This window comes from Hemicordylus capensis, chromosome 4 (genome assembly GCF_027244095.1).
Source record: "Hemicordylus capensis ecotype Gifberg chromosome 4, rHemCap1.1.pri, whole genome shotgun sequence".
In the NCBI taxonomy this organism is placed as follows: domain Eukaryota; kingdom Metazoa; phylum Chordata; class Lepidosauria; order Squamata; family Cordylidae; genus Hemicordylus; species Hemicordylus capensis.
This window is the reverse complement of record NC_069660.1, coordinates 293946713-294018801: the sequence shown is the minus strand read 5'-3', so window position 1 is coordinate 294018801 and position 72089 is coordinate 293946713.

Sequence of the window (72089 nt, the reverse complement as noted above, 5' to 3'; positions counted from 1 at the left end):
TACAAAATATTAGCTATAGGGAGCTCCTGTGTAGATAAGTCCTAGGATGAGCATGAAAGCAAATGGTAGTACAATGTGTAAAAGTTCACCTGGTCAGGCTTTCCCAGAAACTTGTGAAATCTATTATCATTCTTCAGTCCCAATCTGAATTAGTCAATCGTACACCAAAATTTACTGTTCACCTGCTGTTTTATTTACCTCCTTGAATGGCATCCATTCACTGACATTGTCTAAATAAATAGACTTTCATTACCTAAAAAAGCTTTATAGCTCACAGTCTGAAAAATGAGTATGTGTTCGAAGTGTGAGAAGAAAGATTGAAAATGCATGCCTAATTGACACAATGCTTAACAAGTCTCCGTTAAAGTGAAGGCTGCTTTCTCGCAATGAATATTTTATGTTTTCATGAGTTGGATTAATAGAAGGTAAGGCAATCTAAACAAACACCCTTAACATTTTTTCAGGCAAGTTGTTGTGGTTATGACCAGTGGTTATAACCAATATGTGTGGGGGTATACAAGTGCTATGGATAAATGATTGTATTGCAGTGTGAGATCATGGTTATTTTATTGGATCAGAAATGGCCAATTCTGTTCTCAGCATGTCACATCACATGCATACAGGAGAAAGAGCAAAGATTCAACAGAAGGCTGTTAAGGAAGATTTCTATTTCCAGAATAAGAACTCTGGCCGTGGGATTATCTTTTTCTTCTGACAAAACCATTTTCATCAAATGCACGAACAAAATCATAATTTAAATAACGTTGCAATGCAATTAAGGAGGGGAAATGTTGTTTCAGTAGAATATCTGGCTCCGTCCTATCCCCTAGCAATATTTGAAAATCCACAATCATTCCACAGTGAAATTGCAAACCCCTCTGCATTTCCATAACTGTTTCACTGTTTCAGCTCAGCTGCCTCATGAAACAAAACTGCTGTATAATGCAAGTATCAGTGCTCTGGGTAATTTTTCCAGGACCCATTCTTTGCCTCTGCTTTATTGATCCTGAAGCAAAGCAGTTGGTGTCTTTTCTCAGAACTGTATAGATTCAATGCCTGCAGATCGCTCCTGAATAATGCCCTTGGGTTTACCTCCTGATATAAACCAAGGAAGTGCAGGGCAGGGGGGAATGTGAACATGCTGTAGTATTTATTTGCTTCTACCTTCTCAACTCTACACAAAATATCTTGGGGTTTTCTAAAAGAATGTGATTCAATGCTTTTTTTTTTAATATAATCAAGTCAGAAATGAAATTGTTAGTTCTTTTAATCAATACACTACTGTATTCTGTAGGCTTCTATTACCATAAGTACAAGAATTATAGAACACATTATCAACAGGCTAGAATTCTCCCCCTCATCAGCTGCATGTCATGAAACAATTCCCCATGAGTGTCTGTAGAGCCCTATGACCCCTACCTACCCTGCTGGGCTGGCCCTCAATGGTCTATGGGTAAAACATACTTCATGTATCCTGCCATTACCTTGAGTGGACTGACTGACCTTCAACACCTCACATAGATGCATTTACTAGCTCAATCCTTGAGACCCTGGGTTAGGGCGGTATAAAAATGTGCTAAATAAATAAATAAATAAATAAATAAATCCTGTTCAGAACCTTGCAAAGCAGCCTACTCCCATGAAGACGGAAGTAATGGCCCAGTGTTCAGCACAATGGCCAATGTATTCATTCATTCATTCATTCAATTTATGTACCACCCTTACAAAAATGGCTCAGGGAGGTTTACAATAAAATAAAAACAATTAAAACCAGTTAACAATTAAAATCAAAACTATAAAAACAGAATAAAACCAATTAAACACTCAAACAGTTAAAAACCCTGGAAAACCAGGGCGAACATTTAAGACAATTTAAAACAATTTACAACAAATTAAATTTTGGAAGGCGAGGCCAAACAGATAGGTTTTAAGGGCTTTCCTGAAACACAATAATGAACTCAAATTATGGATTTCTGCTGGGAGTGCATTCCATAGCCCAGGAGCAGCTACAAAGAAGGCCTGCTTCTGAGTCGCCACCAGATGAACCGGTGGTAACTGGAGACGGACTTCCTCAGATGACCTTAACGTGTGGTGGGGATCGTGCAGAAGAAGGCGCTCTCTAAGATAACTCAGACCTAAGCTACGTGTATTCCAGTCTTGGAGTAGAGGCAGGACTAACAAACGGCCAGCAGAAAGAGCACAAAAAAGCAGACTGCACTTGTTTCTCTGTACATAATACCTATTTCATTGAACTATTAATATTCCTAGTTCCACTCCAGTGCCTTGTCCTTGCATATCACAACTCTTTCCCTTGGATTCTACACTTACAATTTTTCACCATGGCTTGGGCCCTTCCAGTAGAATGTCTCTTGCCTGACTAATTTTGCCTGCCTTGCTAAGATTCTGTAAACCTAACCCTAAGCTAGAACCATTGGCTAGTCTGAGAACAGAAATGCTGAGATTCAAACCTGCTTGGAATTTTCACTGTTACTTGACCATTCTGGCCTCTGTTCCTAGATTGTGGTTCTGGTGTGTTACTGTATTTTGTACTACTATGATATGGAATGAAATAGTTTGTTCATTATTACTTCACACATTCCATGACTGAACACTCAAAGAATGTTCCATAAATTCTTTAAATTCTATATCTGAAGTGGTACCAAAAAGCCCTGATTCATTTCTATATTGTTTTAAATTCACTACATTTTCAACTTTGTACACAACCTAAAGATGTCTATATCAGGCAGTATAGAAATATGATAAATTAAATAAATATATATGAAGCCTTTGCTTTAAAAAAATCCTCCTTTCTCAAACCCATTCATTTGCCTTTCAGCCAACAGTGATTTCCAGCTTCTAGCTGGTTAGAGCAAAGTATGTAGTTCAAGAGGATGGTGTAGTGATCAGCCACCCCTCTCCTAAAGAGCTAACTGGAAATGAACCCTGTCCTGACTGACAGGCTGGTGAACTCCATGGCACAGCCAATCAGCACACCAGGTGGGTGGGACCTAGAGAGGAAGGAGTTCCTTGATAGAAGAAGCTGGGTTGCAGGTGCAGAGGGACACATGTGGCCATGGAGGATGCCTGCAGGAGGATGCCTGCAGCTCTGGGAAGATAGAACTGCCAGGGCTTGATTCCCAGCCAGAGTTCAATGAGTTCAAGAAAAGGAAGCCTGGGCTTTGGCTACAGGAGGTTTAATCTAGGGGAAAGTTTTTTTAGTTAGATTTTGTGTTAGACTTCCTGTTTCTTTGGTGTGTGTTTTGTATGTCCCTGATACTGTTCTGTGATTGCTTACCTGTACTGCAAGTTTTTAAGTGTGCTTTTGTATATGTACGTACATACAGTGGTCCCTCGACTTACGTAATTAATCCATTCCGAACGCACGTTCGGAGGTCGAAATTTTCGTAAGTCGAAGAGCGCACCACGGAAGTCTGGAAACATTCGTAAGTCGAGGAAACCGCATCTAAAAATTCGTAGGTCGAGTAAGCTGAATCTAAACCGGCAACTACTTCCGGTCTTTTTTGTCACTCGTAACTCGAAAACATCAGATGTCGAGTAGTTCGTAGGTCGAGGGATTACTGTACATACATACCTATTTTGTATACGTACATACTTGTTCTTTGCAACTGGGTAACTACAGTTTTTAAAGTGTGCTGCCCCAATGTCATTTGGAGTGCTTTTTGAAGTATTTTTGTAACCTACTGTGTATTTTTACCTGTAACTAAAAGCTGAGAAAGCCTCAGACGGAAGCAGTCTGCAGCATTTGAATAAAACTGTTTTTCTTTTTGTTCATTACAAAGCTTTTGTTCTTTACAAGCTTCTACGGGGGGGGGGAGACTCAGAAGAAAGGGGGGTGAAAGGGGCTTTACTCTGGTGCAAACATGCCTCAGGTGGTAAACAATTATCAGTTTTCTCACCATGGGTAGACTTGCATGTGGAAGATTTTGTAATTTTCCAATAGCAAAAGAAATAGTCTCCCTGGGATTCCACCCCAAGCCCGGGGGGAGGGGGGTGGGTTTAACCTGTTGATAAGCGGATGGTGGTGGCAGCCTTTTTAACCTGCTAAAAACTACAGAAAGAAGGCTTCAGCATTTGTCTTCCTTTCCCGTGAGTTTGCTCTGAGACAAAGAAGCTATTCCCACAATCAGCAAAAATTGGGCTAGGGAGGGCTAGCCTGATTTCTCCCAATCATGGGAAGCAACAGGAGACATGCAGTTCCCTCCGGCGGCTCAGCAGCAAGCCTACTTACAGAGCCCGCCACTTAACCTGGGTTTCGGGCATGAGAGTGCCCGAAAACCAGGTCAAAAGATTGTGGGTCACCATGGCACAGCTCTGTAGTGCATTGATTCATGAGTAGGATTCATGAGTAGGCTACAAGCCTCCCAATATAGGGGGGCTCCCTGGAATGCCCTGTGCACTCGCATGGGTCATTTCTGGGACTTCTGTGAATGACCAGCCCAGGCAGCTGGAGGCAGGGCAAGCAGCATATACAAGAGAAGCAGTCAGGGTGGGGAGTGAAGGGAGATCAGGGGATATAGATGCTGCTTGTTTGACCCACCCCCTGCTCATACATATTTTTTGGGTTGCAATAGTAGGGTATGGAAAGTAAGACTTGGGGTCAATTACTTCACAGAAAAAGTAGGACTACTACAACAACCTCAACATTAATAACAACAACAACAACAACAACACACACACACACACACACACACACACACACACACACACACACATATAATCCCCTTGTGTCCCCTCTGTTTTTAACAAGTTTTTTAAAAAACTTCACTGAATATATTTATTCATTTTTCCTTTTAGTGATTAATCATTATGCAGTAGAGAGAAAATATAATTCATTCTCTGTTCTATCACTGTAAAGTCCCTGACAGAATATTACTACTAGGATTATCAAAAGGATGCTGTAATAAGACTGGTGCATGTGGAAGGTGATTTGTAATCAACTTTAATCTAACTTCTGTGTACATCTTGATATGCATTCTTTTGTGTTTGCTTCAAATAACTGCACATTTGGATATAGTCAGTAACGAGCTACATTACCAAAATGTAAATTAATCTTATTGAGGAGATGGATAAAATGAATTTGAATTGTTGAGATTCACCTCGGAATATGACCCTAGCAGAAAAAAGAATAAATTGTGACTAGTGATGAAGTTGTGAATTTGTTTTTGTTCTTAGGAGCATAGGAAGCTGCCTTAAACAGAGTTAGGCCTTTGCTCCATCTAGCTCAGGATTGTCTACACCAGACCTGCTCAACATAGCACCCCCCAAGCTGGTTTTGGACTACAATTCCCATGATCCCCAGCCACAGTGACCAATAGCCAGGGATTATGGGAGTTGTAGGCGAACATCTGCTGGTCTATACTAACTGGCAGTGGCTCTCAAATATTTTAGGCAGAAGCCTCTCTCAGCTCTGCCTGGAGATGCCAGGGATTACATTTTGGACCTTCTGCATTCAAAGCATGTGATCTACCACTGAGCCAGAGCCCCATCTTAGCTTTTGGCAAACTGTGGTCTGGATTTAATGGATTTATCTTGGTATGAAATTGTGGTAATGCTGATGTATGAGACCAACAGATGCAGTTCCAATTTTCTGGTCTATTCTTGCTAAGATCAGGAGCTTCAAAACCTCATGCCTGCTAGGAGGAAGCTATACCCTTTATGGAAGCCTTCATCTAAGAATCCTAGAGACTGCCTTCTCAAAATGCCCTCTGCTTTGTTTGGGGGGTTTTGGTCCACATTTTGGGCACTAAATGTGTGAAAACCTGCACCCTGGGCACACCTCAGAAACTATCTGGGTGTTGCAAGCATTCCTGTGTAATACTAGGAAAACTTTGTGGTATTTTGTGGGCATTTCACAGAAATAGTTGCAAGGATGCAAATCCTTTTCAAAGAATTTCTTCCTCCTCCCCTTGGCCAAACCCAACCCCCCATTCTTAAGCAAAACTTCTGGAGTTTGTGAAGGGGAAATGCTCATGAAGCATCATTTCAATTCATAACTTGACATGATGTTTCTGAGCATTTTCAGGAGCATCTGTTCCTTTCAGGACCATGTGATTTATAGTTTTCAATGCCCAGAGGAAGTTCATTGTTCACAATTCCACCACTAGACCTCGAGTATCCTGAATACAAACTGATTCCAGGGATAAACCTTGGTATTATGCAGCAGTGGAGAAAGTCCCATGAAGTTTCACCAGGGAGTTCTTGCCACACCTCCGCTTTCACTTAATTCTCACTTCCGCCATTTCCAAGCCAAGAGAGCAATGATTCTGTTTGCTGCACTTCAGGCCTCAGTCCCGACTAGTGATCCCAGAGGACCATAGCTGAATAGCGCAGCTCTTGAACTGGGTGTAGTTACCCATAGTACAGTTCCACTCCTTCCATGTAAGTCGCAGTAGCCTAGGGAAGTCATAGGCGATATGGGTGTGCGCAAAACTGGCTGGCCTGGTTCTGTTCAAGGCCAAACTGGCTAGCCTCAAACTTCAGTTTTGCCCCCCTCAAAACACCCCCTAGCTTGGTTTGGCTATATATATATAAATATATATATATAACTTTATTATTATTTTTGTACTTACCCCCTCCGGGGGCAATGTTCCCTCTCACAGGGATTCCCAGATGTTGTTGACTACAGCTCCCGTAATCCCCAAGCAAATGCCATTACAGCTGGGTATTCTGGGAGTTGTAGTAAACAACACCTGGGAATCCCTGTTAGAGGGAACACTGTCTGGGGGGCTTTTTCAAGGCCACGGTGTGTGGCAAATCCATTGGAAACAGAAAGAATCCTTTAAAAAAATTGTTTATTTAACAAATTTGAATACTGCCCATTACCAAAGTGTCTAAGTGGTTTATAGTGTTTACCAGTGTTTGTTCGCCATGCTCTATTTGAACCTAGTCTACAAGATCCCAGCCCAGAAGACCTCACTGGAGAGCAGTCTAGTGAAGAAACCAGGGCAAGCCCAGCTGCAGTTTGCCCCAGCCTCTCCTCCATAAAGATACCAAGCTGGAGGTTGCCAAAACCTCCATCCAACACCATTCAGCAACTACGCCCCAAACAAGCTCCTGGGCCTTACACCCAGAGCCTAGCAACCTTACCATCCTTGTGTCATCCATCTAGCCTGCCAAGATATGATGAGAAATAAAAGCCTCAGAATACCTGGCGAGTGTGAAAATACTGCTACTGAAAGACAAATCAGAGTGAGGGCCAAAATTCCCTCATGGTACCCATAAAGAACAACTGGCAAACCAAGTAAGGTGGGAAGGCATGACAAATACAGTAGGAGGGCAGGCGTATTCATGACCCACCCAAACTCCAAGTGAAGAAGCACAAAATGGCTGACCCTTAAGTAATGCACCTTCTCACCTCTCACAATGAATACAATACAATAATTATACACTGCTTTTCAACAAAAGTTCCAAAAGCAGTTTACATAGATATAAATTCAAAAAGTGGCTCCCTGTCCCCAAAGGGCTCACAATCTAAAACAAAACAAAACATGAGATAAACCAGCAACAGCCAGTGGAAGGATGCTGTGCTGGGGAAGGATAAGACCAGTTCCTCTCCCACTTCTAAATAAGAGAATCACCACTTTGCTCAGTTAGCACTAAATCATGCAGGTTCCCTGTAAGGTAAAGTGTGCCGTCAAGTCAATTTCGACTCCTGGTGCTCACAGAGACCTGTGGTTTTCTTTGGTAGAATACAGGAGGACATTGCCTCCTCCCGTACAGTATGAGATGTTGCCCTTCAGTATCTTCCTATATCACTGCTGCCCAATATGGTACTAGGGAGATTCGAACTGGCAACCTACTGCTTGTTAGTTAAGCATTTCCGTGCTGCACCACTTAAGGTGACTAGGTTTCCTGTAGCTGGACAGAAAAGGCTAAGGCAGGTTTGGAAGCTTCTGCTGGTGCAGAATGCTGCCACAAGGATGCTCGTGGGTACAAGTTGCTTCATGAGTATCACAACCATCCTGCAGCAGCTTCATTGGTTACCAGTCTGCTTTCAAGCCTGATTCAAGGTGCTGGTCTTGATCTTTAAAGCTCTACACGGCTTGAGGCTGGGGTATCTGTTGGACTGTATTTGCCCATATTTTTATTTATTGATATGATTTGATATGAACCTGCCAGGGCCCTCTGCTCATCATCTCAGGCCCTGCTCATGGCCCCGCCACTGACAGAGTTCCAGTTGGTGGGGACTAGAGACAGAGCCTTTTCAGTTGTGGCCCCTCGGCTCTGGAACACCTTCCCTGTGGAGCTTCACCATGCTCCCTCCCTCAGTGTTTTTAAAAAACTAAAACCATATATTTTTAAAGATGCTTTTTAATGTTTCACCTGTTGCTTATATCTGGTAGGTTCTTTAGTTTTTACAATCCTATGTTTCAGGTTTTTAAAAATAAAATTTTTAATTTTTAACTTTAAAATCTTTAATTCTGATTGTGGTTTCAGCTTGGATTTTTAACTTGTTTAACTTAATTTGGTTAATTTGATTAGTCTAATTTTACACTGTAACTATTTTATAAATGTTGTGAGCTGCCCCTAGCAGTAGTGTCCTGGAGGGGTAGGGTATAAATACTTTTAATAAATAAAATAAATAATAATAAAGGTACATAAACACATCTTCTTTCCCTTTATTCAAATCACCCCTTTTATAATACCAGAGAGAAGGCCCAATTATCAGCCATTTCACCATTGTCTTAGTCACTGGTGAGTCACATGCATTAAATCAACCACCGGGTTTCTCCAAACTAGGCCTAAAGGATTTCCACTAGTAGGACAGACATTCTCTTTTAATCAAGGAAAACTACAGCCAAGTCACATCCGCCTTTTGGAAGAAAGCTATTGCATTTGCCCTCGGGTAATTTCACAGCACTTCTGAGTTGAGTATGTATTTTAAAATCATGTTTTCCCCCATATACATCCTGTTCACTCATTTACACTACATGAAACTCACAGTTGCAAATAATCTTGTTCTGCCTGATAAGAGATCAAATATATTACAATGTCCCTGGAAAATAACAACAAAGTATTTATTTAAAACCCCAGTTTTAAACATTTTCTGAAAACAGAATGTATTCTATAAGTCAATTACATTTTTCATCCTCCCCAGGACTAATAGACACTCACATGCATGCTCATAGGTGTGTCCAGCCCATTGGTTCCTACTGCTCCAGGACTGGCATGGAGTCATAAGAATCTAGTCCAGCATTCTACTTCCCACAAAGGCTCAACAGATGCCTCTGGGAAGCCCCCAAACTTGAAGGCTGGGAAGGCATACCCTATCTCTCTTGCTATTGCTCCCCTGCAACTGGTACTCAGAGGCATCCTGCCTCTGAACATGGAGGTAGCCTACAGCCATCAGGACTAGTAGCCTTTGAGGTGAGTCTTACAATTGGTAAGACTCACCGGAGCTTAGCCCGCTCTCCCCACAGACAATCCAGGCTGCAGCCCTGGGCAGCCAGATCAGACTCCCACATGACTGTTGGCTCTGTTACAGATCCAGCGAGGGTTGTAGTGATCGGGGGCTGCGCAGCTCCCGGAAGTTCCAGGATGTCCCGCACAAGCACACAGGGCAACCTGGAGAGACCCCCAGGGCCAGGAGGCTGGTTTCAGCCTCCTGACGGGGTCCCCCTTGTGAGTTGCCGTGGCACAGAGCCACATTGCGGCAACACACAATCGAAAAGACAGGGTTAGTGGAGTGCTTGTTAAGTGAGTTAGTTAAGCTAGTTAAGTGGGGTTAGCGGGAGAGCTAGTTAAGCGGGTTACCCGCTTTGAGGACACTGGGCTCGCCTGTGAACCCGGTGGTTCTCACAATCATCAAAAAAGTGGGCTAGGCTCCCTTAGCCCACTTTTTGGCAACCATGAGAATTGCCTCCTTGTTAGCCCAGTCCTCCATGAGTTTGTCTATGCATCTTTTAAAGCCATCCAAGCTGGTGGCCATCACCACACCCCTAGCAGAGAATTCCATAGATTAAATATGTGTTGTGTGAAAAAGTACTTTCTTTTGTCTGTTCTAAATTTCCTGACAATCAGTTTCATGGGATAACCCCTGTTTCTAGTGTTTTGTGAGAAAGGGTAAAGGTAAAATGTGCAATCGAGTCGGTGACGACTCCTGGTGACCACAGAGCCCTGTGGTTGTCTTTGGTAGAATACAGGAGGGGTTTACCATTGCCTCCTCCTGTGCAGTATATGAGATGAGGCCTTTCAGCATCTTCCTATATTGCTGCTACCTGTAGGCCCCTGATAATTTTGGTTGCCCTCTTCTACACATTTGCCAGGAATCAGCAACAAATACTTGATCCTTATTTTTAAACTGTATAAAATGCAATAGTCATAATATTTGGGTATATTTAAATGATTTATTAGGCTACTTGTATTTGTGTTTTGGCTTTCCTGCAATTATTCTTCATCAATCTTAACTTTTTTGGCTACAGGCCTGTCCAGAGTCATTCACCTAATCAAAAATTGCATTCTACCTAGGTTTGGGAGCTGTGTGTGCTCCCAGTTTTCGGTTGTGTGGAAGCAAGGGAGCAGGAAAACCTGGGTGGAAGTGATAGTGTGGAAGAAAGGTAGGAGGAAAACCTGGCTAACACCATCAGCAGCAGCTGGCCATTGTCTGGGCGCACAATCTGCCAACCAGCAGCAAAAAAGGAGATTGTCTGTGGGGGAGGTAAGCATTTCAAGGCTTCCTCCCCATGCCCCTTTGAGCCCTCTCTCCTGATCATGAGAAAGGGCTCATTATTTTGCATATTTGTTTATTTCACCCCACTTTTGCAACAAAGCAGTTACCAGCTTGCAAAAATAAGCATTACATATATCTTTTAAAAATGCAATACAACCATCAAAAATACAAATAATTACTTACATACTGAGGCAATTCTCATGATCAATATGCTGTTTACATACTTTATTTTTTTAATGTTAATTGATGTTAAAACTATGTTCACTTTCACAGAAACTGGTCTATAAAATGTTTCCTGTACACTCTGGCTTGTCAAATATATTAATACAGTCCTATATGTTTGTTTGTTTGTTTGTTTGTTTGTTTGTTTGTTTTCTTTCTTTGATAGATTTAATCCCCAAGCAAAATTATTTCTCTTGGGGAGGTTTTTCCTCGTCAAATAGCCCTGAGTTCTAATCTTTTTCTACCCAATTAGTGGATTAATTAGCAAAGGCATTTGCAGTTTGCAGGATAAAAAAGCAGGGGGAGTGGGATAGAACACAACACAGTAATCCACAAAATGACTGTATTGATTTTCATAACCATAACTGCATCTCATTGAACTGTATAAAGGCTCTTAGTTCTGCTATATTCCTTAGCATTCACACTCATCCATTTACTATATATGTATAAAACAGGCTGAACAAGATATAAGCCTTGTAAACAGAACTAGCCAAACTTGGATCTGAGTACAGGACTATCCCAAGATCAGCTGGCACCTGATGTAAGGTGCCAAGGACTGCTGCCACCCCACCTTTCAGGAAGCATCCATGCCTTCTTACACCAAATGCCACACCCTCCTTATCTAATGGCACCACTGTTCCACATCCTTCTCCTCCTCCTTCCATGCCTCCTGGATTTAGAAAGGAAGAGAGGAATGGGGCTGAAGAGAAGTGTGGAGGAGAGAAATGTTGGGTTGTAGCATCCCTTGCACAGGTAGCAGATGTCAGAAGCAGATGGAAGAAGATGGATAATGGTAGCCCTCAAGATCTCTACCTCCTACTAATCCATCATCTGATGTAATCACTTTTCTGTTACCTGCTGACTGAACAATGAGGCATCTTTTTAAACTGTTGATTCTCTATTTCACAGGGAGAGAGCAACTGGTCCTACCCACCCTTGGCACAGCATTCCTTCAGTGGCTGTTGCTGGTGTCTATCTTATATTTCCTTCTGAGATTGTGAGTACTTTGGGGACAAGGATCCATCGTATTGATGTATTTATTTCCCTATGTAAACCACTGTGGGAACTTTTGTTGAAAAGTGGTATATAAACATTCATAGTAATATGTATAAATATTTGTAGTAGTACTATGCCTCATGGATGGCCCAGCCTTGTCTAAGTAAGTTTGGAGAGATGAGTGGTTGACCCAGAGATAAAATGGCACATTCAGGATATAATCTGCTAAAAATAAATACAGTATGAACTCTACCTTATACTTATTTTAAGATTGTGAGCCCTTCTGGGATAGGGAATCATCTTATTTATTTCATCTTATTTATTTATTTATTTATTATTTTTCTATGGAAACCTCTGGGCACTTTTGTTGAAAAGCAGTATATAGACATTCTTTTTCATCATAGTAGTAGTAGTAGAAGAAGAGGGGGTGCATTTATTTGCATTTATTTCTGATTATTTTAAGGATTTGTGAATCGATTCATGGCCAAATTGATTTAGCTTGAATCTGGTCAATTTGAGTGATTTGACCTCAACTTGGGGACACTGACCAGATTCGAGTTTGAATCAATTAGGCAATTCAAGTTACCATTGAAATAATTTCATAGATATTTCCTATGAATTAGTTATTTCACAATGAGAATCCACAACATATAAACATTCCTAAAAACTCACCCCTTTGCCTGATTCATTTGTGGGTTGTGTGTTAGTTGGCACCCATGGGCCCCTACCATGCAACTCTCTTTGGTGCCCCCTAGACCTTAAAATGTGGCTGATTGGAATTCGAATAAAATCAAATTCAAATTGAATCAACCCCAGATTTGAGGCAGCAGATTTGAGCTCGAATTGAATTGAGCTGATTTGATTCAAACTTGAATTGAATCACAAAAATCAATTTGCGCCCATCCCTAGGTTATTTCATTTGTCTGGAATAATCATTGAATAGATCTCATTGGAAACAATAAGTCATCTGGAAAGGGTTAAAATTACATAGAAAGAGATGTTTAAATTGTTCACATATGAATGGAAAGAAGAGAGAGGACTTTAAGATTAACATGATGTATGTGAGACATTAGCAAAAGCTCAGCTGGCAAAGAAAGAAGCAAGGGGAAAAACATGTTTTGGCCACAGGTCATGTAGGGAGATGCTGCACATCAAATTGCTAAAGATAAACACAAATTTGAATAAGAGGAAAATAGTTGTCTCATATGCAGGATGAGAAATGCATTAGGCAAAAATAAATGACTCAGTGCTTCATGCCCTGGAAGTAATGAAACAATTGTCAGCAAAGGGGAAAATCTCCCAACCAAGAATATTTCTTTTGAAAAGTGTGTGTGTGTGTGTGTGTGTGTGTGTGTGTGTGTAACTATTGAAAAATCAGTGAACTTTAGCCTCATCTTAATCATTTCGATAATTATTGGCCATGGCAGGATGACATCAAAAAGAAACCTCATAATACGGTGATTCCTCACATTTGTCAGTAGACGTCCCTTTAGCAAATTATTAAATTTAACTTCCATTTCCATCATTCACTGTCAAGCTCCATGCTGAGTTCACAATTCCCCTGTGCTGCAGCATGCACTATTAAAAGATCAGTGTGGGCTTTGCAATAGTGCCATGTGGCTTGTGCAGATTGGATAAGGACAGGGGAGTATGTAAGTATCTCCCTATACTTCTTTTTACTTTTTGAATATTATGATGCTTTCCATGACTGCTTCTCTTCCTGTCATTCTTATTGCAAATTTACTACTTGTGTCAGGGACTGCTTCACCTCACCGTTCCTGCTCTGTGGCCTTTGAGGGGCCATTATATTCTGTGGCACAGGGGTGGTCAATCTGAGGCTCTCCGGATGTTGTTGGACTAAAACTCCCATCATCCCCAGCTGCAATAAATTGTGGGGTTGGTAGGAGTGTAATCTAACAACTGAAGGATTATATTACACCCAACCTGATTACATCAGGTTGGCCAGCCCTGATGGAGAGGCTGATTTCAGGAGTCTCCATATGCTATTGGTAGCATCAACTCTAGGAGGAGAATGTGGGCGCCATCTGTTGTGGGTTTGTGGGAAAGGAGAGGGAGAGAACAGAAGGAAGAGCAGTTGAGATATTTCCTATACTGGAGAGAGATGAAATCCTTGAAGTGGAAGGGATCTAGCAGCTTCTGTAAGGCCTTCTCTAGCTGATTTGCATCCTAAGGTCCCTGGCTAGTTAGGGCTGTCATCAGATCAGAACAATAATTATTTCCAATTCAATACAGAACACACTATATGGTTTTTGTATCATTCCTGATGAAAATTTATTAATAGTGAGCCACATTGGATACAATACTGGCCAATATTTCTGTTTCGTATCGGACTGGATCGGATGGCATTTTCCTTGTTGGGTTTCACAGCTTGCATCTTCTTCAGTCTGGTGATATTCCAAATACGGAAAACTCTGAAGGGGGAAGGAGTGGGTTTACCTGGTTACCTAGCTGGCTATTGCTGGAATGTCTTCTCAGGCTTGCAACCACTGAAAGCACGCTGCAATTGGTTCATTTGTACCTCTGTTCCTTTCCAATCATAATGTTTTGCGGGAAGGATGTAGAAATTATATATTAGACACTGTCTTGAGCTAAACCCTCCTCTTTTGCTAGTGACTGTTAAGAGAAGCAAAGTCCTCACAGAGGTGAAGTATCCAAGAAAAGTAGAGGTGTGGAAAGGAGGGGTGTTGCTACTTACCAGTTACTACTATTACTAGATGGAGAGTGTGCCTCCATCTCCATCTGTTATTTTATTGTTCTACTTTATGATCAGTGTTCCCTGTAACAGGGATTCCCTGTTACATAGTTATGTTAATGATAATTGTTACATGTTAATGATAACTGTTACAGTGAACACTGTTTGTGAGCCTCCCAGAGAAAAATGGCTATGATTTATTTCATTTGTCTTGGAAACCCTAACGTTATCAGCCTTCACTTTGGGTGACAAAGAATTCTCAAGAGGGACTACCAGTGCTTCCAAACGTCATAGTAAATCAAGGATCGAAACATTTAAGCAAAGCAGAAATGTCAAACGGTGGGGTTCCAAGGGCAGGTGTAGGTAAAGATAACAAAAGAGAGAATCCTAAGTGGAAACTAGCTGTTCTGAAAACATTAGGGTGAGATCAGATTGGTCTAGTTAGATTTCAGTTCCTTGTTGTGAATTCTCTGTTAAAATGCAAACTACTAAGTGTAGATCCCAGTTTTCCAGGTCAGCAGATTTCAGGGCACAAGCCTCTGTACTATGCGACAACCTCACTTTCTCAAAATGGAACCTTGATGAAAATGAAGACTGCTCTGGCAATGCCTCCCATTAAAAAACAGCAACCCCTCCAAGTAAAACAAAACCCTAGCACATCTGGGGAAAGGTAACTAGCCAAGTTATCATTTCATTTGTGCATGTTTTCTATTTGCAAGAGGTTTCTTTTTAAGTATGGGCAACATTCATTAATGCGATTCCACATTAGATTATAACACAGGCTGAAGTAACATCAAGGGCATAGCTAGGGGAGAGAGGACCCATGTTTGCTGCTCTACCCAGCAGCGCTTCAGAGTGAGGGAGACAATGAAGTTAATGGGGTGGGGGGTGGAGCTGGGGGACCCTCAGGAGCTGGGGAGCCAGGTTCTTTGAACCCATCTGATCAATTATAGCTACGCTCCTCAGTAATATATCTACTACCACACCACTCTTCCAACTCATTCTATGGTAGACCAGAAGCAGGGGCGTATCTAGGGAAAATAGCACCTAGGGCAAGCACTGAAATTGCACCCTCTGTCCAAACATCTGACACTCATCTTTCAGATAACTTCACCATAATATCAGCTCAAAAATACAAGTCAAGCTCGTTAATCTTTTAATATTTCAAAAACTATTTAGCAGTGGACATAGCCAGACCAAAAAATGCAAGAAAACTACAAATTTCAGTATGCTGGGGCTCATGAAATACCCAAATATTATGTGGAAGTGTACTTGGAAAACTAAACAGAAGTGCCTAATTCTCTATTATGCATTGTAGCATCACCATTACATAAGTTTTAAAAATCAATGGAGAATTTGACTTTTCCCAGATACTCTGAAAATAATTAAAGGATATGCAGAGTAATCTGTGTCACTGCTTGGAATATATTCTAGTCTTTCAGAAAGACAGTTAAAATGAGAGAAAGAGAGCAAGAAACTCCCAGTGGCCTTAATACTAAGGCTTTCACACTGATTCAAAGACAAACTCACCATTAATAGCCATATTATTAAGACATCACATTTAACTCACTTATCATAAGAAGCAAAGTAAGAGCAAATGAATACAGTCGTAGCTCATAAGCTTCAGCTCAGTATTCACAAGCCCTGATTCTCTGTACATAGTGCCAATATGAATATGTCTACAGTGTCTTATATTATATTAATTTTTTAAAAAAATTACCTGTAGCCCCTTCAGCGGGCTTCCTAAAGGCCGTGGGGGTGGGGGGGAGTCTGCAAAGGTTCCCCTTTCTCCCTCTGGCCTCTAGGGCCTCGCAGGGACCATTTGAGCATGCGTGGTGGCCATTTTTTAAAATAATCTTTTTTAAAAAAATGGCCACCATGCATGCTCAAATGGCCTCTGTGAGGCCCTAGGGCTTAGGGCCTCACAGAGGCCATTTGAGCATGCACAGTGGCCATTTTGTTTTTGGCAGCCATTTAAATAATAATAATAATAATAATTTTACAAAATGGTGCCCCCCTTCAAGTGGCACCCGGGACATGTGCCCTGCCTGCCCTACCATAGATATGCCCCTGACCAGAAGTTTGGAGCAGGAAAAAGAGATTTTAGATTTCCAGCTCTTGCAGGAACAATACTGTAAAATCAAAGCAACTGGTACCTCACAGCTGTTTGAGTTGCATGGCTGCTCTCTTGCTTAGCCACAAGAACTGTCTTTTAAAGCCACAGATTGACATGGATACCAGTTGTACCTTCAAAGATGCTGAGTTGCAGGAGCTGTTTATCTAGCCATTAAAACTAGACCTACTTTTTATGATAGTTGAACTCCACCACCTTCTGTGGGTTTGTTCTCGATTTCTGAAGCAGCTGGAGACCCACATCAAGATTTCCTGTGTTCCTTGTGACTAGTTCCTCAGCATATTAATGAGGAAACAGTACTGAACAAAGGAACAGCAGGGTAATGAGTGTTTCAGTATTGTTTAGGGGCTTATGCAGAACTAAACATAATTCCTTGCTAGTTGCTGGTTTGAATTCCTTGGAGTGTTTCAAATATGCCCTAAACAAGCTTTGGTTAGACCTGCCATATGTTTCTCTAGGTGTGGCCATAGTAAAGGGCAGCTCAGCAAGTACTGCACATTTTTGTCTGTTCTTTTCTTCAGCTACAAAGCCAATCCATAAAACTGACTAGGGATGTTCATGCCATTATCTTGACATTTTTAATTCATAGAAATGCTGACAAATATTCTAATTTTATTTTATTTTTCACACTTTCTCCCCCTACTTTAAACACAGAAACCCTGATATGCTGCAATGTCACCCCTCACATGAAAGGAGAGATTATAATGGGAATTTTCAGCATATTCCAATATTATGGGAATATTTCCACAAGGCAAGCGATACTTCTCTTTTGGTTGCATCTTTAAAATGCCATTATTTCCAGAAGCCCTGAAACCTCACAGTTGTTTGATAATATTGATAGCAACCCCAGAATGCTTTGAGTTTAGCCAGACTTGCCACTCACAGAGGCTGTTCTTACTCATGGGCAAAACTGGGCTAAGGAAGCCAAGCCTGGTATTGCCCATGCATGAGAACCACTGGGATTGTGCCTGATCCCAGTGGTGCCTCGGCAGCAAACCCGCTGAGTCAGTCATCCTCCTAAATGGGGTTGATCATCTGCCATCTCGGGCTCGGAGACTACGAGGCTCTTGGCCAGTGTTGGGAGGCTTCCTATAATGCACTGCACACTTGTGCAGTGCATTCTGGGAGTTCCGGGGGCCTCCTCACCCCCAAACCTTCCAGCTGCCGGTAGCAGCTGGCAAACATCTGGGTGAGTGATCCTCTCCCCCAGCAAGAAGTCCACGATTGTCTGAGGGGTACGCATTTTAAGGCTTCCTCCCCTGCAGCATGGCGCCTTTTCTCTGTGATTGTGAGAAAGGGCCCACATTCTACCTATATCAAGCCAATACACATACAGGCCTTTGAATAGTACAGACCTTTTAAAATAGTGGCGGACATCCACTCTGTATTTATCCAGTATCAAGCAGCACTGTCGCTGGACAGTCCTCTCAGGGATGCTGTAGCAGTTTTCTGCACTAAGAACTGGAAGGCGTCGAAGGTCCCTTCCAACTCAAACGTTCTATGATTCTATAATCCTGACAAACAAAGCGCTGGTGCAGCCACCGCATACACTTCAGGGCAATATCTGTCCATCTCCCCTTTTCTCTGAAGCCAGCTGTTACTCCTGCAATCTACACAAGACTACCCAAGAATTAGCCCTTCCCCCAATGGATGTATACCGTGTCACTGCACACATGCTTCCATACCTCTGGCTCAAAACAACCAGTATATTTTCTAAGCAAGGGGGAGATCTCCACAATAACTCACCTTCCTACAGTTTTTCAGGGACTAGCAAGATCAAGCGAATATGCATATGAGCCTTTGAACAGTTACAGTGCATTCTTTTTTAACAGTTTCCCTGGCTCTGACTGACTGGTGTATTTCTAGGCAAGGGTGGTCTTACATGATGAGGTTTCTCCTCTGCCTTTCACTAACAATGCTTCAAGAAGTAACAAGATCAAGCCAATACGCATATGGGCCTTACTCATAGGCACAAGGCGGGGTGCAGGAGGTAGTAAGAATGGGTGCCTTTTAGGGATGTGAAAGGAGAGGAGAGGAGAGCTGGTCTTGTGGTAGCAAGCATGACTTGTCCCCATAGCTAAGCAGGGTCTGCCCTGGTTGCATATGAATGGGAGACTTGATGTGTGAGCACTGCAAGATATTCCCCTCAGGGGATGAAGCCGCTCTGGGAAGAGCAGAAGGTTTCAAGTTCCCTCCCTGGCATCTCCAAGACAGGGCTGAGACAGATTCCTGCCTGCAACCTTGGAGAAGTCGCTGCCAGTCTGTGAAGACAATACCGAGCTAGATAGACCAATGGTCTGACTCAGTATATGGCAGTTTCCTATGTTCCTATGTTCCTATGAGATGTTTCTTGTGGTTTGGTTCGAATTGGAACCAACACACCAGTCTGCAATCTGGTTCAGTCAAACTGACTGGCAGTCCGATCCATTTGATTGAATTGATTTGACCTGGTTCGAAGGTCTGAGGGGTTATGGTTGTAAAGGGGAATCTGATGAGGATTCCCCTTTACAAGCAAAGGGGAATCCTGCCTTTATAAGGCCTCTAAGGGTGGCTGGGGAGTGGCGAGTGGGCACCTTACAGGCACTGGCTCCTCTAAAACCCGGCACACACCCCAGCAGCATGGCCCATGTGGAGATGATGCATTTCTGGCCCCTGTGCATGCATGGAGGCAACTTGCATTACCTCCAACTTTGCTTCCACACAATCACTTCTATCCAGGTTTTCCTCTCATCTTGCTTCCAAACAACTGAAAATTGGGAGTGTAAACAGCTCCCAAACCTGGGTAGAACACAGTTTTTGATTGTGTCAATGACCTCTAGGAGTAGAGGTAGAGAGTATAGGACTTCCCCCTTGTCCTCTGTCATTTCTTGTATCTCTGCTCCAACTTCTGTGATCGAGAGACTGATGCTCTAAGGACACTCCCTTCTAGGGCTGTGCACAGAACCATCTGGCCCGGTTCGGATCGAGGCCAGATTGGCCTCGAACGGAACCGGGCCAGTTCGGTCCGGCCCCCCATCGAACCCCCCCCGGTCCGGTCCAGTCCCGGACTGGTCCGCAATTTTTTAAAAAAATAAATTTGATGCTAAGTACCTTTAACCCCTTTGGGGGGGCTTGCTGAAGCTCTGTGTGTGTGTGTGTGTGTGTGTGTCCACGTGGGTTCCCTCTCCCCCTGCCGGACTTCCTCATCACCACCACGGCCCACCGCGGCCGGGTAACTGCAACCATTTTGGCCCTTTTGGGCCTCCATAAGAGTGTGCGGCCACCATTTTGGCAGTGGCCACGCATGCGCCAATGTGTGTAATGCTTATAGAGGGCATTGTTTTTTTAAAAAAACACCAAAAAATTCACGGACCAGCTGGACCGGACCCAGTGGTCTGGTTCTGGTCTGAAGGAACTGGGGTGGTGGTTCAGTTCGATGCCGAACCCCCAGACCGGACCACCGGACTGGTCCGCACATCCCTACTCCCATCTTTGTTCTCTCTGCTCTTCCTTCCACCATAAGGTAGCTAGTACAAGGTACAGGCTTTCTATTTAAGTTTGTAACTTTTAAAAACAAACCTTTGCCCATTTTTGACTAAGCAGTTGTCTCCAAATCACATCCGTGAGCTCTGTTCTCATCAAAATGAGCTTCCCTGCGAAATAAGGGGTTGATTCAACACCCCCCCACGTGCGCGAAGGCGCGCGCGCACACACACACACACACACACACACACACACACACCACTTCTCCTGCAATGAGGTTTCTCTTCTTTCTTTCATTCACTTTTCTACAATTCTTCAAGGACAATTCTTCAATTCTTCAAGGAGTCACAAGATTTTAAAGAGCTGCCTTCTCAAATGAATGGCATTTCCATAAATTACTGTCTACCTGCCTGCTGTAGATGCTGCTGATAGCCTCTGTCCTGTGACCTGATGTAGCTGTCTCTCCTTCATGTTTGTCAAATTTCACTGAGGCTCTCCACACAGTCTGGACCTGCTCTTCCCGCATATGAGCATTCCACCCTCCCTGGGGAGCCAGGTCAGCCACCTACACGATTACCAGCTCCATCACGGAGCTGGTAGGGGCGGCAGGGATCGGGGGCTGCCTGGTCCCTGGAAGTCCCAGAATGCTCCGTGCAAATGTCTGAACCACCGGGCTCAATGGCTAACTGGGGGAAATGGGGGGAAACTGGGCTGGGCTCCCTTAGCCTGGATTTCCTCCATTGTGAGAATATCCTCACTGTCTTTTCCAGCTCTTGCTTGCTGCCTCTCCTCAGTTCATTGATGGTTACAAGACTGTCTTGGGAAGAGGTGGAAGTGATGGAGACACCATTTCACCATAGGCGGAACTGGGGGGCAGGCAGGGCACATGCCCTAGGCACCACTGAGGTGGGGGCGCCACGCCAGTTCCTGCCACCCCCACCCCAGTGCCCACCTGCCCAGCCCCAGGGCCCCTCAGCCACTTGCCTCCAGCTCCAGCTGATCGGCAAGGCCTAGGATGGGCAAGGCCTGCAAACTGCAGAGCTCTTCTCTCCCCACCTCTCATCTGATCGGTGTGTGGGCAGGGCTTCCAGAGAGGCCTCTGAGTAGGCCTCCCTGAAGCCTGTACTTGGCAGGCCAAGCAAGCCCGGAAGGAGGAAGCAGGCGGAGTTCTCTGCAGCTAAGTAACAACCGTGTACAAATCTATTTGCACACATAACATACATAAATTGAATTTGTATTACATGTATATAGAGAAGCAACAAACTTTTTCCACACATAAAATGAAATTATATTTCATTCATTCATTCATAAATGCACTTATGTTCAAGTTGTTTTGCAACCCAGAAGGTCTGAGTGAGAACTGTGAAGCATGTCTTGTGCTTTTATTTTATTTTATTTTATTTTATTTTATTTTATTTTATTTTTCTTGTGTGTGAACTGCTCCCCAATAACTTGCAGGGATTTCAGGGTAAATCTGGCCAACATGTGAATGCAGCACCTCCATTCCAGAGGAGATGTGTGTTAAAGGGCTTTAAAAGCCTCGTGTGAAAAACTTCCAGGAATCAAACTTTACTGAATTGGTTCAGAATTCTTAGAAAACAAACATAGGCTCACCCTGCATGGTTGAAAGTCTCCTTTGCTAATCTGCAGCGAGGGGGCCATTTTAATAATTAGTGTTGCTAGTGTGTTCTAGGCATTAAAAGTAGCACAAATATATAGTACTCAATGTATATCACTATATACTGTGAAGTGTGCATGTGTGTATTCAGTGAAATGTATTTCCAGGCAGCATACTTATTTTGAAATATCAGACTTAAATCCTTGGGGGCCTGGGGTGTGTGGAGGCCCTGGACTTTCAGAGGCTGGGGGCCCATTTTAAAATCTCATCTTGGCCCATTCCAACCTTGCTATGCCCCTGGCAGTCACTACACATGGGTTTCTGCACAACACCTGCACAGAAGAAACTTCCATGTAGAAAATGTGTCTCTTGTAAATTGACCCTGAATTTTTCATCCATGACTGGGATATCTGAGAGTTAGAGTCAATAATAAAAGAACAGCACACTGCTTGTGACAGGAAGGGGCAAATTACAATGATTTCTTAGTCTGGCAGGGGCTGGTTTGGGCCCTGGCAGAACTTGGCTGTCTGCTCCTGTTGCAAATTCCTCTGTCTAGTGTGGCAAACTAATGTATCCTCCTCCCTCTTGGTGTCAAAGTAAGCACTAGTGTGGTGAATGCACATATACCCCATCATGAGCCAACAGTCATCATAAGACAAAGGCTGGCAGGAATCATTCACTGGTTTATAGACACACACACCACCACCACCACCACCTTCTTCTTCTCCTATTTTGCTAGTGGCTATTTGGGCAGGTGATCCTCTAGGACAAAGTCATGTTTTTAAAAAAGCATGAGATGAGACAGAGAAAATGACACTTGGAATCCTCACATAACTCCTGACTGTTGTTCTAAGTCTTTTACAGAGATGGCTCATGTTTTCAGGTTTTGATCAACAACCGTGTCTAGATGGTACAGTGTTCCTTTTAACAGGGATTTCCAGATACTATTGACTACAAATCCCATCATTCCTGTTTGGACAGGGGCGCAATTTCACTGCTTGCCCTAGGCGCTATTTTCCCTAGTTACGCCTCTGCATTTCACTACAATGAAACTGTGAATTGGTCTGGATTAGACCACCCATAAGGACATTTATGGGAAAAGGCAACTGACTGCAGAAGAGAGATGGTTTATCCCTGTTAAAATGTGTGAAGAAACTGAACCTCCATTCCCTGATATACCAGATCAGTTGCCTTCGATAAATCATTACATTTTCAGACTCTGGTTCCTAATTGGGAAAGAAATGGCTATTGAGAAGCCATGTTGAAAGCCTTCTCTTTTATGAACCTTTACAATTTTGGTTGCAAGTTTTATTTAAGTCCATCCAGCTTTGCACGTGGTTTGGCCATGTGCCTTTTCTCTCCAGGCACCGAAACAAAGGTTTTTGACAATGGTCTAGAAATGTCTAGGATGTCATTTTAATGATTATCAAGTGCCTGTGCCTCTTTTTATTGATGAGCCATGCTGTGAGACAGACTTGAAGAGCTAGATTCAGAAAAGGGAGAGTCAGACAGAAAGAGAAGGTTAGCAGTAATAGCAGTTCAAACACCTGAAATGCTGCACTAGATAATAAGCGATGCAGACATCTCCAGAAGTATATGATTAGCTAAAGAAAAAGATTCAAGCAGTGCCAGACTGCGGCCACCGCTACATGTAGCTTTTGTGTCCACCACAAGCATAAGAAAATGAGGATAGTTTGAGGTTTTGCACTTGTTTACAAAGAAGCCCGGCATTGTCGTCTGGTGCAAAATAGGTTTAATCTTGCAAGAAACAAATCTCTTTGTGTCTTTAAATGTGTCACATTTTCTAAAGATCAAAAGAGGAGGACAATCACAAAGGAGTCTGAAAGTGCATCGGCATATTAGCGCAGAGTTCTCATTCCACTGTGCTCAAGAGAACGGGTGATCGTTAAGTATGCCAAAGCAAATCTTTGGCTTGCAAGCTACATCAAAAACATGGAATTTAAAAGGGAAAGAAAGGAGAAACAAGGGGAAAGGTTTGTGGCAAACCTGAACAGTTCTTAGCTACAGAAAATATATGAATTGGAATATTAGACTAGTAGTTCATTTGGTTTGACATCCTAACTGTTAAATTTTGCCATTCTATTACATATTTGTTTTGCCATTCAAGTATAATTTTATATTTGGAGGAGGAGGATAGCCAGCTTGAAGAACATTTTCCCCCTGCTGAGAAAAAAGGCACCTTTTAAAAGTGGTGATGATTCTCTTTATTGAGCAGGGGGAGAGCAACTGGCCTTATTCAACTCCAGCACTGCATCCCTCCAGTGCCTGTTGCTGGTGTCGATCTTATATTTCTTTTTTAGATTGTGAGCCCTTTGGGGACAGGGAGCCAATTTATTTATGTATTCATATCTATATAAACCGCTTTGGGGACTATTTAGAAAAGTGGAATATAAGTTATTCGTCGTGTTCGTAACATCATTTAAGGTCTAATTCATACAATTCCTTTGCTTCTATCAATTCCAGCTAACATCAAGGACGTGGAACTATGGCTTTGGTTTAGAAGGATACAGCTGGCATCCCCCAGTCATGTTTTCCAGCGCTGTGGAGTCTGAGAAAACGACATCTCGCCTGTTGAAATTGCTTCCAATAAGATGTCATCTATTGTATGTATACACCTTGATGCTGTTTGGATTATTAATTATCATTGTTAAAAATATTTATTATATGATGGACCTGCGGTGCACACATAGGCAGAGGAATGTGAGACTGTTCATGCGTGGGTCACATGGAGCTGCCCCACCTTGACTGACATAGTCTCAGGTCTCCCCGCTGTGATAGGTGGCAATTGGCTCTGAGAGTTCAATGCTACGACCCTCTAAGCTCCATGTAAGGTGATATAATTGAAATGTAACCATCTCTACCTGGTGTGCTTCTCAAAGTGTTCTCTTGCTGAAGCTAATGCAGTGACATTTGTCAACTTGCCATTTATATTTTATGCCATCACGACTTGACAAAATGAATGGTAATTGAATCAATAACACATTTTTTTCTGCTTTTGGAATGTCCCAGGTAACCATTAGCCTGAAAAGAACATTGCAAAGCTTATTCAATCTTATTTTATCTTATTTCTACTTTGGATATCCTTGCCTGTAAAAGGTTTTCAGATTTGCTATGTTACCATGCTTTTAAATAATCAACTGATACATTAAAATGTCTGACCTTCCCACACATACGGAACCTTGGGGGTACTGCTTCCGCATGATGCTATGCCATGATGAAGCTATGGCATGTGTGTGTGGTCTCACATGCATGCACATGAATACCATAACCAAGAGGGATGGTACAATTGATTAGGTTCTTCCCTCTTGATTAGTACCCTCCCTTTGTAGGGGAGCAATTGGATCAAAAAGATCCATTGATCAGCCTCACCCATCTAGTAACAGTGATCACATGTCAAATAGAGCATTATGGGATAAAAACAGCTTCCTCGTGGCTCAGGGTGTGTGTGAATGTCTCATATTTTGGAAGCAACTATAGCCCAAATTCTGGACATCAAAACCTTTGCAAATATTTTAAGTTGAGCTTGTAAATGTCTAGAAAAAAGTATGCAAAGCAAAGAGTTGAATGAGCTCTTTTCTCAGCAATGAGTGCTAGTGGTCACTAGAAGATTTGTCCAAATAAATGTGTCATGACAGATTGTTTGAGTTTAAGATTTGAAATCCTTATGGCCACCTGCTGAGAAATTTAGCCTATGAGTGATGAAACTGATTATTGGGAAATGATTGCTGGAGAAATGGGTTGGAAAAACTCATGTCAGTTTCTGTTAGGCAGGAAGTCACATTTTGAAAATGTCCCACTGGCAGTTTCAGTAGGGAGAATAACTCTCTGCAATGGCAGGACATGCTCTTCATTAATAAGTTCATCTTCTAGGCCTTCAGGACAATGTAAGAATTGCAAAAGAGTACAGAAGAATGTTGACAACATCAACCTTCTAGAGCCATGGCCTCCTCTCACAACTCTCACAATACTTGGCAGTGAGATTTTAGAGTCAATCTGCACTGACATGGTTGTGCAAATCATATTTCAGCACAGGGCAGTCACAACTGAAAGTCAGCATGCATCAACTCTGAAGCATGGCTAGCATGGGGCTATAGCTCAGGGGTAGAGTATCTACTTTTTGCATGCAGAAGGTCCCAGGTTCAATTCCTGGCATTGCCACACAGGGCTGGTATAAGGCAGCTCCCTATGTTCCTTGCATAAGAAGTTGCTTTATGCTGTTTCAGACCATTGGTCCATCTAACTCAGTATTGCTGACACCAGGGGTAGGGAAACTTGGCCCTCCAGCTGTTGTTGAACTACAACTCCAGTCATCCCCAGACACAATTTATTGTGGCTGGGGAAGATGGAAGTTGTAGTTCAATAATAGCTGGAGATCCAAATTTGCCTGCCCCTGGTCTACACTGACTGGCAGTAGCTCTCTGTGGTTTCAGATCTCCCTACATGGAGATACCAGGGATTGAACATGGGATCTCCTGCATGAAAAGCAGGCAAGGAAAGCAGATACTTTACCACTGAGCTGCAGTCTTCCCCACACCACACACTCCAGCAAATGATGAGAGGCTACACTATTAACTGTGAATGCTAGGAAATACATTGCATGCTTGTGTGGCTTCAGCTGGTTGGAAGAAGTAAGAGCTGACTGCAGTTGACTGCACAGAGATGTTGCTTCCCAACAGAAACTCACTTGAGTTGTGCTGGCACATTGTTCATATGAATGGTACATCGTAAACGTCCCTGTGAATCCAGTAAAGCAAAATTTATTTATTTCATTTGTTGATCAGATTTTTACACTGCCTGATATGTACCTCTTGAGGTGGTGTAAAAATTTAAAACAATATTTAAAAGCCAACATAGATTAAAATACACAAGACACTTAACAAATAGCATAAAATGGTTATTAATACAGATGATTAAAATTAATTCTAATTAAAAGCTGGTGAGAACAGGTGTCACTTCAACGTAACACAGTTTAATCCAGTGTTACTTCTTCTAGAGGTGTGCAGAACTGGTTTGAATGGAATCGACCTGAACTCAAACCAAAACCAGCCTTTCAAAAAAAGAAAAAAGGCAGCTGGTTCGAGTGAACCGAATCGGTTCTACCCGGTTCAAGGGGTGATGCTTGTAGAGAGAAATCTGGTGAGGGTTTCCCTTTACAAGCAAAGAGGAATCTTGCCTTTAAAAGATTTCTAAGGGCGGCTGGGGGGCGGCAAGAGGGCACCCAATGGCTTCTAAATCCCAGCACTCCTCCCTGCCCCCAGCAGCACACCCTGTGTGGCCGAGGTGCAGATCTGGTCTTCATAGATGCACGGAGGCCATTAGCATGACCAAATCTGCATGGTGATGCAAATGGCCTCTGTCCATGCGCAGAGGCCAGAACCACACTGCTGCCACATGGGCTGCACTGCTGGGGGAACGTTGAGGTTAGTGGAGCAGCCAGTGCTGGTAAGGTGCCCTCTTGTCGCCACCCCCAGTCAACCTTATATGCCTTTTACAGGCAGGATCCTCCTTTATGTGTAAGGGGGAATCTTCAACAGTTTCCCTTTTACAAGCATAGCCCCTCGAACTGGATCAAACTGGTTCGACTTGGTTTGATTGAATGGACCAGACCTCTGGCCTGATTGACCAAACCGGTTCATGGACTGGCACTGTGGTTTGAATTTGAACTGAACCACCAAACATGGTTCCAGGCAGACCCCTAACTACATCCATGTGACTGCGTCCACAGGGGGTAAGTTTCATGCTTTCAAAAAAGCAAATAGTTTAATTGATTCAGGGAAATGGAGGTGAAGTAAGATGCCTCTCAATTCTGGTGTGAAGTCTGGTGTAAACTGACAGTATTTTGATATAATGGCAATGTGGTGAAACCTCTGTGATTAACCATGGTAGCTGGCCCTGTGAATGCTCTGACATGTATAATTTATAGGATTCACCATGTTGCTCAAACAGTATTGCGACACTTAGAACCTTAGCATATACCTTGACAATGGTGTTCTTTAGACATTGGCCATACTCGCATGTAATGTGGAAAGGCGGGTCCAATGGACCCACAGTTCCGCTCCCCACTTGATACCACTCTCCTGTCTGAATTCGGACATCATGGAGAGCACTCTCTGCAGGCAGAAAGACTGCAGATAGGAGGGAGCCTGTGTGCGCTTCCTTCTTCCATGAAGGACAGCCTGCACAGCCAATCATGGCCAGAGTTGAGGTAGAAGCGTTCTCTCTCAACTCCGGTTGAAGGGGACGCAGCCTGCGATTCCAAATCTGGATGCAATGCAGGCTGCGTCCAACCTCGGGTTGTGGCGACGAAACTCACTACAACCTGAGGGTTCAGATTGGAGTTTGAAAAACAAAACCTCAGGTCGGTTACAGCACGGAACCCGAGTTGCATGCATTCACACGTAAGAGTAGGACAACCTCTGGCCCCTTCAACTCCAGTTCTGTGTTACGTGAGAATGTAGTCAACGTGAACTAAGGAACATTACTGTCAAGGTATAACCTAACGTTCTGAATGTCTCTTTATAACTAAGCTATAACATGTACGGTAAATGTAGAGCAAAAAACAAACAAACCTAAGGCTAAAAAAGAAAGCATGACTTTAAGAAAGAGAGGTGGCTTTCAGAAATAAAAATGACTCTGAGAGGCTTTCTGAAATATGTCGAATATCTTTCTGTAATTCAAGAGCCTTACACCAGTGTTGTTCATCAGCAGCTACAGGAGATTTGAGGTTACACTTCAAATGAAGCTTTAGCTTGAAGACAAAAGGTCATTGTACACATTGTTCTGTAATGTAAACCTCTTCAGATGAAAGCGAACATATAATACAATTCCACTTGCTGCTTCAGAAATGGTTTTTTACTTGCTATATGTTATAGAATAGGCTTTAGCCATTGGACACAGGTATTTTTGGAAAAGTAATGTATATAAAGTAGCATTTCAAGGTTGGGAGGCCAGTCAAAAAGAATGAGGAAGACAAATGTTATTAAAAGAGGAACTGATGAAAATGGAAGAAAACAAAACATTTTGTGTTTGTATGCACATTTTTTCTCACTATGCAAGAAAGGATCAGATTTTGAACTGCCTATGCCAAAGTCATTTCACTTACAGAAACACTGAACAAAGAAAAAAATGTGTAGAGCTTGCACATGGCTTGCACTTTAGCAGGGAGAGAACAACTGGCCCTAACCATCCCCGGCACAGCATCCCTGCAGTGGCTGTTGCTGGTGGCTGTCGTATATTGAGGCTATTCACACGATGAGAGGAAATCAGGCTAGCGGATGCTAGCTAGAGTTCCATCCATCGTGAGAACCACCGGGCTTGGCTGCATGCCCAGTGGTTCTTAAGCGGGTCACCTGCTTAAGTAGGCCCGCAGTTAAACAGGGTTTGCAGAACAAGCGCTCCACAAACCCAGTTTTTCTGCTCATGGTTGCTACGGCGCGGCTCTGCACCATGGCTACTCATGAGGAGACCTCCGACCGCGAGGCTGAAAAGCAACCTCCGGACTCGGGGGTCTCTCCAGCATGCCCTGTGCGCTCGCGCAGGGCATGCTGGAGCTTCCAGGGGCTGTGTGGCCCCCAATTCCCCCCAGCCCCTGCCGGCGCTGCAACAGAGCTGGCAGTCATGTGGGCGGCCAATTTGGCCACCCAGGGCTATCGCCCTGCTCATCTGCGGGGAGAGCAGGCTAAGCCCTCTCTCCCTGCTAATCCCCTAGAGGTGAGTCTCACTGATCGTGAGACCTGCCTCATTATGTTAGATTGTGAGCCCTTTGGGGATAGGGAGCCATTTTATTTACATATGTATTGTGAATCGCTTTGGGAACATTTGCTGAAAAGCAGAATATAAATATCCATCGTATTTGTCCAGTCGGGGGTGGGGAACTGCACACTTTGTGTGTCCTGCATGTCATAGTAAAGGTAAAGTGTGCTGTCAAGTCAATTTCAACTCCTGGCACCCACAGAACCCTATGGTTTTATTTGGTAGAATACAGGAGGGGTTTACCATTGCCTCCTCCCGCGCAATGTGAGATGATGCCTTTCAGCATCTTCCTGTATCACTGCTGCCCAATATTGCACCAGTGGGGATTCAAACTGGCAACCTTCTACTTGTTAGTAAAGCATTTCCCTGCTGCGCACTTAAGGTGACTGTGCATGATAGTACTTATGTGCATCACGATTTTGAGAGTTAATGATTGCTCTGATGAAGCCTGCACATGTTGCATTCTGCATACAGCGCCTTTTCAGTGCTGTATCCAATTTATTAATATCAGACAAGCCTGAAGGCATGACAGACAGGCTCAGTGGGAAGAGCAGATGGGCATGATCCCACTGTGAATAAAGAAGAAAGGCAAGGCACCATCATAGGAACAAAGATATATCTCAGATGGCACACTTAAAATAATTTTTTAAGGCCCAAGGCATTTTGAATTGGAAGCCTTCAGGAAAAACTGAACCTGTTTCATCAAGACACTGAAAGCAATTCTGTTCTGAATAGCGATCTCTTAAAGTACATAATTTGTTTAGGTGTCATCCTTCAACTAGTTCAGTTGCCACTGATGAACAATCATTTGACTTTAAAGGCATTGGACTTTGGTAATATAATGTTTTAAGTGTACTTTTTTTAGGCTGCCAGGCTCACATTCCATCACTGGACCATCACTCTATCGCTGGACTTGTCTTCTCCATGTGTGGAACTTCCTGTGAAGTGAACTATGTAGTAAACATTTTGATTCTATAGACATACACGGATACGATGAATAGCACTTTTAAACAAAAGCTCCCAAAGCAGTTCACATAGAAAATGAATGAATGAATGAATGAATGAATGGGCTCCATGCCCCCCAAATGGCTCACAATCTTTAAAAAAAAGAAACATGAGATAGACACCAGCAACAGCCACTGGAGGGATGCTTTGCTGGGGATGGATGGGGCCAGTTGCTCTCCCCCACTAAATAAAGAGAATCACCACTTTAAGGTGCCTCTTTGCTCAGTTAGTAGAGGTCATCACATCACAGCTGTGATCACATCAAAGCGTAGCTGTGATGGCACCAGTGTATCATAGGCAGTGTGGTTAAGCCAGTCATCTTCACTATTTTCCAGGCAGGAGGCACTTTGACACAAAATCTTCACTGTGAGAGCCATTTCCCACTGTGCTGACCTCCTCACTGTGTTTTTCTCAGTACTGGGAGGGCCTTTTAAGGGAGATGGAACCCTCTCTTAAGAGCTCTAGGAGGAAAGCACTGGGAAGGATGACATGTCCAAGCACACTGCCCATGCCTTCCAAGATGATGCAAGGTTTCAAGAGGGCTCCATTCGCCTTACAGGAGTGCCCCGTACTAGGCAAAGCACAGCACTACAGGGTGAGAATGGATGTCTCTGTGTGGCGACTGAGGGACCATGCAGAGTATTCAGCTCTGGCTGAAGTTTCACACAGGCTTAATTAAAAAATAGTCAGGGACTCACATTTAAGATTGATGGGGCCTGCCACTTCCCAGGTCTTACAACGAAGAATGCTGGACTAAGCAATATTTTAAACTATCCAAAGTCTTAAATTCCTTTTGGGTCTATGGCAACTGAAAGGCCTTCAGGCTGACATGTCATTGAACTGCCTTTAGTTCTACCCTGTGTTCAACCTCTGCCCGGTCCAATTTATTAGTATATACAGTCAAACCTTGTTACTCATGGGGGTTCCATTCCTCGCCTATTACTGCGAGTAACGAAACCGTGAGTAACGAGGCATTATGCCTAAGGGGAAAGCAGGTTTAGGTTCCTAAACTGAATAAAAAGGGGGGGGGGACATCCCCCCAAAGGAGGAAAATGGGCAGCCCCCCTCCACTTTACTGTGTTCTGTGGGGTCTCCTTGTGTCCTTGTGCCCCCAGAACCATGAAAAATCATGGGAGGGGGGAATGCCTTTTTAAAACAGAAATGACTCACAAAATGGCTCCTGCTTACATGCTGCTTAGAAATGCCTATAAAATGGCATTAAGAAGTGACCCCGTGGTCACATCCGGCCCTCTAAGAACCATGGATACATGAGCTTTAACCCTTTAGTATCCGCAGATAATGAAATTGGATGTCAATTAAGCACCCACGAATACGTGAAAATACAGATGCTTTCCACGAATAGTGAGGTTTCCCTGTATACCTGAAGGCAGGCCGCTTGGTGCACCAACAATGGACTTCCTCTTAACTTGACCTGCCTTCACTACTGCAGTTATGAGGAGGAGCAAAGCGAAAATATCAGGCCACATCCCAAGCATATTATGGCTTGATTCTCCTTTATGTCCTAGTTTGGTTCTTTTCTCTTTCACTTCTGTTTGGGAAGAATACACGGCATGAGGGTTGAGAATTCACAGTGCTGTGTGCTCTAGCTTGTTTGTGATAGGGTCAAGAGGCCCTTGATTATAGCTTGAATAGCGATCACAAGCAACTCGTCTGCCTTCCATATAATAGTGTCTGTTCCTATAATAGCATCTGGTCCCTTTGCAGTATTGACTACACGTGTGTTTTGTCTGCTAGCTGGGTAGTGGATTGGATTGTCCATATTGCAGTGGCCTTTACCTAATATTTGTTCGACAAACTGTATGTGAAAAGGCATTGTGGTATCAAGGGAGAAGGGCAAAAAGCTGTATTGACTTCCTGGGCTTTTTTCAGTCAATAGACACAGAAATATCCTTGCTTTCTCCATTTCCTCTATATTTGCAGACAATAGCACATGGCTGGTACATTTTTCAACCTTTTGTCTCAACACACTGAAGGGTCAGAAAGATCCACTTTAATTTGTTCAGTGTTAAAATAGCTACAGTATAAGATAAGCACCTATGCCATGCTCAATGAATTGGTTCTCACTTTCTAACAGATATGGAATAGATCTTATACTCTTCACCGTATTTGCAAACAGGCTTTGTAACATCCCAGAGAAGTAGCATTCTTTGGAGTTATGGCTTGATGCTTTGCAGTCTAAATCCACATACTGTATTTTCTCTGAAGCAACTCTGGTTGATTTCAGTTCTACTTACTTCCATGTGATCAGTCTGTTTTTCTTCCTTTCTGTCTTCCTTGAGCAAGTATGGTTAGTGGTTAGAGTGGTGAACTGGAGGGACTTGAGTTCCAAGGAGAACAGGGTGCAAATTCCCATTCAGTGATGAAGCTTACTAGATAACTTTGGGCCAAAGGCTATTGCAGCTGGGGATTATAGCAAGACGTAGTCAGCAACATCTGGGAATCCCTGCTCCAGGGGAAAATGAGGACCTTTTATGCCACCCTGAATTCCTAAGAGAGAAAAAATGAGATGTAAATGTGAATAAAAAGAATAATTTATTGTCTTCCTCTACAGTTTCCTTACTATACAAAATATATGTATTTAAACACAATCTTCTATAGACAAACATTGTTATTGTGTAAAGTGCCCTAAGGGGGATTGGGTGAGTGAGCTTGGACAGAGTAACCTTTGACATTTGCAATGTCTGTAAGGTGCACTATCTTGCTCAGAACAGTTCTTTTTTTTAGCTTTCGCGTAAATCATATTTTTTTATTGTTGTGTTGGAAAAATTCTCAGTAATAACAACTACAAAAATAATTAATAATAATAAATGAAGAATTACTGTAAAATATAGGGGGAAATATGAAGCCGTAGGCAGAGCCTGATCAATTTGTCCCTCGGTTTATCAGCAACATTCAGAAGAAGCTGAAGATCTGTTTAAAACTCTAGGTACAAGTTGTAAAGTTTGAGCAAATATGTATTTTGGGTGTGTTTTGGGATAATTGAGTTTGCTCTTAAATGTTAGTGATGAACCATATGTTTAACACAATCCATTTCAAACATTTTGGCAGCCAAAGGAAATTTTACACCAGAGTGGGAAATATCCAGATAGAAACAGGTGCTCTATCCAGAGTGGGAAAGTTTGTGTGTGCACACACACATGAAAGTGCCTCTGTGTGCATGAAAGTGCTTGTGCATGCAATGAGTAAAGATTTTACCAAACTATAATTACCTGGTTGAGCTATACAGAGGAAGAAGACTTCCTTCAGAAATTGGAAGGCCTGCCCAAATGAAGAGAACAGAAAGGAACACAAACTCTGGCAAAAGAAATGCAGAAAATAAGGGAGGTGAAAATGCAGAAAATAAGGGAGGTGAAAAGAGTGTTTGAGGGACTCAAAGAAAGATATGGAAATTGAAGAGAAGCTAAAGAAGTTCTTTGCATCGCTCTTCACAGCAGAGGATACTGAGTGTATACCTGTGCATGAACCGAGCTTCTAAGAGACAGAGGCTAAAGAACTGAGCCAGATAGAGGTGACAAGAGATGATGTTATATAAAAATCAACAAATAACCAGGGTCAGATGGCATCCACTGCAGGAGGCCTTAAATAACTCAAACTTGAAATTGCCAACCTCCATGCAAAACTATGTAACTTATCCCTACAATCAGGCTCTGCAAAGTATCCAATATAACACTGATTTTCAAAAAGGGATCCAGGGGAGATCTGGGAAATTACAGGCTGGGTAGTTTAATATCTGTTCTGGGCAAATTGATGGAAAGAATTCTCAAGGATAAAATTGTTAAGCATATAGAAGAACATGCTCTGCTGAATGAGAACCAGCATGTTTCTGCAAAGGTAAATCTTGCCTCACCAACCTTTTGGAGTTCTTTGAATGTCAGCAGGTGTGTGGACAAATGTGATCCCATTCACATGGTATACCTGGACTTTCAAAAAGTTTTCAACAAACTTAATCATCAAGGACTCTTGAAAAAACTTAGCAGTCATGGCATAAGGGGCCAGGTTCATGTGTGGATTGGTAACTGGTTGAAGGACAGGAAACAGAGGGTAGGTAACATAAGAACAGCCCTGCTGGATAAGAACAGTCCTGCTGAGGCTGGAAAGGGCCCACAGCCATCACAGGTATACATGGACAGTTCTCTAAATGGGGCGAAGTAAGAAGTGGGATCCCTCAGGGATCTGTAATGGGACTGGTGCTCTTTAATTTATTCATAAATGATCTAGAAGTTGGGGTAAACAGCGAGGTGGCCATTGCTGATGAAACCAAACTATTTAGGGTAGTTAAATCCAAAAGAGATTGTGATGAGCACCAAAAGGATCTCTTCAAACTGGGGGAGAGAGCAACAAAATAGTAAATGTGGTTCAATGTTAGCAAGTGTAAAGTGATGCATGTTGGGGCAAAAAAACCCAACTTTACATATACGCTTATGGGGTCTGAGCTGTTGGTGACTGACCAGGAGATGGATCTTGGAGTCATGGTGGACAGCTTGTTAAAAGTGTCAACTCAGTCTGCAGCCATTGTGAGAGTAAGGCCAATTCCATGCTTGGAATCATTAGGAAGGGAATTGTGGGGTGGGGGGAACCCTGCTAATATTATAATGTCCTTATACAAAACTATGGTGTGGCCACATTTGGAGTACTGCATAAAGTTCTGGTCACCATACCTCAGAAAGGACATTTTAGAACTGGAGAAGGTGCAGAAGAAGGCAACCAAGATGATCAGGGGCCTAGAGCACCTTCCTTATGAGGCAAGGCTGGGGCTTTTGAGTTTAGAAAAAAGATGACGGAGAGGAGACATGAGAGAGGTCTATAAAATCATACATGGTGTGGAGAAAGTTGATAGAGAGAATTTTTTCTCCTTCTCTCATCACACTAGAACCAGAACCACTAGAACCACTGGAACTAGAATCCATGAAACTGATTGCCAAGTAATTTAGGACTGACAAAAGGAAGTACTTTTTCAACCTATGGAATTTTCTGCCACAAGATGTGGTGACAGCCAACAGCCTGGATGGTTTTAAGAGGGGTTTATATCAATTCATGGAGGACAGGTCTACCAATGGCATTGGCTACTAGTGCGGCCGCTATAGGCCACTTTCAGCCTCAGAGGCAAGACGCCTCTCAATACCAGTTGCAGGGGAGTAACAGCACGAGAGAGGGCATACCCTCATCTCTTGCCTGCGTGCTTCCCAGAAGCATCTGGTGGGCCACTGTGTGAAACAGGATGCTGGACTTTATAGGCCTTAGGCCTGATCCAGCAGGGCTTCAAGGTCATAGCTACAATTGAACAAGGAAGACAAATGTCCTTGAGCAGGGGGCTGCCTCTGAGCAACCACTTGGTCTTTGCATTTCCTATCCTGCCTCTCTGAAGAAGATAGAGAGGTGCAGGCATTGGGGGCAGTGAGCCACCTTCATATTTTGTCCCAGGGACCATTCCAACCTTGCTATGCCCCTGTTGGCTCCTACGCTGCTGTCTTTTTGGCACCCAGTTAAAGCCACTTTTGTTCTCCCGGGTTATTTAAGATTTTAAATTTTACTGTCCAATTTCAACTGCTGCTAAGTAAATGCTGGTCACTATTGTTTCATTGCTTTCTTTGTGAACAAAAGTAAAGGTAAAGTGTGCCGTCAAGACAATTTTGACTCTTGGCACCCATGGAGCCCTGTGGTTTTCTTTAGTAGCGTACAAGAGGGGTTTATCATTGCCTCCTCACACGCAGTATGAGATAACGGGGCTATTCTCACGAGAAGAAAAATTGGGCTAGGAGAGCCTAGCTCGATTTTTGCTGCTTGTGTAAACCACCAGGCTCGCAGGCAAGCCCGGTGGCTTACAAGCAGCTAGCCCAGTTTTGTAGCCCTCCCCTAAGCCCGGGTTTGCGGAGCAAGCGCTCTGCAAACCCAGGCTTCCCAATCGTGAGTAGCCATGGCGTGGCTCCGTGCTGCAGCTACTCATGTGTAGACCCCAGGAGGGGAGGTGAAAAGCCGCCTCCCAGCTCTGGAGGTCTCCCCAGTATGCCCTGCACACTCATGCAGGGCATACTGGAGCTTCCTGGGGCGTGTGGCCCCCAAGCTCCCCAGCCCCCGCTGGCTCTGTCACAGAGCTGGCAATCGTGTGGGTGGCTGATCTGGCCACCCAGGGCTCCCGCTCTGATCATGAGCGGGGACAGCGGGCTTATCCCGCTCTCCCTCCTCCGCTGCAGAAACCAAGTCTCACTGATCATGAGACCCAGCTCGATGTCTTTCAGCATCTTCCTATATCACTGCTGCCCAATATAGGTGTTTCCCATATTCTGGGAAACATACCAGTGGGGATTCGAATCGGCAACCTTCTGCATGTTACTCAAGCATTTCCCCGCTGCACCACTTAAGGTACTTTAGGTAATATTTATCTGAAAAGTGGTCTAGAAATCCCCAATCAAAAATAAATATACACGAGTGAGCACAAACTATCTGACTTGTCAGGTACTGCAATAGAGATGCCACCGGCTGCAGTGGCATTGGAAGCAAGAGAGAACCTTTGGCTCCATGCACTCAGGACATGAGCCCCATGAGGCCTCAGCCTCAAGGATAGCACCTGGCATCTCAGCAGCAGCCAACCCTAGACTGCCGAATGCTACATTACGGACATCCTATAACTGCTACTGCAGCTACTGACCCTGCCTCTAACATCATAGCAGCTGAAGAAGGCGGAAACCAAACATTATATTTCTGTTCAGTTAATGAACAATGGATAGATAGATAGATAGATAGATAGATAGATAGATAGATAGATAGATAGATAGATGATAGATTTTTAAAAGAAGGGTATCTCTTTGTCTCTGCTTCATTGCGGATCAGCAGGGCAGAGCTGGAGTCCTAGCAGGAATGCTATTTACACTGTTCTTTCGCAGTGTATAATTAATCAACCATGATTGGCTGTGAATGTACTTGGGTGATTCAAAACAAGCCAGGAGCAAGGCAGTTCTGAAGCTGTTGCCTCTGGCTTGAACTTCTGACTGGCTTCAGTCAGCCAGCAGCACAGTCCAGCAAGGGCAGATGGGAATCATGTGGCAGGACCACAAGATAGCACCTTCATCTGACAGCAGTTTCAGAATTTATATAAATACTGAAAACAATCATTTGGTGTAACTGTTGTACACTGGATACAAAACCATTGTTCTTTAAAAGCCTTCTTTATTTCTTTAAATGCCACAGTTTGCTTACTTGCTTATCTTAAATATCAAGGTGACATGAAATGTACAGACCACACTACTTATAAAAACACTGCAATCTTTTCCATTCCCTTTCACTCTGGCAAGCAATCATAACATTCATGAGATGCACAGATAATTGATTCTGTGATCTATTAGGCCACAAATGGTTGCAAATGTATCATAGCTACACTAAGTTGCTCAAGCAGAGGATTGCATTAATATTTATATCTCTGAATGGGCAGATTGAGTCATACTGGGACAATTAGTTCAGGTATGCCAATAGCTTGCCATGTCTATAAAGCGACTTGCAGTGGAAAAGCTTAAGAAGACATGATTCTTGCTTAGTGCCTTGTTCTGTCCTTAGGGTAAATTCTAATGATTCTATAAGACACAGCAATGAAGCAGTGACTGAAGAGGCTGGGTGAATGGATTCTAGGTCTGGTATGAGAGGACAACTTCCACACATCATTTAGTGGTAGAACACTTACTGTGTGTGCTGCAGAAAGCCATAGGTTAAATTTCTAACGCAGGGGCTGAGCCACCATTGTGCGAATAGGTTCAAAGAACCTGGTCCACCAATGAAAAGGGCCACCAAAGCCCTCAGGGGGTCGTGGCTCAGGCTCTGGAGGAGTGCAGAGTGAACTCCCTCCTCCCATGCCCAAGCTCCTGAGAATGCCGAGCGAACTCTCAGTTTGTTATTTCAGGCAGTAGGGGTGTAACTGGAGGGGGCTGCTGAGTGGGGCATTCAGCTGGCTCCGTGGCTATCCAACTGTCTGGAGTCATAAAGGAATGGAGGCCTGGGAAATGGACCTTGTCTGATATCTTGAGGAGGGATGCTAATCAAAGTAGTTAGTATTAGGCTAGGTGGACCAGTGGACAGACTGAGTGGCTTTATTCATATGCTACATTAAATGGCATGAAGACTTGTGTTGCACTGATGCAACAAGAGAAGTTGCGCACACTCAAAAAGATTACAGAGCTGCCCAAAGTTGTGGTTGTTCCACAGTGGTGCACAGCCTTCTCTGGGACATATACAAGGTAGCACAGGTTTGGTGCCTGTGTACCTTCAGGACCGCCTCTCCTGTCCAACTTCGACCTTCCCTGTGAGGTAATCTCAGGTGGGCCTTCTCAGTTTTCTGGACCCAGAGGAGGTACGTGGGGCCCAGGCTCATGGGAGGGCCTTCTGTGTTGCAGCCCCCTCCTTGTGGAACACCCTGCCTCCAAAGATTCGTAATGCCACCTCCCTTCTGTTGAAAACTTATTTATATTGCTAGGCTTTTGGTTTTTGTGTGTGTGTGTGTGTGTGTGTGTGTGTGTGTGTGTGTGAGAGAGAGAGAGAGAGAGAGAGAGAGTCTGCTTTCTCCTTTTCCCCTTGATTTTTGTTGTTGTTTTAATTTATGTAAACAGTTCAATTAAATTGTGTATTTAATTTTTGTAAACAGTTCAATTGAATTCTGGTCACCACATCTAAAACAGAACATTGTAGAACTGGAAAAGGTGCAGAAGAGGGCAACCAAGATGATCAGGGGCCTAGAGCACCTTTCTTATGAGGCAAGGCTACAATACCTGGAGCTATTTAGTTTTAAAAAAAGATGACTGCAGAGAGACATGATAGAGGTCTATAAAATCATGCATGGTGTGGAGAGAGAGAAATTCTTCTCCCTCTCACATAACATTAGAACCAGGGGTCATCCCATTAAATTGATTGCCGGGAAATTTAGGACTTGCAAACGGAAGTATTTTTTTCACACAACATATAATCAGCTTGTGGAATTCTCTGCCACAAGATGTGGTGACAGCCAACAACCTGGATGGCTTTAAGACAGGCTTGGATAACATCATGGAGGAGAGGTCTATCAACTGCTAATAGTCGGAGGGCCACCTCCAGCCTCAAAGGCAGGATGCTTCTGAGTACCAGTTGTAGGGGAGTAACAGCAAGAGAGAGGGCATGCCCCTTTCAACTCCTGCCTGTGGGCTTCCAGCGGCATCTGGTGGGCCACTGTGTGAAACAGGATGCTGGACTAGATGGGCCTTGGGCCTGATCCAGCAGGGCTGTTCTTATGTTTCTCGAGTTTATGCAAGTCAGGCAGTCAATAAATTAGATAGATAGATAGATAGATAGATAGATAGATAGATAGATAGATAGATAGATAGATAGATAGATAGATGTTGTGCAGCACATCATACAGCTGGTCAACATCTGCTAGCACAACTTGTTTCTTTCTTTAAGCAAACCATTACTTACATGTTATGTTCAGTAGTGGGCTGCAAAGCACACAGTCTATATTTTTCATTTCCAAGGGGCCCAGTTCCTGTGACGACCTTGAAAATGAACACATGCACATCACAGATGCATGAACACATCGCCCACACAAAAAGGTATACACAGATATGAATGCCAGTATGTGCGTACAATACAAATATGAAGAGCTGCAGCATAAGGGAATACATTTATTCATTTATTTTCACAGAGATCCAAGTCAACGCTAAGCATTGGTACGGCAACCTAGTTCTGCTACTTCTCCTGGATGGTACAAAGGCTTTTTCAGGGCATTAGAGAACAATTCAAGGCACAAATGAAGCCAAGCTTATTGTGAGCCCTTACAGAACATTCATTAACCAATAGTGACAGAAAGCTGAAATTGTTTTCTCTAGCTGCAAGTCTGAACCAAGGCTTTTTGACTTCTGAGGCAGAACATCCATTCCAAACATCCTTACAACGGGGGGGGGGGGACACCCCCTTTAAGGCAGACATTAGCAGCACCCAAATGCTTGTCATCTTCAGAGTCTAAATTATGCAGATTGGCTGGACCTCTCTAGTTGTAAGCAAAACACTTCAGGCACAGTCACCCCCTGTTACTCTTGCCCCTGTTCCTCCCTCCTCCTTTGCTTTCTTTGTGGGGGAACATTCAAAGATGCAACTTCTTCCTGTATTCAGTCTGAAATGGCTGGGTCGAAGCCAGCAAGAAAGACAGAGCAGGCAGTTTGGCAAAACTTAGCAACATATTATTGACCAACAGGAGAATGGCATAGGAAGGCACTAGGTCAAATCTGTAGCAAAAGGAACAGCACCCTGGAACATATCTGCAAGGAGAGCAACGGGAGCCCTCCCCCCTTTTTTTCTCAGCACATAGAGTGGGGAACAGGATCGTGTGCACTGCTCCCATTCCCAAGATGCACATGTTGAACATCTGCATAAAGACGGTATATAAATATGAAAAATAAATAAAGGTTCAGCAGGTCTATGCAGCCTCTGTCCAGATATTCAGCTGAATGCATGGAGGTCTGGAGCAAGGACACTGGGCAGAGGCTTGCTTCCTCCCCTGCTTCCCTTCCCAGTGCATTCAGCATAACATATGGAAATAGCTATAGAGATGCAAGACACTGGCTGACATGATGCTCAGCATCACGTCATCATAACACTGCACCCTGGGGCTGCTGAGGACTCGTAAGCAGCCCCGAAGCTGTTCAAAAGTAATGGTTGCCCAAGCAGCACTACCACAGTTAATCCCATTGCAGCAAGTAGGAAAAACTGTGAGTGCTGCTTGCTCAATCATTCACTCGGTACAGTGTAGAGGATGCCTATGAGTGTAGGGGATTCTTATGAGGGGTTGGAGGGTGTTTATAAGCCTGCAGCAGCCCCAGGGTGCAGTGTTAGGATGATATGATGCTGTGCATCATGTCAACCACTGTGGTCTGATGACACAAATTTGCATACTTGAGGTCAATCCACCTGGGGTATCCAAGATATTTTGCTGCCTGAGGCAAAAGACAATATGATGCCCGCCCCCCACCATCAGGTAACTGTAGCAACATGCAAGCATCCTCAGACTATGCCACTAAGCCAGACAGTGGCAGAAGGGGCATTCCTAGTGTGGGGAAATCCCACAACTGGGGCTAGAAGATAGGGAAGCACGAGGAACTGAGGGCAGCAGAGGGCCCTTGGTGACGTTGCTTACATTGGTGAGTGGCATCTCTGCAGCCTTCACCAATCAGGCTGAACCAGACTGGCCTGGGGAGAACTCTTTTGTGATGCTCCCTGCCATGGAGGTGAGCTCGTGGGAGCTCGGGAGTGTCTTGCGTGATTTCAGAGGACTCTCATGAGACCTCGTGGAGAGATTATGCTCAAGCCCAAGATCTCATGAGAGTTTCCTCAGTTGTCAGGGGTTGCATAAAATATTGCCAGCCAATGATAAGAGGCTGGCAATTGCTGGAGTAAGAGACCAGTGACTTGCAAGACCCGGTCTCAGACTGAAGCCTCTCAAAAGACCTGTGCTGTTAACAGGGAATCCTGGACACTCCTGGCTAGCCCACAACAGGGCACTGAGGACAGCCCCAGACATGCTTCCCACTGTGAGGAACCTGACACCTAGCTAAAGTTGGGGGGAAGAAGATGTGCACCCCAGAAGGAAGGGGAAATGGAAAAATGCCCCAGTGGCCATGGAAGCATGGTGGCAGTGGACAGCAGGGTGGCAGGCACCCATGGTGGTGGGGACCCACTTCCCCCCCTGCTCCCATGCCTGAGGTGACCAATTCACCCTGCCTCATGGAAGGGCTGTCCCTGAGTCTACCACAGTAGCACTGCTACAGAATGTTCTGCCATTAGATATCTTGGAACTTCTTGTCCAGGCTAGCTGCAAATAATCTCTGCTCTCTAGAGCATAGCTGCCATATAAACTGGAATAGCTTTGGGCAGAATATGGCTCTGGATGGCACACACCTCTATTGACATCCCTTCTCTTGTTGTTGAAGGAAAAATTCAGCACCTCTCCAGTAAGACTGGCCCTATGTAATTTCATTTCCCTCCCCCCTCCGCCACTAAATGTCTATGTGACCTTACATAATTCACTTTATCTAGGTAGCTCCTATTTTACATGAAATGACTTAACCCATTAAAAAAATTGTTATGGTTTAACTCAGTGTGTTTTCTATTTAACTCACTCTTCTGGTATTAATCAACTTGGCAGTTCCTGAATTCAAGGACAATTTAAAAGATGCACTTAGAAGGCTCTTTGCATACCTAGGTGAAATATTAAAACTGCTGAAGCACAAAGTATGCAGTTTACTTAACAGCAATAGAGCCCTTGAGAAGAGCCGTATCTGTAAGAAAGTTGTTACCTTCTCAATAAGAAATATGAGGTGGAAAGGAAGAGTCCTCATTTTTATTTCGTTCATCTGGCTAGCCTTGGGCAAGCTTAGGAGATGAAGATCAGTGTAGTCTGCTGGTTTTTTGCTCTGAATGGCTATAAGTTTAGCACTGGCAAACTCAAGGGAAATGTCCATTCTTTTGGTAACATATTGATTGGTTTGAGAAATGTTGGCCGCATTCACACGTAACATGAAACGAGAGGTGAAGGGGCCTCCAGTTTCAATTTCCGAATGTCTGAATGTGGGCAACTGCTATGGCAGAAAATGAACCCATGGTTTCCCTCCCTGGACAGTGATTTGTACCTTCGGTTTGTAGTGAGGTTTGCCACCTGGACTTCCAGTTCTGTGGTGCCAGTATCCTGCTCATTAAGGGGTAAAACATTAGTTGATATAGACTTACTTGTCCAGTAGGACACTGTAAGTTGAATAGGGACTACCATATATGGTAAAAAGACACAGTTCTCAAAGGATCCAGAAGCCGGCAGAAGAAGGTACTTGCCTAGAGAGCTCCTGTGAGCTGGTTGTTTGATTAGCCTATATTTACTACCTTTAGACTTCAAGAAGAGGGGACAGCAACGACAGAATGTATCTCAACCCCACAGCCAAGAAAGAACAAGCCAGCAGCAACAACAAACTTCAGGTTAGTACACACGAGTCTGAGCAAATCTGTGTAATTATTATTTTTCAAATTCTGTATGTGTTAGGAAAAACTTTAAAGCACAAATCTATCATTTAATTGTTGTGATAATTATGTTCCTTTATATGGAAGGTTAGAGGGAATGGAATCCCACAGGGCAAGATTATACTGTCAATTGTAAAATGACCCATACATGGTATAAATAAAGTGTTATACCAGCATTATGTCTGGATGCAGCACAACAGTCTGGTTGCTTTGCAACCCTTGCTCTGACTGCTGTTGGCTGCCAGAGATGTTTTCCAGTCAAGGAAGCCCTGGCAGCCAGTTCCTCCTTCAGACTGCAGTGAGGGAGGTCTCCATGATATCCAAATTTGGATGGGAGATTGTGGGAAGTGGGGATTGGAACTACAGATCTATTGGACTCACGATTCCATGTTATGTGTGAATGTGGCAAATGTTTGGCTAGCCCCACTCCCACATGATTAGGGCTGTGAGCACACCCTTCCTTCATCCCTCCCACTGTGCTATTGCATCATCACCTAGCAGTGCTTCAGATAACCTCCCTTATGCAATAGGTGGTGGTTTACCAGCACCTCAGAAAGGAGGAAGGGTCAAGACATCCATGCTAATTGTGCATTGATGTTGCATGGGAGCAGAGCCAGCCAGAGAGCATCATCCAAATGGGACTCTTTTAGTGAGGCTATTCTCAGAACTGAGGAAGAAGGCAGGGTGTGGGACCAGGGTTGACCCTACCTTCCCCCCAGATGAGCAACGAGTGCATCTTTGGTGCTCCACCATGCAACCACATGCAGAAGTGCACCTAGGTAATTTTGGAGCCTGGACTTAAAAGCCTTTGGAGGCCCCCCTTCACCAGCAAATTAAGCATCATCATGCTCCACCAGGCAACCAAACCACTTGGGAAAGACTAAAGAGGATTTGGAGGGGCCCAGGGGCTGTGAAGGCCCTGGACTTTGGCCCCAAAGTCCAGGGGTAAGTACACCTCTGACCACATTATCTGTACTGCTCTGTGCAGTGCAGATCTTTGGAGGCCAGAACTGATTTCCCCAGCCTTCAAGAATCTCACAAATCAACGCACATGAATGTGGTACATTGGGAGATTCCCCCAGGAGTTGGGCACTCTAGGCACCCAACTCTGTGCATACACATGATCCCAGACTTAGGGTAAAGGAAAGGCCTGGGTAAAAAAATCTCAGGCTACCAGGGGAGCCAGCACCGGGATTGGCTTTGATCCTAGCACTGAACACAAACAGCCCTACCCAGGTAGTGCTGCCCTAACCTGGGTAGGGATGCCTGGGTGCACAGCAGTGTGGCCAGAACCTAAGGGGTATACTTGTGAGTCGAATAGGCTGTAACCCAATATTTGGCTTTTAAAAAGCCAAATCTGGCAACAGAGGTGCACAGCCTCATTGTCTACATAATGGCTTTTTGACTGGCTGTGCATTTACATTTACAAAGGGAGGAGTGACAGTTTGAGGCTATTCCCATGATCACTGGGAAGCGGACTAAGGGAGCCCAGTGCTCCCAAGGTGGCTAGCCTGCCTAATTCCTCCTCCCCTTAAATGAGGTTAATGGAGCAAGTGCTCTGTTAACCTCATTTGTTTGCTCATGTGTTGCCACGGTGTGCGGCGACACATGAGTAGAGCCCCAACCAGCCTCCAGTGTTCGCATGGGGCATCCTGGTACTTCCAGGGGCCTCATGGCCCCCGATCCCCACAGCCTCACTGGCTCCGTGACGGAGCCGGCAGTCATGTGGGCGGCCGATCTGGCTGCCCAGGGCTGCACTTTGATCGTCTGCTAATCCTGCTCTCCCTGCAGACCCGACAGAAGCTCTCTTCACGGATCGTGAAAAGAGCTTCATTGTCTTGCACTTGTGTTATGAAGTTTAACCGTGAACCGAGTGTATGCCAGCCCAGTAGAAGGGAATCATAGATGGGTGACACCTTCAAGAGCAAGGTTTAGTTACTGCCAGAAGCTATAACTGTTTACTGAAAGTAAGTCTCATTGACCTCCCATTGGTTGGAGCTTACTAACGTGTAACTGTTCATAGAGTCATAACATTTGCCTGCCTTGGACCATTGCCAGCCTATGATGTTTTCCTGCCTGAAGCAAAGCACCACGTGGTGTCCCTTCCATTGTCTTCCCTTTAGAGGTCATGTTTACTTCATAACCACAGTGGAGGGAGTTGACATAGTTACAGTACCATTCTAACCTTATTTTACCTTTTCCATTTGTCTTCACTACCATGTAAAGATATTTAGTTTGGGTAAGTGGTTTTAGAAGCACCTATACTGCCATTTTACAAGAGGAGAGGTAAGCACCTAGTAATTCAGAGTTAAAGGTGCCTCCCCCCCGCCCGCCAGCCTGGTGGCACCCTCACCAGCCACCGCTGCCCAGAGGTGTGGACAATGGGAAAACCTGAATCCTCACTTAATTTTTTTGTGGGGAGCAGGAGGAAAGACACCTTTTGGGGGGAAGATATGGGTTATTTGGTTTAATAGCAGGGGAAATTCAGTAAAATGATGGGGAGCTTTCCTCAAATGCTTGGTGGGAGGATCTGCACCCCTGTAGAGTACAGTGCCCACGTGAATGACTGTCCCTGAGCACAAGACACCATAGACCAAATTCAGCATCTTAGGATATGACCAGTGTTCCCTCTAACAGGGATTCCCAGATGTTGTTGACTACAACTCCCAGAATCCCCAAGCAAAAGCCATTGCAGTTGGGGATTCTGGGAGTTGTAGTCAACAACATCTGGGAATCCCTGTTAGAGAGGATACTGGATATGACCCACCATTTCCAAGATCCCTTTCCCCTTCCACCTGCAAGAGGGTTATGGGACACATGTGTCACTTTTGGGACAGGGAACCATCCTCTATTTTCTTATTCCTCTTGCTATGTAAATCACATTGAGGCTTTAAAAAAAACAGTTGTGAGAAGCAGGATGTAAATGTTCTTATTAGTAATAGTAATAATACTAATAATAAGGCATATCTTTTACAAGTCTTCAGAACATTAATTTCACATCAGGTGAAGCAGACTTTCATTCTTAATTGTATTTATTTGTATGCCAGCTGAGCTTAGTGCTTTATTTTAAGTGATTACTTTCACCAGGGCTGAGCCCCTGCACAGTTTCTTCATCAGCATTCAGTGCTGAAACTTGTAGAATATATAAAGAAAAGAGTGAGCACATCAGAGTGCTTTTCCCTCACCAGTTATATCCATAAAGAGGCCACATGCATATAAAATAAAGGGCGGAAAATGGCTTCCAAGCAAGGATATGACTTCCAGGAAGCCTTGCGGTCTGGCACACGTCTCATCTCAGAGGTGGTTCAACTAATGTGCTTGTGTGGCTGCATCATGAATCATTAGTCCTCTCTTCACTGATGGGAGCTATTCCCCCCACTTTAATTCTGTATAATCTATATTTTTTGTTAGAACAGTTACTGATTTTGACAACTGTAAGAAGGTAGCAAAAGATTATATTGCAGGCGACGGTGTTAACAATACCCTTAGCAGCCAGAAGTGGATAGAATACATTTGCTACCATTATGTTGCATACTGGATGTGCAGTATATGCTTTGGTGGCCAGCAGTGTTTCCAATCAGGAAATGAGAAGGCATGGTGGCTCTCATTATTCTGCAAAGCATTCTGTCACATTACATTTCACAGAAACTAACCATTCAATCTAGGGCCAGCACAAACCTCCAGGCAGGGTGGGTGTCCTGGAGAGCATAAGATGGGATCTGCTTGTAGACATAGCCCTCAGCCCCACCATGGCTTGCCCAGAACCTGTTCTGAGGAAAAGGTGAGGGAAAAGGACAGAACATTTTTCTCCACAGCAGTTAAAGTCAGAAATAGCCCTTTCATGAGGCATGGTAAGGCAGTTGTCTCAGGTGGCAAATTATGAGAGCACCAGTAAGGTGGCAAGAAACCTCACCACCAGAGCAGCCCTTTTGGAATGATCTGAACCTTACAAGCTTCTATAAGGAAAGCCCTCTCTGGCAGCATTTGCACGTAACATGAATTCTGCAACCCCTCCCCCTGCTCTCCCATCCACATTCAGATGTACTGGAGAGCATCCTCTCTGCAGTTAGTGAGACTGCAGAAAGGCAGGGGAGCTGGCTGTGTGGGCTTCCTTCTTGCTTGAAGGACAGCCCACACAGCCATTCAGGGAGGGAGAGAGGGAGGAGCTTCCTCCTTCAACTCCAATCCAGCCAAATTCAGCCTCTATTCGAATGGAATGGAGGTTCCCTGGACACTTGGTTTGGAGCAGCGAAACTTATGACAAACTTAGGGTTCAAACTGGAGTCTCCTCAGTGCAACCTTGGGTTGCAATACAGACAGGACCAGAGTTGCATGCGACTGGATGTAACACTAAGGAAACTGTGGGTCCCCGGCAAATTCAGTCCCTTGTTACATGTGAATGCAGCCTTTGTAAAGCTTGCAAGCAACATGAGAAAAGACGAGGCTGCTAGAAGCTTCCATTCTGCCTGTCCCACACACACTTTCAAAGTTTGCAAGGGGTGGTTGGAAAGGGTCTGGGTCCCACCAGGGCCATGGGGCAAGGCAGCCTTTTATTCCTCATCGCAGGCGCTGCAATTCCTTGGGCCAATCCCTTGGGCCACAAAAGGGGGAATATAGAGAGTTCCCTCATTTCATTGGGATTGGCTAAGATAAGCCTCTGAAAGATTGGCGTTCTTCAGTTAACTGTATGCCCAAGAGAGTGGACCTGGTCTCTTGGACAGAAGTTCACCAACTCCCTCATCCCTACCACACACACACCAGTTTTAAAACTGAGGTTTTTCAGCCAGGCCTCAGAGTCCACGTGAGAGGGAGTTTGGCTTAAAAGGACTGGGGCAAGCCAGAGGCAGCAAGGAAGACTGGGGGAACTAGCTGAGAGGTTGGGGACTTTTTTCCCACCTGAATCTCCATGGACTAAGCCAGGAGATTTGCTAAGCCAGCCTTGCCTCCTCCTTTCAGCCTTGACCAGCAGAGAAGACCGGCTGCTAGAATTCCTTCTGCCAGCTTGATCCACTGACAAGCTGCAACTGTGAGGTCCAATTTCATCAGCCAGGCTCGGATGTGTCTGGGCTCTCTTGTTAAGGATGGAGCAGGGGCGTGTTTGATGAGATTGAGGAAACCATGATCTGAGGTTAGATTGAATCACTTCATATCCCACAGAAGAGCAGTGCTAGCAACAGATGGCAGCTGCTAATCTGAAAACCACTGATTCGTTGATTGAGCAATTTTCACAAAGATAGAAATAACTTCTCATTGTGGCCACTAGTTGCACTGGTTAGGGGTGTGCACAGAACTGGCTGGTCCAGTTCGGTTTGAGTCCAAACTGAACTCAAACTGGATCAGGCCAGTTCTGTCCGGCACCCCCTCGAACCTGCCCCCGCATTCGGTCGGGGGGAGGGGTGGGTTTGTTTGTTGTTGTTTTTTAAAAAAATTACACTTACTCCCTCCAGGGGAGTTGTCCGAGGATTGTCATGTAAAGGAACAACTGTGGCACACACAGGAATGAATAGTAGGGCAGTACTTCACCAGATGATTCATTAGGATGATGATGCAGCAGGGGAAGCTCCTATCAAATCAGTCCCATAGCACATGGGACTGATTTGATTAATCAGGGATGGGGCGGGGGATTAGATGCAGAGCCCTGGACTCTCCTTTTCTCTTTTAACTAAGGAGAGCTTCTGCCTCCATAGGCAGAAAAATGTGAATATGGTAGATGCTTATTATTCAGCCTCAGGCAGTCAATTCATCCCTGTTTGTGTACTAGCTGTTGGAAGCCTTGGCAGGACCATATGCCTTTTGATTAATTAGGGGAAAGTAGGTAGGAATATATAAACTAAGACATAGTGGAGAACTTCAGCTGAAGACCAACACTGAAGCTCTCGGAAACAGATTTATACACATGGAAATGGCTTTTGGAAGGAGGGAAGAGTTGTGAAAATCACTCTGCTGTTCACACCTGGTCCATTGCGCAAAAGACAAAGAGCCTTCAGAGTAGGGATGCATTGTCCTCCTTGCATCACCAGAGGTCTGTGGATCATGTCAGCCAATACACATAAAAGTATTTTTGGAGGAGAGCACACTGCCTGCTTGCACATTGTGATAATAACAATTAACAATCAAGTTAATTATTGTGATTATGAGAGAGCGAGAGAGAGAGAGAGCACAGAAACCAAGGAAGGTGCAGCTTCCTGCTGTAGTGGTGCTTGTCACAACCACCCATGCATGGTGTCAGCATGCACATGGCATCCATCCATACATGGACACCATTTGCATGATCAGAAACACCATGCTGACCATGCAAATGGCATCCGCACATGTGCAATCACCATGTGCATGCTGGCGCCATGTGTGGGTACTTGGGATAAGTGCCACCACAGCAGGAAGCTGCATGCAGCAGCAAAGATCAGAAAAAGTTCTGTTCACCTTAAAAAAAAAAAAGATCCCACTTGCCGCTCCCCTTCCCGTGGTGCCGAACCAGTTCGGATCTCGTCCAAACCAGTTTGGCACCTAACCAGTGCATGGACTTCAGTTCATACACATCCCCAACAGATAGATAGAGAGATAGAGAGATAGAGAGATAGATATTTTTCTTCCTCTCTCACATCACTAGAACCAGTTCCATCCCATCAAACTGATGGCCAGGAAATTTAGAACCAACAAAAGAATGTACTTTTTCACATTGTGCATAATTAATCTATGGAGTTCTCTGCCATGGGATGTGATGATGGTTACTAGCTTGGATGGCTTTAAAGGGGGCTTAGACAAATTTCTGGAGGACAATGGCTACTGGGCTGGTGACTATAGGCCACCTCCAGACTCAAAGCAAGGTGCCTCTGAATACCAGTCACAGGAGAGTAACAGCAGGAGAGAGGGCATGCCCTCAACCTCTTGCCTGTGAGCTTTTCAGAGGTATCTGGTGGGTCACTGTATGAAACAGGATGCTGGACTAGATAGAGCTTGGGTCTGATCCAGCAGGCATCAGATAGATGGATGGATGGATAGGATGATAGATAGATAGATAGATAGATAGATAGATAGATAGATAGATAGATAGATAGATAGATAGATATTTCAGTTATTGTATCTTCACTTCTGTTTCATTATCTAAAAAAGAACATTTTGCTGCATCCATGAGCAAAATAACCACCCTGTATTATATAACACTATGCACAATATATCCAAAGCTACAAAACATTTATCAAAGGAGTGCAATTTCACCAATCCAGGGGTAGTAGAACCTATTCAAAATGATGTTTTCCTCTTGTATTCTTTAACTTTCAAATTCTTAGTCAAATCCCTATTCTTTTATAATACCATACATTGCACATTCAGTATATCAACAATATAGTCAAATTTTCTCTTGAGATGTTTTACGCAGCAGTAAAGAAGATAATTTACTTGGCCCTGCTGTTTTATGAACACGGGCTATTATTAATTTTTTAAATGCACATATATCATGTGAACAGCTCAATACACATACAAAAAAAAAAGTTTGCTTTGCTGATACCAGTAAACATTTTTGCTTACATAAGGAGACAAAATACAACTGTAATATTCATAATGGTATCAGAACACTTTCCTCATCTAAGAATGTAGCCCTTTCGAATCAGGCAAAAGCACTCAGTGAAGAAGTACTTCATTTTGGACTCTGTCTTTAACTTCTTGCCTTGGGTGATGGAGCCCTCTTCAGATATTACTGTAACAGAATGGCTTGCTTATTTATTTATTTATTCATCTATTTATTTATTCATTTATTTATTTTTATCAAATTTGTACACCGCCCCAAACTTTCATCTCTGGGTGGTTTACAATAGCATAAAACCAGTTCAAAACATATAGAAAAAACTTAAAACAATTTAACAATTTAAAAATAAACCAGAGATTAAAATCTCAAAATTTAGGAAGCTGAGAAAGCTTGTGAGAAAAGATGGGTTTTCAGGTGTTTCTTGAAAATTGCAAGAGATGGGGAGGATCGTATCTCAGCAGGGAGTGCATTCCACAATCTCGGAGAAGCGACTGAGAAGGCCCGTTTCTGTGTAGCCACCAAATGAGTTGGCAGAAACTGGTGACAGACTTCCTCAGATGACCTCAATGGGTGGAGGGTCCTGTAGTGAAGAAGACACTCTCTTAGATATGCAGGGCCTAAGCCATTTAGGGCTTTATAAGTTATAACTAGCACTTTGTATTTTGTCCGGAAGCCTATTGGCAGCCAGTGTAGCTCCATCAGAAAAGGAGTAACATGGTCTTTCCGAGATAACCCAGAGACCAATCTGGCTGCACATTCTGAACCAACTGAAGCTTCTGAACTACATACAAAGACAGCCCCATAGAGAGCACATTAAAGAAGTCAAGTCTGGAGGTTACCAACAGATGTACCACTGCTTTGAGGTCATTGATCTCCGGAAATGGGCGCAGCTGGCGTATCAGCTGGAGCTGATAAAAAGCACCCCTGGCCACCACCTCAATCTGAGAAAGCAGGGAGAGGTGTGAATCCAGAAGTACTCCCAGACTGCAAACCTGTTCCTTTTGGGGAAATGTGACCCCACCTAGAACAGATAGATATAAATTGTCTCTATTGTTCTGACCCCGCACAATAAGTACCTCCATCCTATCTGGATTCAGCTTCAGTTTATTCTCCCTCATCCAGTCCAATACTGCTTCCAGGCAGGCATCTAGGGAGGATATGCCAGCTCCTGAAGAAGTTGACATGGAGAAGTAGATCTGAGTGTCATCAGCATACTGGTAACACCCTGCTCCAAATCCCCTGATGATCTCTCCTAGCGGTTTCATGTAGATGTTAAAAAGCATTGGAGAAAGTATGGAGCCTTGAGGGACACCATACTTAAGCTCAGATTGTGAAGAGCAACAGTCTCCAATCGACACCACCTGGAATCTATCCGAGAGGTAGGAGTGGAACCACTGTAAAACAGTGCCTCCTACCCCCAACACCCTCAGACGTTCCAGAAGGACACTATGGCCGGTAGTATCGAAAGCCGCCAAGAGATCCAAAATGACCAACAGAGTCACACTTCCTTTGTCAATTCCCAATTGGAGAGCATCCATCAGGCCGACCGAGGCAGTCTCCACCCCATAGCCCACCCGAAAACCAGTTTGAAATGGGTCTAGAAGTTTCCTCCAAGACCGCCTGGAGCTGAGAGGCCACCACCCTCTCAATGACCTTAACCAGCCATGGGAGGTTGGAAACAGGCCTATAATTGCTCAACTCTGAGGGATCTAATGCAGGCTTCTTTAGAAGAGGTCTAATGATTGCCTCCTTAAGACAAGGAGGCATCCTGCCCTCCCTCAGAGAAGCATTTATGATTTCCACCAGGCTGTCCACAACAGCCTCCCTGCTACATCAAACAAGCCATGTTGGACAAGGGTCAAGAGAACAAGTGGTAGGCCTCACCATTCCAAACAGCTTGTCCACATCCTCAGGAGTCACAAACAGAAAACAATCCAGAGTCGAATCACATAAGAGGAGTTGTTGGGCACCTCCAGCTCAGACATCAAATTAATTGTGGAGTCTCCATCTAGGTCAGCCCAAATCGGAGAGATTTGATCTGTGAAAAACTCTTTAAAAACATCACAGCAGGTAACTGATGACTCCAAATTCTGGTTCAAGGGAGGGGGAGCAGATACTAGTTCCCACACAACCCTGAACAACTCCGCTGGACATGAACTCACAGAGGCAATATGCGCAGCAAAGAACTGCTTCTTTGCCACCCATATTGCCTGAGCATAGATCTTTAGATGTGCTCTATGTCTCAATCTGTCAGATTCAAGTCGAGTCTTTCTCCACCTGCGCTCCAGTCACCTACTGTGCCAGTTCAGCCGACATAGATCTTCACACATACACTATTCCAAGTGGGTATGGATGTTCCACCCCTGGTCTGTCAGTCATTCGTCCTCACTCCTCCTGAGTCTTACTCCCCCTGAACTGTAAGTGTAAGTGGTAGGGCAAGTGAAGTGAGGGCAAATGATTCACAGGCCAGGGCAGGACTTAGGTACCAGCTTATGATGGCATATGCAAGTAGGCCAGCCTTTTACAGTTACATCTGGAGAGGGCTCAGGAGTTCTAGTATTGTGATATCAGAAGGAGCATTTCTTTCTATCGGCTCAGGGTTCTGTGTTGTCCACTATGCTATTTAACAGCTATATGAAACCACAGGTTGTAGAATTAGCAGTCATAGCCATAGTAATAGTAGTAATAATAGTTTATTGTGGTCAATGAACCAGATTTAAAACAAAATAATAACTGAGGTGTCCAAATATAAACTTTACTGAATGCATATGGGGGGGGGGGTCAAAATGGGGGCGGAGCCTACTGTCACAATGCCACCCCTTAAAACACCCACATGCATTTACATTCATATGCACAAAGCAAAAACAAACAAAAAAATAAAATAAAATAAGGATGTGCATGCACCCCCAGAGATATTGCATCTGTGTTATATTTGGTTTTCCTCGAAATTCTTCAGGTGTTTCACTATAGGAGAAAATCTGAAATTCACTTTGAATTTCTCTTCAGTGCCAACCTAGGGCATGTGCATAAACGCCCCAAGAAAATTTACCTTTCTTATCTCACTTTTTTCAAAATGGTGGTCTCAACCCACAAAAAGAATTAGGGTGAAGGAGCCAGAATTTTGGTTGAAATCAAAGTATTTGGAGCATGGTAGCTGAGTGAAGAGCTCCAAACAAGGGATGTGCATGCATTGATTTTTTCAATTTGACCCAATTCAAATCACCCCCAATTTGTTTTGGGTCTGAATCTGGCCAGCTAGCACAGGGGTGATTTGTTTTGTCCACAAATCACCCAAAACAGGTAGATTCAGGTACAAATTGTTCTGTACCCAAATCAATCTGCTCAGACATCAGGCACAGGTAGTGATTCTCTCAGCAGCAGGAAGGGGGTGAAAAAACTTCTCTTCTCTTTTCCTCAGTCAGGAAAGCAGGAACAAAAAGCAGAGAATCCACTTCAGACAGCAGGCAGGCGAGGCAGAATGGTGGCTAGCTGCCTCCTTAAGAACATTTGAAAATCTCTCCTTCAAACTCCCCCCACCTTTGTCCCTTCTTTGATCCTTCCACTAGCCAATGCAGGGTCAGTGACTCCTGGCAACGCAAGATCTGAATGGAAGCGAGGCGATCTGCAACCAGGGGGGAATCGCCAGCCAATTGTTGCACACTATATGTCCCTAATCTGAAGTTTGAAGGGGCAGGATTTTCAAAAAAATTCCTGACACAGACAGCAAGAGAGATCACTACAAAATGGATGTCTGAATCTATGAATTTTTCAGGTCTGAAATCTGAGCTATTTATTTTGGACTCGAATCTGGCCAGCTAGCACAGGGGCAATTTGTTTTGTCCACAAATCACCCGAAACAGCAAGATTGGGGTACAAATTGTTTGTACCCAAATCGATTTGCACATCCCTACTCCAAACCTTCCATTCTCCAAAACAGTTTAATAAAATGACAAATGAGAATGAAGTAAGTAAGTCAAAAGCAATACATATGGAAACATTAAACAAAACCCCAAGCCACATATATATTGGCAGAATCTGAGTTGTTTATGGAAAGGAATCTTGGGGTTGTGAATACAAATATGACAAATATTTGTATAGCACTTTTCAACAAAAGTTCCCACAGCAGTAAATATTTATGCGGCGGGGGGGGGGGAGGGTTGGATGCTGTGCTGGGGATGGATAAGGACAGTTGCTCTCCCCCTGCTAAATAAAGAGAATCACCACTTTAAAATGTTGCTCTTGCTCAGTTAGCAGGGATTAACTGCTCAGTTAGCAGGGATTCTGGTGAATCACTCACTGAAAATGTCAATTCACTGGCATGTAGCAGCAGTAAAGGCAAATTGAACATTATGAATTATAGGAAAGAAATTGCACATACAACAACATGTGCCATTATGCTGATACATCCATTTATGTCATAGCTGCATTTGGAATTTCAGAACCGGATACCGTGTTTGTGTGTGTGTGTGTGTGTGTGTGTGTGTGTAATGACACATTACTACAAAGACACAGTTGGTGATCAGTACTGTGGTGTGGAAGGAAGGGGCTGTGGAGAATTGGGGGTCTAGAAAACTTTGTTAAAGCCGCCACATACCCCAATTTGTCCCCTTGCGTTCCAGCAGTCATCACCAACCACTTCCAGGCAGGTTGGCCATCTTGTGCTCCCCTGAACCCTGGCTCCCCAATCTATCAAGAGAATGCAACCTGGGTATGCTCTGGAGCCTAAGGGGTATACCCCAATTCCTAGAAATTCCACATTGCATGTAGCCAAGAAGTGAACAGGTAGGGCATGTGTAGGATAAACCCCAGCATGGTCCAGTATTATAATAAAAAGTGTGTGTGTGTGTGTGTGTGTGTGTGTGTGTGTGTGTGTGTGTGTGTCTGTGACCAAGATAGTGACAAACTCGCAGCACAATTCACGAGCTCTGGCCTTAAAATTGTTCTTCACTTCATGGCAGCCGAAATTCTTAAGCAGAAACCATGCAAATCCTAACCATGACAAGTGAAGGCAAGAAAAGAAAGTTGGAACAGACCTAATGGGCAGCCAGCCAAGGCAAGGAAGCAGATGAGGATCAACTCCTTCCTTCCCACCTTGAGAACAACCTTCACACTCCCTACCAAGAACAGATTTATGGTCCTGGACACAGAGAACCCTCCCTCATCCCCCAAGGAGCCTGCTACAAGGGAGTCTGCATTGCACCAGGCACCTCCTTCTCTATCTAAGAACTCCAGCCCAGGAAACCCCCTGGAGCACAGAGATAGGAAATCCCTCACACCACCCCCATACATTGTTACTAGAATACTTAGATAATGCCTGCCTTCTAACCGCAGAAACCATAGTTCACATTTTGGAATGCCTAAACACAATAATAACAAAGATAGATAAAATCAGGCATGGCTTCAGTGTGTTTGTAGCATGAGACAACTGTGGGGAGAAAAGCCCAATTAAAACCCAGCAAGCAGTGCTTGGCAGCATCCAAGCAGCTCCCTCCTCAACTCCAGATGGGGCCTCTTCCAAAACTCTGCACAAGTTGCATATAGGGCCATCAGAAACAATCCACTCATCTAATATATCACACGTACCTCAAACTATCCAGGTGCTGCTTCAATTTGCAACAGATTACACAAATGTAGCGAGGTGATAACGTTGATGATAACATCTCCAGGGAGAGGTTGATGATAATGTCTCCAGGGGAACAACCTTAGACTTCAGTAAACAACCTGAAAACATTTCTCCTGTACTCAACCAGACTCAACAGACTAACCCTTTATGGCCTGGAGAGAGCGAAAGTCATAAATCCATAGACTTAGGTCTTGTAGAACTGAAAAAAAAACTAAGCACAAATGCAGCCAATGACAACACTCATCTCCTGCTCAGACACTCATCTCCCGCTCAACACTCATCTCCCGCTCAGATTATCAGAGTGATAATCTCGGGTGAGCGGGGACACCCCTTTCCATTGTTTGTTTGAGCAAAGATCAGCTAAGCTGGGTTGTAAAATCAAGTGGTCAAAGGAAGTTGAAAATGAGCTGAATACCTTATATCAGGGATCCTCAACGTTGGGCCCCCAGATGTTAGTGGACTTCAACTCCCATAATCCCAAGCCCCAGTGGCCTTTGGTTGGGGATTATGGGAGTTGAAGTCCAATAACATCTGGGGGCCCAACGTTGAGGATCCCTGCCTTATATGATTCCCCCTAGGGAAGTAATTTGTTTAATTAAATTGTATTAGATCAACCGGATCCACAAGCAATTATTGCATATGAGGACCTAGAAGGTATGTTGTATCAAAAGATTTCGCTCTTTAGTTATCCACACTCTCTTTGTGTGTATAAAGGAAAATAACCTAATAACTGGTTTGACTTGCATTGCAGGAGGTTGCATGATCAATTGAAAGCATATATAGAGATTATGGATTGAGTTCAGATCACAAACTTCCACCAACATATTTTTTTTGATAAAGAAGGCCTATAAAAGGAGCCTTAGATTTGCCAAGACTCAGGCATTAAAAAACACCTGGGACAAGCTAATATTGGCTACAAACCCAAAAGACATCTGTGCTTTTTGGAAAATTGTTTCAGTGGCAAACCATTCTAATATATTATGCAGGATTCCAGGTAGAACATGGGAATCCCACTTTTATGCTCTCTATAATGATGCTCAACCCACGCAACTCTCTGTGCCACCTTCATTTGAGGTGTTACCCTTATGGCCTCTGGTTATGTCAGGTGAAATAGCTGATTTACTTAACCATCTCAAAATTGGTAAAGCTCCTGGTCCTGATGCTATTCTTCCAGAGATTTTGATAGCCAATGTGGATTGGTGGGCCCCAGTCTTAGCTAATTTGTTTACTTCAATAAACAGTACAGGTATCTTCCCTGCTAAGTGGAGAATAGCAATAGTGGTCCCGGTCTTCAAACGGGAGTCCCATCTTGAGCCATCTAACTATAGGCCCATTAGCCTGCTTTCGGTAGTGGGCAAAGTATATGCCCTTTATTTGTTATCTAAACTTGAAACGTGGATTTCTGATAAGCAGATCCTAGGGACCGATCAGGCAGGCTTCAGAGCGGGTCGCTTCACACTTGACCACTGTATGATTCTGAACCATCTTGCATGTAAATACTCTAGTGCTCCCAAAGGTAGACTTTTTGCAGCTTTTATGGATTTAAAAGCTGCGTTCAATCTAATTCCTAGGGAATTATTGTGGTCCAAGCTTGGGAAATCTTCAATGGACAAAAGATTGTTGTTCCTGATTATGCAGCTCCATGTCAATTCTTCTATCCGAGTCAGATATGCCCCTAATGGGGCTCTAATTATTCAATCCCCAGCACTCGTAGGGTCAGGCAGGGTTGTGTTCTGGCCCCTTCATTGTTTAATCTTTTTATCAATGATTTAGCGCAGTGTTTAGAAATGGTAGGTTCACACGCCCCGAAATTGGCCGACATTCATGTGCCAGTGTTGCTATATGCAGATGATGCGGTGTTATTGTCCCAGACCCCTCTTGGTCTCCTTAGATTGCTGGCAGCCTTTGCCCATTATTGTAATGACAATAACATCTATTAACTATGAGAAATCTAAGGTCCTGGTTTTCACCAAAGCTAGGAAACTTTATAAGTGGGTGGTGAATAAGGAAAATATCGAGCAGGTTTATAAATTAAAATACCTTGGTATACATTTCTAATATAATCTTAATTGGAAATCTCAAAGATTGTATTCTATCTCAATTGCTCGTAAAACTCTCAACACTCTTCTGCGATTCTACTACTCCAAAGGAGGCCAGTATATACCTATGGCTCTCCAAGTTTTTCGAGCAAAGATTGTAGCTCAATTACTTTATGGCATCCCACTTTGGATTCAGGGAGTAACATCAGAGATGGAAATGGTTCAATCATTATTCCTTAGGGCTATCTTTGGGGTACCCAGATGTGTACCTTATTCAGCATTATGTTTGGAATCTGGATCCCTTACTATTTTCTTTAAAGCATGGGAACTTACTTTCACCAGATGGATTAAACTTTGCTTGGATATTCAGGAGCCCTCCTATTTTTGGTTTCTATGGAGAGACTCCTTTCCTAGCCCTTGGCTGTCATATGTCAACAACAAAATATTGCAGATGGGTCTACCTCCTTCTGAAATTTTACTCATGGGAAATGAGAAGGCAAAGGTTACACTTATACAACGTCTTCATGACACTGAGCACCAGAATCTTGTTTCTAGGGGAAATAGGACCTGCTCTCCTCTATTTTTTGGTATCATGCTCCCTTCGGGGAATAGAGGAGCTAAATATTTAGCTTCCCTACACTTTGTAAAGTTTAGGATAGCTTTTACTAGGGCCCGTATGAATGTGCTGCCTTCAGCCCTTTTGGAAAAAAGATTTAATAAGGGATCGTCAGATTTTGGCCTATGCCCTTGTGGTGCACGCCTCCCTGAAACAGTTTCTCATGTGCTGTTATATTGCTCCCTTTATTCTGATACTAGGAAAGAACTCATATTCCCTCTGTTAGAGCAATTCCCAGGAAGAGCTGACTCCTTTTATTTGAATTTCTGTCTTGAGGATCAAGATAATGATGTTACTAAGGTGGTGGCGAAATTCTTTTATGTTGCTATTAGACTAAGATCTTGTTTAAGATCTAATTCTTAGGAGCTATTGTTTTGTCCTGATTATTATGTATTATATTACTGCTGGCATATTTTGCTTTTAATCTTCTTATAATCTTTGTATGTTCTCTGTATGGCCTATGGCTGCAATAAATTGATTGATATTGATATATAGTGATAACAATATGGACATATCCCAGACCAACTCAGAAGGACTTAATAGCACATCTGCCTAACCAACCCAAGCACAAAGACCCCACCCAAATCAAAGAGGGAACTGTCAGTTCACTATTCTGACTTCAATCCTGACTTTGACTCAGAGGTCGATGACCACAAAACAGACATTACTGATGCCCCTCTCTCACTGCCATCCATCCATAGGAGTGGGGATATCTCTAATCCTGCCCAGCCTTGGATTACAACCCCTCCATGCATGCTTCCTCTCAATTCTACAGAGCCCCAGGCGGATCATATGGTGAAAGTATCTCCAAAGAAAGGGGTGCAATACCTCAGGAGCCATAGTTGCCTCATACAAGCCTTGGGGATCTGAGGAATGGGGATGCCCACCCCAGCATCAACTTCACTGCCTCAAGATACAGATATTCCAAATGCAAGGACCCCTGCATCACCCATCCAATCTCAAGAGCTCCAGTTGCCACATGTATCACCAGGGGACCCTAAGGAGTCATTGACATGCCCACCACAGTCTTCATTGCTACAAGAACTGCAGCCACCCATGTTGCCAGCACTGCTATTCTCAGGTTCCCAGAAGGTTCTCTGCTTGTTTGGAACTACAGGCTCTTTGTTCCCGCTCTTAACATGCACAGGAGTTTCACAGGAATGTGGGCTCCCTGTTTGTTGGCATATTGGGGACAGGTCACTTAGCAGGCAGTGGGATGGTCACCTCCATATTCAACAGCTGCCAAGCAAATTGAAAGGGGATTAGCCTTGCACCTTTCTCTATATTTTGGAAAGTCTAAGCAGACCACAGTTAGTTTGTGAGTTAACTTCACTTTCAAGGTCTTTCTGTCCAAAGATTGACCCTTTACTTCCCCTCCTCTTCAGTTGCCTCAAACAAGCTAACACTAATCACCCTAGCAGGAAAAGCCAGACAAGGCACTGTGAGAGCAACTCCCTTCCCCATCACAAAAGAACTAAGTGGGCAGTAGGAACTCAGAGGTGTTCTAATGAAAGTTACTGATTGGTTTACTGGGTCCTTCTGACCTAAAGAATAGCTTGGATGTCCATTTAGTCCATTAACATATAGATTGTTCTTGACCATTCATGCCATTGTGTTTTACTCAAGCACAGCAAACAAAGACAATGGATCCTTTTGAGATCCAATGGAATTTCCCTCCTCAGGAAGAAGGAGCAGCTGGTGTTTTGCCTCAGGGTCCATTTGGGGCTATAAGTGGCCTTCGTTTATTGAACCAGTGTGTTTCATTTGGTCTTTATAATGTGGAGTCACCCACTGCATAAGACTTGACATCCGCCATAACACCAGGCCGTGTCTTGTTCTTCGCACCATTCACTCTTCTAGCCTCCAGATCGGCCTTCCTCCTGGCCCAATCTACCCAGCTTGCCTTGCTACTAAAAGAATCTGGCTGCATGAAAACAGGCACCTTTTAGATTTACCCTTGCTGCCTAACCCCCGAGCTGCTTTTGGTTCTCCACTGCCACCTGGTTACATCCCTGATGAAAGAAGTCCTTTGGTTGCACCTGAGCCACGAGGGTCCAATCACAGCTAAAGGAAGGATGAGGTTGTATGATAATAATTGCACCTCTTTGGGTACTCCCTATCCCTGCTCTTTCTTAAATCCAAAATTTGTTTCTCTACAGCCTTCTTTTCACTAGCCAGCCTGGAAGTCATTTAATTCGGACACCAAGCTAAATTGCCTCTTCGCAAGTATTTGGTTAATATTTGTAATGTATTTTTAATAGTAATATTGCTGTCTTATTCTGCTGTACCCCTGAACTCCAAATAAAACTTTAGTTTATTTTGAACCTCAACTTCTCTGTCAGTTCATTTCCCCAGGACCAGAAGGCTGCACAAAAATTATTCTGATGTGGATCTACTCCACCCCAGCTCACTAATTCCCCACACAAAGCCCAAATGCCTTTAGGAGTGTTTTGCCAATCACCCTGGAGCAGTTCCATTAACACCCAATGCATCTCCTGGAGTTTTGTCAGAACAACAAGAGCAGCAGTAGTAGTTATTTTACTGCAGCCATAGGCCAAATAGAAACAGAAGTGACAATAACACAGCCATTCAGAATTACAATAAATAGAGTAAATATAACAGTGCATATACAAGTAAAACTAAAACTACCATAAAATCAAACCTATAAAAAACCATGGTGGGATGTCTGTCTCATCGCCCCATAGATAAATTTGGCTACCACTTTGGTGACTTCATCATTGGTATCAGCTAAACAATAGTTAAGATAAAAGGAACCAGGCCTACCAGGAAATTGCTCTAGTAATGGATGCAGTAATTCACTCCTAGAGTCACAACAGAGGGAGCAATATAGTAGAATATGAGTGACCGTTTCCAAGCTGCCCTCTCCACATGGACACAACCCCGAAACAGGGGGTTCTTTAGAGAACCTCCTTTGAAGCAAAGCCGAAGGAAGTACATTTAGCCTAGCCCTAGCAAAGGCTGACCTAAATTCAACAAAGTGAAGAGTGGTTATCTAGCAGCCTGTTTCCCAGCTGGAAGAGAAATGCCAAAGCATAAAGGGGAACAACATCTATTACCAAGGTCAACTAGGCATTGGTACTCAATGTCCTTTAGACGCTGAATGACAATAGCCTTCGCCTTTGCAAATCCCAAGGAAAAAATGTAAGAAGGAAAAAGCCCCATGCCCAACAATTTATTGGTGACAACAGACAACCATGGGTTAGGGAAGGTACCTTTCCACATACAGTATATTGAACATATGAAGGTCCCTGAGGTTCCAAATAGAGTTTAAGCCAGCGTATCAATGAGGCCTCCCAAGCTGGACAGGAGATCGGATAAGAACTGTTCTCCAAACATAATGCAGCATAAGATACACATTCAGGGACTCTAGATATAGCTCTAAGGAATCTAGACTGGATCGATTCGATATTTGAATGGGCCCCTTGGATCCAGATAGCAACTCCGAAGAGCATTTGAGCCACAATCTTGGCTCAAAACACTCACAAGGCCATAGGTATAAATTGGCCACCTTTCCCATTAAAAAAGCGCAAAAAGGCATATAGTATGTTACGGACCAGGAAAATAACGTATAACCGAACAAGAGCAGCAACTTTCCAGTGCGCCCTTTGAAGAGTCATAGGAGATGACTCCTATGAAATCTCCAGAGAGACTTCTCACTCTAACTCTGTGGCTCCATGCATTCAACCTACCATTCCTCAAGACACTCCACTGGGAACCCCTACACAGATCCCTGCTAATGTGACATTCAAATGATCAACATAAGCAGGCTGTTCTCACGATTGGCTAAAATCGGGCTAGGGGAGCCTAGCCCAATTTTAGTGGACCATGAGAAGCATCGGGCTCGCAGGAGAGTAACCCGCTTGTGAAGCCCTCCCCTTAGCCCAGGTTAGTGGAGTGAGCACTCTGCTAACTGGGGTTTCCAGATCATGTTGGCTCCACACTGGATCAAATCACGAGGAGACCCCCAACTGGGAGGCTAAAAAGCAACCTTCCGGCTCGGGGGTCTCCACAGCATGCTCTGTGCACTCACGCAAGACCATGATGGAACTTCCAAGGGCTGCATGGCCCCCTTTCCCCACAGCCCCCGCCGGCTCCATGATGGAGCCGGCAGTTGTGTGGGTAGCCGATCTGGCTGCCCAAGGCTGCAACCTGTTTGTGTGCAGGGAGAGCAGGCTAAGCCCGCTCTCCCCACTAACCCTCACTGATCATGAGACCCACCTCATTGTTTCCCTCCTGACCTGGAATGTATCAGGTTGGCACTCCAGTTGCAGGGCTGTTTCCTTTATAGACCTCATCTCCAGATATGATGTCACAGTGGTGCGGGAAACCTGGACCTCCAAGGACCTCACACTCAATGGCTTCAGCTCATACTCATTGGGAGCAGAGGCCAGTATGGGATGGGGCAGACCTAAAGATGGACTGGGAGTATTAGTCTCTACTACCCTGTGCATGTTAGTAAGACTCTCCTCATTTAAGCAACATGCTATGGCTGTAACAATCCACTCAAGACACTGTATCTTGCTAGTAATCAACATCTACCTACCTCCTCCGAGGCAGAAATCTCAGGTCAGGAAACTGTGGTCTGATCTTCTCCCTACCTTCCCCAACATGTATACAGTATTAAGCGGACATCTTAATGCCAGACAAGGCCCTGACAATGACACTCTATATGCATGCTATCCATGCTACCTGCCTAACTTGGAGGTAGATATACTCCCTTCACATACCACTTGAAAGACAAGAAGCCATACTATTCAGGAATCTCTCTGGCCCAAATGACCAATAGACTTAACTTCTACATCCTAAATGGCTCCCTCGAAAATGACCACCCTCCCGAATTTGCCTTCTGGGCTGGGAACAAAATGAGTGTCATGAGTGTTAAGTAAGAGTCTCTGGAAACCTGCTCCAATTTGCAAACCGCTTTGAGGCCATCCCCCCATTTGATAGTGACCACTTTGCAGTCTCCCTGTGCCTAAAACCCTTTGTTCAGCAGTCCCACTCCAAGACTCTATACAAACCACAAATTCTACCAGCGGGAAAGCCTGCCACATCAAATGGTCCCCCCAAATGGACAAAGCAATAATAGAACAACTCACCTCAGGAACCTTCCAACACATCCACCTTTCTCTGCTCTAGTCTCAGCAGAACCCTCCAACTAATTCCTAGAGAACTACAACTACCTAGTGCAGGAATTTCAAAAGCACCTAACTCACAACAACACTCCCTGCCTCAAACAGCACCTGCACTGCTCCAAACCATGCTTTGACTCTGAATGAATTGAAGAAGAAGAAAAGTCATTGCCAATTACAACACCTACAATACTAATGCAGGACCTTCCTCTGCACAGGACCTCCTTAAACAGAAGAGGCAGTACCAACAGCTTCTCAAATGCAAGTAAAGAGACACCATGAAATACACTTAGTCATTTCTCATCCAAGTAGTCAGAACCAATGACTCGGCCCTGTTCTTGCACATCACTGTGGATCATCCCAGCATTGGCCTGATGTATCTGGACAGCTGCATTCCACCAGAGGTTTGGGAAAGACACTTAAGCAAACTGTATAGAGATGAAGTATGTATAGAGATAGAAGATGCATAGTCGCTGCCCTGGTTGCCTATTTGCTTCCAGGTCCAATTTAAAGTGCTGGTTCTCACCTACAAAACCCTTATGGGCTTAGCGCCATATATGTCCAAGATCTCCGAGATTGGTTGTATCCTGTCCTGTGAGGTCTTCTCAGTGGGCCATCCTTAGTTCCTGGGCCCTGGTGTAGTGTGTGGTGCCTTGGCCCATAGGAGGGCTATCTTTGTGGCCGCCCCTCTTCTTTGGAACACCCTCCCCGCCCACAAGATTCATTCAGTCCCCTCCTTAGTGGCTTTTTATGACCTTAAGACCTACCCTTTTCACCAGGCTTTTGCCCTTTAATTTTGCTTCTTCTTCTATTCCAATTATTGCTATGGTTATTGTTCACCGCCTAGTCTTTGGAGGAGGTGGTACACAAGACATTTTAAATAAAAATAAATAAATGAAGTAGGCGGGCATCTTTGGCGTGACATGGAGGACCAGCCTGCCTGGCCACTGGTGATGCCCGCAGAGGCCAGGGATCTGATCTCCTAATTTAGACCTGGAAAGGCTCCTGGAGGTGGTCTAATACCCTCTGCTCTAGCCAAAAATAACTCAGCATAGTGGGCTCTCATTCTGGCCTCACTGTTTGCATTTTCTGACAATCACGGTCACTTCCCCAGGGACTAGGGGCTAACATGTATTGTTTCCATCTTCAAAAAAGGTAGGAGGGATGTCTGAGCAAACAGCCTGCTCAGCACAATAAGCAAGCTCTATGCCAGACACCTGTATTGGAAGCTAAGAAAGTAGCTGGAGCAAGAACATCTCCTAGGAGACTGGATTCAGGAAGGGACAATCCACCATTGACCATTGCCTAGTACTCCAGCTTCTAATTGAGAAATACTCCATCCACAACACAGTCTCCCCATTTGCTGCCTTCATAGACCTCAAGCCTGCATTCAACTCCATCTCACAAGCCAAATTGTGGGGAAAACTGGAGCCAAATTTTGGGAACAACTTGATCAACCCGCACCTGCTATCTCTCACCTGGAGTTATGGCGGTGTTCAGGACCTCCACAGCTTCCCTGCACTGACACAGAAAGAAAGGCTTTTGGTTTTTCCAGTCACTGCCAGAAACTTGCCCATTGCCAAAGAGACCCAGGGAAGTCTATTAAATAGCTAATAAATAGCTTGTATATTACATCTATCGATCTACCAGTTTTGTACTACAACTACTACTTTTGGAATTAGCAACCATCTGCATACTGATGGAGCTCAGTTCCCAACTTGAAAAGATCCACACATGTACAAACATATGAACAGAGAGACCTCTCTTGTATCTGCAGACCCTGTTTTCCCAGACTTCCTATGTGCGTAGATAGTCCTTCACAAATACAGTAGTACATGTGGGTGTCTTTTCATTCATTACTGTGAATGCCCATAGATAAGGTGGTATACATACATGTGGAGAATGCCTGAAAGGGGCTTCTGACTCCAGATTATTTATTTAGTTGTTTGGTTGGTTGGTTGGTTTTTTATTTATTACATTTATATACTACCCTATCCAAAGGCTCTGGCACAGCAAGTTAAAGGAAAAAACACCACTTAAAACAAACTAAAACAAATAAAAACAATTTTTTATTTAAAACAATACAAAAACAAACTTAAAACAGTTCTGAACCATTTAAAACCAATTAAAAATATTTAAGAACAATATAAAACTCTTGGAAGGCCAGACCAAACAAAAAGGTTGTTAAGGCTCTTTTGAATGCCAACAATGAGCCCAAACTATGGATATCTGCCAGGAGTGCATTCCACAGGTCAGGAGCAGCTACAGAGAAGGCCCAGTTCCAAGTTGACACCAGACGTACTGGTGGTAATGGTGAATAAATTAAATTTCACCAGTCCCAATGTAGGTCCTTTATGGGCTTTTCTGTTCATTTTCCCCCATTGCAAACTTGTAATATAATTCCACACCAAGAAGAGTTCTGAGAAAGGCCATCTTTAAGCGATAACTGTAGCTGGTCTTGATCTATGAAAAAAGAGCCATAATGAATAGAAGTGTTTTGTTTTCTGACAATATCCCCCCCCCCCAATACTTGAGAAAGTCATTATCAAGTTTAAAACCTAAGAGGAAGTATATTGAGCTTTGTAATTTGAAAAGAAAGCAGAGAGAGAAGCACTGTTTTCAGTAGGAGAGAGAAAACAATCCTTTCAAAGCTCCACAATAATAAGCTCTCCTAAAGTTCAAAGGTATAGATACAGTTTTCCATTTCTTTGAATAATATCTGCAGAGGCGTTTGCTCATCTTTCCATTATTGTGAAATTGCTGTCATTGTCAACAGTGAAGGAGCACATGTTCTAAGGCATTGCTCTGCAGGAATGCCAATAAAATGTATGTAATTAGGATGTTTGTAGCAGCTGACGGGGGGATGCAGTGGAAGGCAAAGGCAGTTTGCAATGGTGTTTAAAACAAATACCTTATTTGTTTTCTGAATTTCATATTGCTATGGAATTTACCTTGAAGATGATCCTGATTTTTTCTATATGCAATTTTTTTTTAAAAGAGGGAGAGTCAGAAAATAGCTGTAGTTACTGGAACAGTTAAATACCACTACCACCCCCGTGCTTTTGAGGGGTATGATGGGGAACGGATATCAAAAGACTCCTCCTTAGCCTCAGTGAATCTGCTCATCACCCCTTAATTGCTTAACTCATTTAAGAGTAAGAGAAAATAAGCCCTGCTGGATCAGACAAAAGGCCTTCCAAAGGTCCACAGTGAAAACAAAGGAGGCAAAGTCTCAGACCCTGATCACAACAGAAGACATTTATTAGATATTAATCAACGGGTGCACATAATGCCTGATGCATTTTGACCTCTGCCTTCCTAAAGAGCACTGGAAAACAATAAATGAAAATGGCATATATAAATGCTAAACTAATCAGAATACATTCAACCATTGATTCACTGAAATAAATGTCTGTATGTAAGAGCAACAAAACCAAAAATAATTCTAGAACAAACTTTTTCCTGCTCATTTCTCCCAATGGCCAACCAGATGCCCACCAGCAAGGCTTAATAAAAACCATATCCCTCTCTTGCTCCTCAGCGCCTGGCATGCTGTGACATGCTGCCCTTGAAATATGCAGCTTTCATAAAGCCAACATTGACAACTTACCCTCCGTTCATTTGTTTAATGGCCTTTTAAAGCTATCTAACTTAGTGGATAGGGATGTGCCTGAACCAGTTCAGTGCCTCCTTAGGGAAGTGCCAAACAGGCCCGGGTGCTGGCATCCAAACTGGTTGAGCGAGGCAAAGATTTATTCATTTAAAAAGCAGGTAAAGCAGTCCTTACCTGATCCTCCACTGCCCCACCACTTTTCTGGGTGTGGTACCTGCATTCCAAAAGGCTGTGCACAGGGCAGGCTGCCATCTAGATCATCTAGATCTAGAGATCCAGACAATTTCTTGGTTCCCAAATCCCCAGAATCAGTACCTCTATCTTTTTTGGATTTAACCTCAGTTTGTTATCCCTCATCCAGCCCATTACCAACTCCAGGCAGGCATTTAGGGAAGTTATGCCATTTCCTGATGTAATCAATATGGAGAAATAGATCTGGGTGTCATCAGCATTTTGATAACACCTTGCACCAAACCTTCTGATGACCTCAACTAGCAGTTTCATGTAGATGTTAAAGAGCATTGGAGACAGCATGGAGCCTTGTGGAACTCCCTACTTTAGTTCTCACTTTGCAGAGCAGCATTCTCCAAGCAACACTATCTGGAATCTACCAGAGAGGTAGGAACAGATCCACTGTAAAACATTGCCACTCAATCCCACTCCCTCAGGATACCATAGCCAAAAGGGTCAGCAAAGTCACAGTTCTCCTGTTGATAGCCAGTTGGAGATAATCCATCAGGCTGACCAAGGCAGTCATATTTGTCAAAGTTAAGGAGGAAATGAGACACTGCTTCCTTATGTGACCCTACAGCTTGTCAGTTGGAATGCTATGTAAATGCTGTGTGACAAGCATCTTTGAAATGAATGTGATGTCATTTGCCAACAGGATCCCGGTTCTAAAAGCCTGTTTCTAGTAGCAAACTAGGCCTGTCATCGGTCAGGATATCTTTTTATGTTATTTCACTCTGGATAGTTTCACATTGTGATAATTAGTGTAATATCCGTAATGTACACTTTAAAAATGGTGCCAAGCTGAGTTTCAAAAATGGGGCAAACTGCCTTGGAAACCAAAGGACCAAGAAGAAAATTGTGAGGTCATTATTTATTATTTATTATTTATTTATTACATTTATAAACCGCCCCATGCAAAGGCTCTGGGTGGTGTACAATTTTTAAAAGACATAAAAACACACAATTCAAAACACAGTGCTAAAAATAATATAAAAACAATTCAAAAACAAAACCATTTAAAGCCAATTAAAATACTTTTAAAAACACTTTACAAACCTTGGAAGGCCAGGCCAAACAAATAAGTTTTTAGGGCTCCCTTAAAGGCCAACAACGAGCCTAAACTGCGGATATCTACTAGGAGTGCATTCCATAGACAAGGAACAGCTATGGAAAAGGCCCGGTTCCGAGTTGCCACCAGACGTACCAGTGGTAACTGGAGACGGACCTCTCCAGATGACCTCAATGAGTGATGGGGATCATACTGAAGAAGGTGCTCTCTAAAGTAGAAATTACACAATCAAAATCTGGTTTTGGGAGCTGTGTGTGCTCCTAATTGTTGGTTGTGTGGAAGCAAAGCAAGAGGAAAAGCTACCCAGGTTTTCCTCCTACCTTGCTTCCACATAACCAAAAATTGGGCACATACACAGCTCCCAAGCCCAGGTAGAAAACAGTTTTTGATTGTGTGGACAACTTATATGTGTATCAGAGGATACACACTTTGTGTGTGGATGCTGATGAATAGGAATGTTTTGCTTTTACAATTATACAACTTCTATGCCTACAACTATTTTGCTTTCCCCCCATCACCCTCTGAAAGATTTGTCCCCAGAAGCAATATTGTTACCAAAGTTATAGTTGTAACAATAACATTAATTATTGTTAACTGACACACTGACATTATTCCCATAAGTGGTACCTGTGGCAGTTAGGAATCCGGATGGGTTTGGGGAGATATTTTGGGTGTTTTTCAAGTCTATTGCTCTTTGAAGTCTAATGTACAAACTACAAAGGATTGCTGGAAGCTAAGTCCCAAGATTGCTGGAGAGTACACATTTGGCTGGCCAACGGCTGTAATAAAATTGACTGACTGACTGACTGACTGGAGAGTACACATTGTAGCTGGTTATTAATCATCTGACCATATTCCTAAGTAAAATAAATGACTTCTGATTCTTGCATACTTGCTGCTTGGCAGACAGTGAACATTAGGCAGGGAATGTGCACAGAAGCTAGTTCTAGGAACGGCTGCTGGAGTTTTCAAAGTTTCATTCTGCAAAGATTGTCAGCCAGCTCTGAGATATGGTCCCCCCCCCCACACCCACCCCATCGACTTTCCCATAATGCCAAGGAATCATGGAATTGTAAAGTTGCCTCCGAAAGTTATCTACTCCAATTCCCATAAGACAGGAAACTATAAACATAATTGCAGTATGTATAGTAAGGCTGTGCAGACATCAAAATATTGGACCCAGCTCAATCTGTATATTGTTCCTGCAGTACAAATGCCAACCTGGATCAGAAAACGTGTCAGAACAATGCATTGTTCCATAGGAAATAATGGTTCATGGTTTGTGGGGGGGGGGGATGTAAACCACCAAAATGCCTATATAATATGAAATAATATATAATATAACATAACCTATATAATAACATAAGCAACTATCCCTATTCATTCCAGCATAGAGTCTCTTGCAACAGCTGTTGCTTGTGGTTCCTTTTTGTTTCTCTTTTGGACTGTGAGATGTTTTGGGAACCACTCTAAGAACTTCTTTGTTATGTGGTATATCATGAATAAATAAATACATAAATTTGCTCTATGCAGCATACATCATCAGCATAAGTCACTCAGCATGAGTTTGATTGCTTAGGTGCTCATTCTGTTCAGAGAAATAACTGAAGCTCTTCCAAGGAGAACAGTGTTAGAAAATAGCCCATCCATCTTGCATGGAATCATGTAGAATTCATGATTAACAGAAGAGGGTTTTTTTTTCCCCCATGTTCAGTATGAGACAGCATTAACTGAGAAATTTCAGCTCTAAAAATCCCTCAAATGCAGACTTACTGAAAAAGCTAATTTTTGCAAAATCATGGATGACAATTTTTCTGAAACCCATATCCTTCAGTCATCTATAGCACATAATCAATACGGCAAAGCTACATGAATACCAGAATCCTTGCTCTGCAGGGGCATGAACAACAAAAGTTTGGGAACCTGTGTTAAAAGGCCCCTGAATCAATGGCATGTAACACTGAATTCTTCAGGATTTCTTTTCTTTCCACATCTCAGTCAGTTCTAGTACTAAACTCCTTTCACGTCCTTTTTCCGTCTTCCCAGATCCTGCCACTGATTCCTGCCACTAAGCAGACCTCCCATCACCACATCCCTCCCCCCCACCTCCCCCAATAGTAGACATTCACTCAGTAACAGCATGGCAGAGGTACTCACGGGATGCAGATACAGAAGTAAAAGTACTGATGGGAGGAGAGCTGGTCTTGTGGTAGCAAGCATGACTTGTCCACTTTGCTAAGCAGTGTGCAGTCTGGTTGCATGTGAATGGGAGACTAGAAGTGTGAGCACTGTAAGATATTCCCCTCAGGGAATGGGGGTGCTCTGGTAAGAGCACTTGGATGCAGAAGCTTCCAAGTTCCCTCCCTGCCATATATGGCACAAGTATCTTAGGAGTTTGTGTAGGATGCGGATACCTGTGCTCTCCGCATCATAGCCCAGCCTCTACTTTGTATTTAATAACATATACTTTTATTTGAACTTTCAAGGCTGTGGTTGTGACTTGGGAAACTGCTTAACAACCTCACTTAAAAGGTCCCACGAGAGGATAAAAAGCACTCCTCATAACACAACAATCATC